The sequence below is a fragment of the Meleagris gallopavo genome, chromosome 4 (assembly GCF_000146605.3).
Source record: "Meleagris gallopavo isolate NT-WF06-2002-E0010 breed Aviagen turkey brand Nicholas breeding stock chromosome 4, Turkey_5.1, whole genome shotgun sequence".
NCBI lineage: Eukaryota > Metazoa > Chordata > Aves > Galliformes > Phasianidae > Meleagris > Meleagris gallopavo.
In genome coordinates, this window is record NC_015014.2 from 20687888 (window position 1) to 20759976 (window position 72089).

At 40.8% G+C, this 72089-nt stretch overlaps 1 protein-coding gene across 2 annotated transcripts; it reads right to left on the reverse strand.

Annotated features, from left to right (window-relative positions):
- Positions 1–9524: 9524 nt before the first annotated feature.
- On the reverse strand, positions 9525–36791 carry LOC109367224 (rho GTPase-activating protein 24-like). 2 transcript variants are annotated; one of them, XR_002114127.1, is made up of 2 exons: positions 36170–36550; positions 9525–10679 (listed from the first exon to the last, which is right to left on the reverse strand). XR_002114127.1 is itself a non-coding variant. In XM_019614628.2 (2 exons), the coding sequence occupies exons 1-2, from the start codon at positions 36645–36647 to the stop codon at positions 10432–10434; spliced, it is 339 nt and encodes a 112-aa protein (XP_019470173.1). In that variant the 5' UTR covers positions 36648–36791; the 3' UTR covers positions 10417–10431. The 2 variants fall into 2 exon arrangements, 1 of the variants encoding a protein (XP_019470173.1); XM_019614628.2 differs by lacking the exon at positions 36170–36550 and adding an exon at positions 36557–36791 and having other exon boundaries at positions 10417–10679.
- Positions 36792–72089: the final 35298 nt, after the last annotated feature.

Sequence of the window (72089 nt, forward strand, 5' to 3'; positions counted from 1 at the left end):
ACAAAAAGCCATTATGTTCTTCCTAAATGTGGCACACAGGGGATCTGCTGGACACAGTTCACAGAAGAATATTGATTTTTATTATTATTATTATTTGCCTTTAGCTACTTTCATTCTCCAGCAGCTTCTTGTTCCGTTGCTGGCATCACCACTGATGGATAAGAATCATATGTACTGTTTTAACATCTCAGAAATTCTTTGGCATTTTGTTGCCTGGTTTAACATTTTTGTTCTATTGTCCAACACCAATCTAAAAGCATCTACACACTGAGACTTGGAGAGCACTGCAAAAAAGCCCCTTTGTTCCTGTACTATCCGCAGAGCAGATCTTCCTGAGCTCCACTGCAAACTGCCTAAGGTTTAAAAAACAGTGGCTACAGTCTTTGATGAAAAAAAAGTTCTGCAAGCCAAACACTGAATTTAATGCCATTTGTAGATGTAGGCTATGTCTCACAAACTGAGCAAGACAATAACACAAGAAAATAATTAGCCTCTGAAGAAAACAGGATGTGAAGCATGGTGGTTAACAGATTAATCAACATCTTCACAGCTCCTTAGGTCCTCCAAGTTCAGTTCTGCCTGTTCCCACCTCTGGGAAATCCCTATCCTACTCCCCAGCCACTCGTTTTGTGCTCTTCCTCCCCCCGTCCTTTTTTTTTTTTTCCCCCCACTCTACAGTGCTAACGTTTCTAATTCAGGCCTCTCTACCACTTCACTCTCCTTCCCAATGCCCGAGTGCTTACACTTGCCTCTGAATGCCCACAGCAAAACAGTCAGGCTCCACAATGGAACGAGATAGTACAGTTCTGCAGGCACACATAACCCCTTTCCAAATTCTCCCTGCTCACAATCTGTTACTGCTGTTCTTTGGAACCAAGCAGTAAACAAATACTTTGAACATCACATCAGTATTTTCATCAGGACAGAAGTAACTGAGAGAAGTCCCAGTGCTGTCAAAACATGAAAAGCTGCAACAATTTAACCTAGAAGACCTTCATTCTGCTTAATTTAACACTTCACAGAAAATACTACTTGATTTAGCATCATCATTTACTGCAAATCACCATATCAAGACAGTGCAAGAATACAGCAACATTGTTAGCATAAGCAAAGAGTGGGCATCTTTGTTTTCCTACTTTGTGTTAGCTTGATGCCATCTGAATAGCTTAATTACCTTACAATACTAAATTCTGATTTAGACATAAAACCAGCCCTTGGGGAACTCGGAACAATAGATGTTCTCTTCGCTCAGTCAACAGGTTACATCTTCCCAGGGAAGCAAAGGGACATCAAAATAGTTACTGTTCAGCCATTACACTAAATAGGTTAAAACAATTGCTGCCCTTCACAGATGTTTTCAAAATCAGGTGAAATCTGTTCCTTGCAATCCAACATATCCATGAGAAACATCACCTAACTCAAAGGACCACAATGCACCAATCCTAAAACCCTGCCCCCTAACTGTCTTCATTGGAAGAAGTACTGCATAATAAGATTTGGGACTGTTCTGAGGGGGAAAAAGTCCACATCTCCTCAGCACAAGGTATGTGAACCCCAGCTGCATCTGGCTGAGAGCATCCCAATTTCTCACCTTACAAAAAGATGGGATTCATTCTTGCCCTGGTACAAGCCAGCAGGAAGATAACACACTGTAAACATTTCTTCTTACTGTTGCATTATAAAGTGCTGAAGATTTATTGCACCTTGTACCCCTCACCCCAGCTCAGGGTAACTTAGGCAAAAATAAGGCAATTAACCTTAAGTAAATAAGCCAAAAACTTCAGTAAATCAAAAAGGCTGACACACAGATGCTCTGTATGTTTTATTTTTCAGTTATGGTAGTACCTCTATTTCTCAGATAGCACCAGTTATATAAATGACATTATATAAATACAGAAAGAAAATTAAGACACCTGGAATAACAATCAAACCCAGGAAGCAAAAGGAAAAAGATCTGTTGATATGAGACTAGTTAAATATGACAAATGTTTTATTGCCTAGACTGTGAATGAAATCTAATGCTCGACTTCTTCCAGACTAACTTGGTATGGCTGTTGGTTTGAGAATTCGCTTCAGCAGTTTGCTATTACATGCATCTTGCTAAGGCTCACTTCCACATAGCTTCCCATTGCTGGCAATAGAGCTGAGGACAGAAGAGTCTTGGTAGCATACAGAAAGAAATTCACACATCTCCATTTAAAGGAAATTGAGAGCTTTTGATGAACCTCACTTCTCCCCTCACTTCTTTTGCACCTTGCTGAAGGGGCAGTTGAGAAGACATACCACTGAATCAACCTACAGATGAGAGCCAACACAGCTGAGTGGTCATAGATGAGCCTTCTGAGATCCACAGCCTGCTCTAGTAAATGCCCATATATCAGCCTAATGAAGCATCAGCCTGTTACTTAAATCACAGACTTATGTCTGTTTTCCATCACCTGCCTGACAAACACACTGCAGTAATGCTCAGTTCACATTGGTGGGCTTCCAAAACTCATGCCTGTGTCTACGGAGGTCCTCAGTACTACTTAATCACTTGTGATCATTATTCAGAAGTTAGAAGCACTTGCTTTTTCTTGGAGACACTGCAATTACTCAGAGCAGGAGCCCTTTGTGGGCAGTTGCAGAGGCAATGAAGGATTTTAATGAGTTTTATTCTGCAGCCCAAGCAGTAACAGAGAGCGCTTTTGTTAGTTCAACTTTTGTGCTTTAAGTCTGCTAAAAAGGATGTCCCTCCAGCACTGGACATTAATTTTAGCTGCTTCTGTTAGCATTCAGCCCTCAGCCCCTGTTCTGAGGCTGCCAACACAAATACCACCTGCAATGGCCATTCTCAGGAATTTGTTCTGTATGAAGGGATTTGAAACATGTTTCAGCAAGTAACGGTAGCATGTGGCAACCCAAAGGCCCTAAGCAGCAACACATTCAGGGGGCACTTTTTTCCCCCCACAGCATGGATGTTATACAGTGTGCCTTGATCCACTGTTTTAATGTCTTGGAGTTTGCATAGGATCCAGCTCACTTTTCATCACATACACAGAAGAGCATTTACACATCCCAGCTGCACAAGTCTGAGATCAGAGGATGTGAAAAAATGCTACTAAAAAGTTCTCTAGAATCAGTCCTTGGTTACTACAGCAACAGCTATGAGAAAATGAGCAAGCACCTAGAATTCCTTGAAATATGATCTGCATTAGATAATACCACAAAATTAAACTTCTGCACATCTTGAGCTCACTAAGTTAGAAGCTAACTAAACCAGCTCCAGATTTGGAGCTGACCAAATTCCCTGAATCTGATCAGGCAGGCTTCAAAGCACATTATGAGTCATTATCTTAAGTGACCTTAGTCAAGATCAGGTAGCTTCTTCTGCTCCTCTCCTCCTAGCAGCTGAAACTTCTAGAGCAGATCACTGGTGTCCTAATGAACGACAGAAGGTATGGACTGTATGGGAGCTTGCAATAACCACTGGCACAATTAGCAATTTAGACCAGCTGTCTTTCAGAAGAGAAGTTGGTGTTAAGAAGATAATCAGCAACAATGACCATAGCATAAGCTCAGGTGTACTTTTAACCAGCAGAAGTCATGAGTCCTCCTTACTCCTCTCCATGCAACCCCATTAACCTGTTAAATACACACTCCTTAGCATTCACCAGAAGAGCACTTGTCATCCAGCAGGAATCAGAGTGAAATGGAAAGAAAAACTCCCTTCTCCTCCTGCTGCAGACCCTGCCACTTGGCAGAGGCTAAAAAAAAAAAAAGCAGAGGCCAAGATGGTATATACAAGGCTAGAGAAGCAATTACAGACAGGCCAGCTCTCCCAGACATGACCCCAGTAGGGAAGAGCGGCTTTGCCTCAGCTTGCCTCCTATGAAACATACTGAAGCACAAAGGTTTAATTTTGCTTCAGAACTCACAGGATTTCGCACCCTATTGCGAGAAAGACTAGTTGGGCAGTGCAGTGAAAATTTGGGATAAACAGACACATTGGCCACTAAGAACTGAAATGAGGCAGTTGGCTAGTTTACATGTTATTCAAGTGCCTCTCTTTTCCAATCTAGCAACAGCTGCCAGCTAAGTTCAACTGCACAGTTTGTACAACACATGGTACCGCACTTGGGAGCTTAAGCTCTGAATGCACACATGGGTCAGTGGTGCTGTCATTCTCCATTGTTGCCATGAGGGCATTAGTCTTTTTCTATTCTAAAAATATTTTCTAAAAACTAATTTCCCAGCTTGAATTGAGTAAAGATACATAAGTTTGGAAACATTTAGTTGGTTCCCCAAATGGCAGTGGAAAAGGAACTGGGGCTGCAGTGCTCACGCAAGCAGACAGACTCATCTTTTCATTATTCTCCTGACTTTCAGAATTTTATTGGAACAGCAAAAATATGCTAAAATCTAAAATGCATGGAGAATGCTGATGAAGGAGTACTCACCAGCTTTTGGGTAACAAAGAGAACAGCAGCTCTATACAAAGTACAGGACTGAATGCTCCTTGCATTACACTCAACCCTAATAAAACATCTTCAAGGAAGAAGTGAATATCTATCAGCACCATCTAGGGCAAAGCACTGAGTAAGAACTGTCTGAATTTGGCACAGAATACGTACCTCTGTACAGCACTTACTAGTGACACTCCTCTAATTAACACAGGGCTTACTGCTGAATGAGACAACTTTCTCCCTGTTAAAGTTTTTAAGACACCTATTGGACCAAACCCAAGGCCTCCAGAGATTTTCGAAGTAATAAAACGGAACAAAGAACAGCTACTGAAAGTTTAGCTTCACATTTTTGGTCTGAAATAAGCAGAAGAAGGGATTAAAGCCGGAATCTGATCACCTCCAAGCCGAGCATCTCAGTGAATGGGTTTGTAGATATTTGTCTCAGGCCAAGTACAGAAATTCAATCTTGCATATGTGAGAAAAACCTTTCCCAAATAACAGTCATAGCATCAGAAATGCCCTGGTTTCAAAATACACAATCTTACCACACTAAATTCTTTTGTACAAAATTCCCATGAGTATCTACTGACAAGAATACATTACACCTTTAATTGCACTGATTCAAGTCACTGTGGTGAAAAGAAGCATGTGGCCAAATAAATTGCTGAAATCTGCAACAATAAGAGACCAATAAACTTCAAGGCAGACAGGTACTAGAAATAGCATAACTCTCTACTCTCTGCTAAGACTTATCCTTCAGTAGCCACCTCTGCATTCCAAAAGTTTCACTGCCAAAGTTCCAAGAGCCTGCTGTAGTAATAAACCTGTGAAGCCATTCCCAGAAAACACATTAAAAGAAAAAGACCCCAAGCAGTTTTGGAGCTCTCACTTAACTTTCAACATTAAATAGCCAATATGTCCAATTGCAGTGTGAAAGGGGCAACTGTTTAGATAGTTTTACCAGCTACCACGTCAGGTCAGATCTGATTTTCCCAAGCAGAAAACAAGCACAGGAATACAGGAGATTCTGCCACTCAGACCGCATAGAATGCAACTCTTCTCATTTAGTTGAAACTCAGTCTAGTTTCAGTTCAGTCATAGTGTTAAAGAAGTTAATTTCTTGATCTAAAACTTGAGAGATCATATGACCACTGAATGGAAACCAAGAATGACGAGAAAGGAAAAAAATGCACTTGCCCTAAATAGAAAGATGTGTTACATAGAGGCTTCTCTTCCTTCAGCTAAGTGTTTCAAAGGAAAAGTCATCAGGAACACACGGCTAACCCAAAAATCTGTTTCAAGTTTGCATGACGCATACAAAACTGAAATGAACAGCATCTTTCTGCAAAGTTGAAAGCAGTGAAGGAAAAGGAAATATGGGAGAGTTCGTGTTCCTGACAACAGAATGGCAGTGGCATAGAAAGAACAACCAGGTAGGGGCTGCACAGAGCCCAAAACTAGCAGCTGCTCTGCTGCAACCTGCAGCACAGACATACCCAGAAGCAAGTTGCTCACAAGCAGAGCACACTGGAGTAGGGGCAGAACCAGTTAAAAGACGACCTACTCAGACATCTGAAAGTGGAGCCCTTTGCCTGTTCTTTACTTCATATTTTAGCAAAATACAGCAAAGCCAGCTAGCAGCCTTTGGTCAGGACTGCCTCAGAGCATGTTACAGGCATGTTGGCAGCTGACCGTACTCTTACAGAACATCAGGTCACCTGGCTTTTTTAAAAGCCTCATGTAGGATTCAACTGGCTCTCCTCGCATTCCATCCGTGTGTTTAGTTTCTCCTTAAGAGATGGCAGGAGGTCTTTGAGCAAGGCACACAAAGCCAACCAAGCATGCAGAGGTGTTGCTCCACATCATCCTCCTCAGTCACAACCAGAGGAGCTGCAGCTACGCTTCAAGCAGTTTCTATGGAGAATTGTTCTGCCTGCTGTGCTGCTCTTCATATTCACACAAAAGCTGGTTCCTGTGCATTTCCATTGACAAGGATCATGATAAATAAAACTCTCCTTTTCCTTACTGGAAATCCTCTAGATAACAAGCACATAGTCATTTCTTGCAATGCAATGTATAATTCTTGCAAATGCACATACAATTAAGTTTTCCCATATGCTTAGAAACGTTATCTATTCCTTTTTACTTGTAAAAAAGCATGATGTTCAATCTTTCATCATATCAAGTACTCACAGGTTTCCCTTATGGGCAGACTCATTTTAGATTCCTGTAATTATCATATTAATTTCTACTTAATACATTCACTGGAAGCTTTAAAAAAAATGCAACTGAAATTTGTTGGCCGCTTCCTATTAATGCCATTAAATGGAATACGCTGCCAATTTTTCTTCCCTCCACACAAATTGGATTAGATGAAAAGCACGTACTTTGCTGGAAAGCAGTACTTTAAAGTATTCTGTTTGTACATCAGAGAGAATCTTTCCCTTATAGATGGTGGTTACCTGTACTTAAGATTCCAGCAGACAGTTATTCAGTTTCAATTAAAGAGTGACTCACAAAAATCACAGAATCATTAAGGTTAGAAAAGACTGCTAAGATCACCAATTTCAACTCCAACCCATCCCACCATGCCCACTAACCATGTCCCTCAGTGCCACATCTCCATGGCTCTTGAACACCTCCAGGGATAGTGATTCCACCTCTTTTTACTTAGAGGACAAAAACTACAAGCCAAGAAGTTCAAGATGGTATATAAGCTGAATAAGATTAACATCAATTTTCAGGCATACATCAAGCTTTTCCTGGAAGTCATTTTGCAGGTCTTTAAGATCTCTTCACACCTCAAATTCAAGTCCATAAACATGCAGGCCACTGCTGTGGACTGGCAACTAAACAGGTGCCTAAGCCACAAATGCAGTCTAGACCAGGCAAACTTGCCTATTCTTATTCATTTAGACACTTATCAGTGATGCTCCATCCATACAGGTTTGCTTCCAGAAACTCACTTCAGGTAAGACTGAGAGCTACAACAAGAAGGTAACATCTGGAAGCTCCCTGCTGCTACTCTCAAACCACAGAAGTTAACCATGGGCAGAGGGGAAAGCGAGATGTACGTTTTCACTAGCTGCACATAAACAACAGCTGTACTGTGAAGGATACTAAACACTGATTTTTTTTTTTCCAGCCACCCACGTCAAGCTGGATAGCTGACCTTTAGATCTAGCTTAATATTGGCTTTCTAAAACATAACAGGTAGTCAGGAATAAGGTGACTACCAGAGGCAGCAGGTAAAAATCGACAAGGTAAAATCCAGAAATATGATGTCTTCATATGTTGTGGGCTTGCTCACTTCTTTGTCTCCTGCAACTATATCTATTACTATCCACACCTGCATGTTCTGTAAATGTTCTGCCATCTTAGTCAGATCCTCCAAGATATTTCATGGATATCAGAGCAAAAGGCAACTGCTGTTCTTATCATTAAAATATTTAAAGGGTGAGATTATTGTGTTTGATGATTGACTATAATAGCTGTGTATTTTCCCTCTGTTTTCTTGCACAAGCACTGTGTGCCTGTAGGCAGCTGATACAGATTGGCAGAGAGCTTACCTCACACACAGATAGTTAAATTGAAGCCTATAACAGACTGATACCAAAGTGCTAGTCAATGTACACACATTCTTCAGTAAATGTTGTAGCTGCTTGTAATACTAACAGCATGTTACAGAAAGTCAAGAGAATTTACTGATAGTTTAGATATAAACAGATGGTATTTCTTCTGTTGATCCTGTCATACAGTCACTCTTAGATTAAAATTTGATATCTCATTTTTCCTCAAATTCAGTTCCATTCACATCTCCATCACTTCCAAACATACAAACGTCACTGTGTAATTTTTAGTACAGACTGGACAAAACCCAAGTCCCAAACACAGAGCAGACTGGTGCGAATTCAGTAGATTCTTGAGAACCATAAGCTGTAATATGCATTTCCTAAATTCACATTAGGGCTAGGAAGATAAACTCACTGGCTCACTCTGTCTACTCCTGCTCAAGTTCTCCTACCTTCTATAAATGCACAGATTATTTCTCAAAATGAGGAACCATAGCTCTGTGTCTGTTTACAAGCACAACCAGCCAAAAAGCAAAATACTAATTTCAATTCAGTTTGGGTGAAAATAAAAAACCCATACACCTCATGAACTCTTCCTTTTTTTTTTTTTAACATCATTGTCTAAATAATCATATCTGGTAACAAATAAATTATTACTTGTCCTGAACACAAATCCAATAGTATGCTGCTAGTATAAAAGTGATATAATGCTGCTCTCTACCTCCTAACGATATCTTCATACACTGGAAATTGATCCTATCACTTGATGTCTTCTCTTTACATCTCCACTGAAAGCACACCAGGACTCCTAGAAGGTCACAGAAGATAGGTCGTTTTCTTACTGAATTGAAGGCAGCAGATCTTTCTATATACTTGGAGGGGAAAAGAGCTTCTATACATGGTATTAAGCTTGGGATGTATTTCAGCAACCAATACTTGTATAATTTGAGACACTAAACGCTATTTGAGTTGGCCCATTCATTTTCCAAGCCTACCAGAAACAAATCTTTTTATCTCTGAGCATCTTCATAAACTACTTCACACTTACATTGTAAACTCAAGCAAACTCTTACCTAACGATATCAACCACTACCAAGCTTATCATCGAAATCAGAAAATCAGAATATCCACCTTCATCTGGCAAAAGGGATGCAGCAAAGTGATAACATCTTCTGAAGTAACGGCAGAGAGATGAAAAAAATTGTGCTCTATAGTGCTGTAAAATGCTCCATGCAATACAGCATTGTGCCATCTCTCAAAAAGCAACGACATCCTCATACGCAAACATGCTGCCAGATGTCAAGTGCTAGGAAGAAGAGCTGTACTTCCCAAAATCCAGGCTGGGTCAAACACTTTTGTTTTGATGGCTGCTTTTCCAACTCTTGATTATCAGAACTATAAGAGATATATTCACTTCCAATATATTAATTACTTCATAAAACATTCATACTGATGTATAACACGTAAAAACACCATAGATTATTTAGTTAACCTATGCTGTCTAGCATTGTTTTAAGAGGAAACAGTTACCAAGGCTGTCACGTGAAAATGCTGCTTTGAAAGCAGCATAAACAAGTACTTTCTTTGGGAACAATTACCTCAAGTCTGAATATTTTCTTAACATGTGCACCATAATACACGCCGTAAGCTTAATAAAACTGCTGTGGCCTTTACCATATAGGAAGCTGGATTAACGAGTTCTACATCTCTCAAGTCACTGTTAAAATCCACATAAGCATAAACCATCAAAAATGTAATAGACAAAGATATGAGTGCGATATATATTCAAACATCTATACAGACATAATTCACAGAGTATTTTCTAAAGTCACAGATGGGGATGATCAACAACTACCACACTGCTGAAGGTGCTAGTACAAGATTTCTCAATTTATTATCAGAGGGGCTCAGACTTGCCCTGGGCTAAGAGGCAAAAGTTATTTACTCTGTTCTTATGGCACTCTAGAGATAGACAGTCCTAAAGCATGCCTGTCAGAAAGCTAAATAAGAAAGTAGATGAACATTAAGGAGCAGTAAATTACCACAACAGAACTAGGTAGCAAACAAGTCTAATCTACACTACAGATGGCAAGGTATCTAGGCTACAGTCTTATGGGATTTCCTATCTGTAAAGACACAAAGTAGAAATACTCCAATATTTTAAATAGCAAAAAAATACCCAGTACCTTTAAAAAGGCAGCTTATCCATATGCCTCAGGTAAGTATATCATACTGATTTTTGCCACTCAAGCTTCATTTGGACTATTTCCCTTTAAAAATGCTATAATGAGAAAACCTGACTGGGAAAAAAACTTTAGAGATCATATGGGGAACCATGTAACTGCCAAGGCCTGACTCTGCATTCACAGTAAACAAAACCTCAAGTTGTATGGAGTCCAAGACAGAGAGGTTTCTTAAAACGTGACAACTCCACTTATGTTAACCTTAGGACTGTCACTTACCAGTGGCTTGATTTCATCTTCATCTTTGAAATAATAAAGCTGGTCCCCTTTGAGAACAAACCAGCGTGTGTGCCAGGTCTTGACGAAGCCTCCTTGCTTTCGCAGCCATCCACACTTGATTGTGCCATGCCGCCCTTGGCTTGCTGGGGGCAACTCCACAGAGCCATTGTGTTCGTCCATGCTGGGTCTGAGCAATTCTCCTGCCCAGAAGAGGAAAAGGGAAAAAAGTCAGATCACAAGTCAAGCAGTAACCTGTTCATTTTCAACAAAACTAGAAAACGATCAGGTCCTGACTGGCATCCACCAGCTGGGAGAGTACTACTCAGCTACAAGAGACTGTAATAATAATGAAATAAGTTGTTACAAAAAACAGGAAAGAGGCAAAAGATTTTTTCAGCTAATGCAAGATATCTTCATTGGCACTGAAGAAGAAATCAGCTTTCTTCTCAAAATTAGTACTGCTGGATTATGGGCAGTAAGAAGAAATGAATTGACAGTACATCTTCATACTAAAGAAAGCAGGATCTACTACCCACACCTTATTCAGCATTATCTGACATATCTCTATTAAAAAAAAAAAGCTGGATTATCTGATAAAGTAATGAAGTTAGTCTCCTGGTATGGTGGACAGTAAATAATTAGATATCTCATCACATAACCAATCCCCTAACTGGAATTTATCACATAGAATCAGTTAGAATGGAAAAAGACCTCTAAGATCACCAAGCCCAATCATTATCCTAGCACTACCAAAATGATTATCTTGGACTACATGGTCTCCTTGCTGCATCCCTGCAGAAAACCCAAGCCAGCTTGACCTATTGCTGCCACTTAGGCCAGCCTCTAGGCAGAACCAAAAGAAAATCTTAAGTAATTACTTGTCTTAGTGCAGCGTTAAGGAAACTAGGTCCCTCAGACCACAAACAGGAATGTGACCACCAAAGTTACAATTAACTTACCACTTGGGTGAAAGGTTTTTCTGTTTCATTCCACAAACACATTGCACTAGTACTAACATCAGTACATGAGCTAAGTATTTGTATTTTAGCTAGACAAGCAAAGTGTTAATTGACCTATATCTCCTTGTTGATAAAATATACCAAAGTATTTCTGTAATACTAAAACAAACAAGGTGCAGGATAGACAACTTTCTACAAGCATTAAGTTCTCACACGTGGGAGTAAGATTTCCATTAAACTAATGTGATATTCTATACTTCAACACTTTCCGTACAAACGACCATATTATTTCTTTTATCAGTGAAATGATTCTCTTCAGTAGCTAGTTCCAGCCACCCAACACATTTTTGTTACACATTATTATATTTAGACATGAGACTAAGTTTATTTGTTGTTTTCCATATCTTTCCTTTCAGAATCTGCCTACTACCAACCAGACTGAATCAGAAATTCCAGCAGCTGGCTCACTTTCACTAGTTGTTTTTACAGCTGCTTCAACACCAAGATCATAAAAATAAATTGCAGTAATATCAGGGTGCTGGCACCAACGCAGAGAACAACAAGGTGCAAACAGTATGTAAATAACATATGACAAAGTGTGGAATTATACCAACGTACTCCAAAGCCCTCTCACTCTCATAAGATGAGGTAGAAAGTCATACATTTTCAAGCACTAAACGAGTATATTCCTCATGCTCATCTTCTGAGCAGGAAATGCAACTTGCACTTTCTGCCAGAATAAACTCTATATACTTGGCCAGCCTCCAGCTTAGGTAATGACCAGAGTCAAAGAAATCCTACACAATCCATTCACTCGTGGCTGGCTGTGAGCAACATTCTCAGGCTTGCCTGAACATTGAGAGAGCAAATTAAAAATACAAGGAACATTCCAGCCTCAGCCCTTCTCACTGCACTGGCTCAAAGATCAGTATCAGTACCAACTTTCTCCATGCTCCAAGCAGAAAGGCTGTGCTGGTGCCATGCACAAAGAGCAGGAAAGCACTTCTCAGCTACTGCTCACTTGATACTTGAAACATGGAATTGGGCAGCTCCCACCGAATCTCAGCCCTTTGCCAGGAAATTGTTGGAAAAGTCATTAAAACACAACAAATCCAGTTACATTGAATAGTCACAGGACTGTAACAAGATACATTTGGCAGGAAACGCTGGTTTGCTCTACGATCTTATTCTCTCTGAAATTTCTCATGGCCTAGAGAACACATTTACAGCATGCAAAGTTGCACCAGCTTTCCCTTCCAGTAACCCATCTCCACCCTTGCCATCCAACCAAACACTGTCTCTTTACAGGCCAAGGTCAATCTGGACCCAAACAAATCAAGGTGAGAAGCCCCAGAGCACTGGCCCAACACAGTTCTGCTCCCCTGCTAGCAAACACCACAAGTTTGCACAGAAGTTACTTCTCCACACCAGGGGCATTGAGAGATATCCTGCAAAAGGCTCAGATTTTCCATCAACAGCAGACTCAGTTTTTTGATGAATAATATCTGCCATCTAAATATGCACACATTTGTGTGCCAAAATCATAAAAGTCTTTATGTCGCAAGCATGCTATATACAACTAGGTTTCAATATTTCAACATTTAAATGAGATATAGATAATTTTCCAAGCAGTGTCTTATTTTGGGTTCCTTTCTGCTTATTTCCCCTGAGCTGCATAAGCAAAGTGTCTAAGTTTAAGGTTCTCAGCTTCTTTCAGATACAGAGCACTGCCTCCAAGCACAGAATTTCCTTTTGATTCCTCTTTGTTTGGTCTGCCTGAATAAAAACTTTTTAATACTGTTGAGTGAAGACATTGTCAGCAGTTATCCTGCACTACATCTGAAGACACCTGTATCTCTGAGGCAACGTGGGACACATTTGTGAGCAGCTGCTGCAGACAGCAAAAGATTGTCCTACTTCTCCCTATCAGTGCGCTTCAAGCCAGGCACTATTCATCAGTTGTGTACACGAAAGGAAAACACATGCCAAAGAGGTTAAAAAATACTCAAAGAGAAGAATTGACATTCCACTACTGCTTAGCAACCATTTTTACACTGCAAGGAGAGTTTCACAAGTTCTGTTACAGCAAGGACAGATTTTGAAGCATTCCTACCTTGTACTTAATTCAAAAGCTGTGGCTGTGCACTTGCCAGTGGCTCTCCAAACACCTTTGGAACGCACATTATACTTTTATCCTGTGGGCTTCCTGAGACATCTGAGAGCCTTTTGTAGCAGCCCTAATCATAGAATCAGGCCACTCTGAATTCCTCATTCTTATGTTTGTCTTATCAGGGATAGGTTGAAGATATTTTGCTTGAAATAATTCACTTCCAAGGCCTACATAATTAATTCTTCAGCAAGACAAAATCATGAAAGCTGTGTCAGATTAGAGAAGACCTAATCCACAGTCCAATGAAGCCAATGGAAAGACATCATTTCTCAGTGCATTTGGGGATCGGTCCCAAAGAGAAGGAGCCAATACTTTTGCCAAGATGTTGAGCTCATGTCAAATATAACACTTCAGTACCTAGGTTGAATTCAGCATACAAACTTTTCTAAGTATGCAATTTACTTACACAGATCCAAGCACAACTATAAAAAGCACAAATAAAAGGGCAGTAGAGAATTTTAAAAGACTATTTGATTGCATTCAAATATTACCAAATTACAATTAATATCAGTTGCCAAATTCTCTTAGGATTCTTAGGGGAATGGTACCTGAAAACATCAATTTCTGTGTGCATATATAAGCTTCTGTGGTTATGGTGGGTGTTGGCTCAGATACACACAGTATAAGCCACATAAATGAGATCTGGACATCAGCAAGCCTCTGTCAACATCCATGGTGCCAGCAGCATCCATTCCACGAACGTGCGTAAGAACTTCTTTACGGTGAGGGTGACAGAGCACTGGAACAGGCTGCCCAGGGAGGTTGTGGAGTCTCCTTCTCTGGAGATATTCAAGTCTCGCCTGGACGCCTACCTGTGCGACCTGGTGTAGGGAACTTGCTTTGGCAGGGGGGTTGGTCTCGATGATCTCTAGAGGTCCCTTCCAACCCCTACAATTCTGTGATTCTGTGAATCTAGTCACTGAGGGACATCAAATAAACTCACATTAAAGGAATCACGTAATGGATCAGAATATCAAGAAACACGTGCCATAATATATTCAGGACAGCACTCATCCAAAGCTGGTGGACAGGAAGCTTGAGTGTGCCAGATGTCTACCGGTGCTGCTGAAATGCAAAGTAAAGGTAGTGCCTACGTATTAAGCATGGCCTTTGATACAGAATTCTAGTAAATGAAGATCTGATGAATCAGAACCTCTTGCCACTCATTTTATGTCCTTTCTGCAGCTAGCATTGAAGGGAGCTCTGAATCACTCCTAAATGCATAATTTCTCTACTTGCCAAAATGTATTTCTTCTCCACAGAGCAGCAAAGTCATATTGGTTTCCTTGCTAGAAAGTGTATTTTGGTAACTTGATTATGTCTTTCCAGGTGTCCCCAAAATCTGTCAGTTCCTGCTACATGCAGCAAAGCAATTGCTGCAGCTCAGTGACTACAGCTTAGTACCATAATGTACTTTGGGCAGTTGTTCCAAGGTTAATTTCTATTGTTTTAAAGCAATCTTCAGATAGACAATATTTATCCTTCCGCCACTTCTGCAGTAGCAGGAGGCACAACAAAGCTGTACAGCTAAAAGCCCTCTGTCTGTTACACTCCTCTGACAACCATAAGCAACTCTGTTCTTTCCACCTCCTAATCCAGCTGACTATTTCTGAGTTAAGATGGACTCCACTTCTTAGTCATATTGAAGACTTGGAAAACTGTCACATATTTGTGTACAGTTGGTCTAGCTATCTCTTCCCAAGTGCAGATGGCCTGAAATAGTCTGATTTAGCAGCAATTGCACACCACTAAGAAGAGTTTTGAAAGCTTACAGAGCAAGTTGTAAGGATAACACCATCTGTGTCACATTTCTGCAGGTTACTTATTATGCATACTGTCAGGCTTTTCCTCACTTTGGAGCATACAGCTGCAAGACAAGGCTGATGCTGCCGGTGTGACAGAGGAAGCGAAGGTATGAAGGAAGCAGAGTGGTCACACATTACAGGTTTCTACCTGGGCTTCCACTTCAGGCTTGTTCTGTATAAGTGCTTACACTACAGAGAAATTCATACTGCAAGATATCTATTACAATCTGAAAAAGCAGACAAAACAGAATAGATAGAGAAGAACTTCTGGTAGCTGAAGGGTCAATTGATGTAAGACAGGCAGAGAACTGCAGAACAGTTGGCAAGTCTCAGGCTGAAATGCTGAGCAGCAAAAAGGTCAGAGAGCAAGTCAAAGGCAGCATCTGGAAGAGCAAAAAGATCTTCCAGCTCCCAGATGTCACTCCCAGCTAATGAGCTACACTGCCTCCAAGCATCTGACACTGAAAAACCCCAAATCTTGTTTACAGCTTCATACTTTACATAGAGAGTGATCACAAGGACAGCTTAAAAACAACATAATTCACAGATGCCACTGGTGAATACTTCAGCATTTACAGCATCGTCTTACAAAAAGGAATTGATTAAGAGATCGGTCCAAACATGATTCTAGTACATAATCCTTCAAAGTATAAAAAAATCTCTGGCACTACTCTTTGTTCTCAAAGACTGACAGCCAAAAGCATCTGGATATGGAAGTCAGCAAGCTCTCAGACCGCAATGTGGCTGCATGCTCTGCTAGAAAATCCAACACAACTTTCCATGCTGTCCTTCTACTCTCACAGCATTTGGAGCTTCCTTTGTTTCTTGTAAAACTGACCAAGATAATTAAGATGTTGCAAATTACATTTGCTAAGTATGCAAGCAGGGGAAAAAAAAAAAAAAAACACACCATGGTTTAGTTTGTTAACAGCAGCAGCAACCTCCTCCCAGATCCACTGCAATTGACTGCTTCCTCAATGCTTTCAACTTACTTGCTCCTTAGCAAAAAGCTGAATGTCAAGTAAATGTTACTCCCCTTTTGCATGAAGCATGCTCTACAACTAGGTAGAGAAAATTCCCCTGTAATCACCAGGTCCCCTTCGCAACTGCACCAGCAGCATCCCAAGAACAGCGCTAGGGGCACATGTCTGGAGGTACATCATGTGCAGCATGCCTGCAAGCAAGCATGCTGACAGCAGAGAAGCCACCATGGACTGTATGCAGGTAGCAAGCACCCATCCTCTTTTGCAGCATGGTCTCAGAACCACAAATTCAGTAAAGTCAGAATCAAAGGCTCAGGCTTGGCACACTCAGGAGTGCAGCCCCTTCCATTCCTACTCACTTCAGCAGCAGAGCTAATGTTTATATTCTTCCTGCATGCCAGCCTCAGCAGGACCTAAACTTAATATAGATTTACTTTTGAGCAGGAATCACTACAGCTCTAACACTTTTCAGAAATGTTTTATGTAAATGGTAATTGCCTCTGTCACTTGAAAACATTAACCATACTGATGAATTTCCACACTACAGAACTGGAGATAATACAGTCAACATTTTTAAAAGCATATGTATGTCTTTCCATGGAGAGTGCCAACACAAAATAAGCACCAGTACTTTCTAGTTGGTATTTCCACCTTCAGCCCGGGAAAGCATTAATGCATACTTACCAAGTTAACATTTCACTTCTTTAAAACCAATTTTGCAGTAGAAACACAGAGTCCAAAATCCTTTATATATTGCAGAAAGCAGTACCAACTCTCATACCCTCTACACTGTTTCAGTTAAAAAAAAAAAAAGATGCTGCAGTGCTACTGCTGTGGCACTGCCCCTTCCAGTAAAGCTCCCTGCTCACAGTATCCGTATCTTCATTAACATTTGGACAATGATCTTTGAGGTCTCTTCCAACCTGACTGATTCTGTGGTTCCTAAGCCAGCCTCAGGACACACGGCCTTGACTCTCAAAGTCAAGTAGGCTGCAAAAAGCAAAGTGGTTGCATTAAACCCCAGACAGACACAAACACAGCAGGCCCTGAATCTGCAGGAGTGGACCTTCATTTTTACATAGTATAATTTGTTCAGCACCTCCTTTAAGAGTGGTGAGCTATCCGGGGGACATAAGGTCCCCCCTGCTGTGAATAACAGCTCATCAACAGCATAAAACAACATTAAGCACAAAGTAGCATGATCTACCTTCTATTACCAACTCCCTTTACAGCAGGGAGAACCTGTTCTTTATAAGTCTTGATCTGTACAGCAGAGTATCAGCATGCCCAAGGGGAAGGAGGTTATGAAGCACATCCAGAGGGCCTTGCTATTTCACATTGCTGTAGTCAAAGCAACCAGGAACCTATATCCTAGCTCTCACTGCAGAGCAATTGCACTCTAGGATTTTTAGTGCCATGTACGTACCGCTGAGAGCTGCTATCTCATCTTTCCCATCTCTTTGGTGGTCACTGTTGAAGAAAAACAGGACCAAGCCAAATTCCTTTCACAGAATAAATAAAGAGGTTTTCTGTCTCTCATCTATTACAAATATCAAAACTGTCATTGCAAAAATATTTTTTTGGAAGATCACGTTTTTTCACACCTGCAACCTTTATGCTATCTGTAACATGTACCAATGCCATCCTGCACTTCAAAAGCAATGTGTTTATCAGTGCAGGATACCACCAGAAGTTTAAATCAGTGCTCCACAAATTCAAGCAGCTCCCTTACTCGCCTAAGCACATAAATAGAGAATTTGTTTTTGTAAAATACAATGCATTTTGGAAAGTATGAATTCTGTGAGGTGACTACTAAGCGCCATCATCAGCCCCACAGATCATTCCATAAACCAATCTAGTGCAGTAGAGTTGGGTGAAAGTTTCAGGTCTGACTTCCTCTACTTTAAAACTGTATGTTATGTGCAAGTTTTCCCACAGAACTGTATAACCAGCCTTTAGAACAGAAAGCAGAAATGCCATTGTAAGGGATTTTAACTCAAAAACCTTCATCCTGAGCAGCACTCTGCAGGCACTGGATTGTGGTAAGCTCATGATTTCAGAGAGAACACCAGAGAAGGAAGGAGGGAAGGCACACCAATTGTGCACATGTGGGCACACACATTTCAGGGGGTCCTAAACTCTCCAGACTAGCAATAGCTTCAAGTACTGAGTGTCTGGAATGCATCTTATACTTCACTGAAAACTTACACTAATGAAAAAAATACTACGTATTACAAAGCAATACAGTCTCACTGATAACAGATTGTTTGCTACCATTTTTTATCCTCTGAATACTTATTTTTCATTCTGCTGTTCCTCCAAGTTAGAAAGTAAAATATCCTGGTAGCAAGTCTGTAGAAGACAATTCTGTTTATGAAAATTGTCTTGATTATACCAGCTTGAATTGCATCTTACTTAACTTTAAAAACCAAGTTTTATCAGAATAGATACAAGCTTGATAAGATTTTTCAGTGTATCTCCCAATAGACATAGTGGTTCAAGATTGTGCTTAGTCTTTCATGAATGCAAAAATGTAAGCTGACTTTTTCTGAAGCTAGACCAACTGGTGAAAACACTGGAAAAAATTGGAACAACTGCATTTTCCAGAAAAATAGACACTGGTACTTGACTTGTGAAGCTGCAGAACAGGCGTCCTTTACTTCTTCACTTTTCTATTTTTGTTACTTTACAGTCTTGTCTCTTTGAAGACATAAGATTACCGGTACACATCCTAGACAGTGCATTTCTTAACAAAACATTCAAGTACCTAGAAAGTTCTCAAAGTTTCAAAAATAGCTTTAGACATAAAAAAATCCAGACTCAGCAAGCTGAGAAACAGTCAAGCATAGCTGACAGATGTTAGACTTTTGTTGACTGCATTCAGCCTCCCTGGCAATAAACTGGTAGATATCTGGAAAAATGCAAAAATTGTCAAAATCACAGCAATGCTTAGCAGCACCAACTCTTCTGAAATCTTAAAAGTTCTTGTTGGAGAAGTTTGCCTCTTAGAATAGTGAAATTTGCCACATGCTTCAGTGAAATGACAATGAAATTAACTGAATTGCTATTTGTGACTAGGATTCTAACACAGCTGTATCATCTAGGCTGCTAGGCTGGACGTGACTCTGGGCAGCCTGGTCTGGTGGTTGGTGACCCTGTACATAACAGGGAGTTGAAACTAGATGATCATTGTGGTCCTTTTCAACCCAGGCCATTCTGTGATTCTATGATTTACGATTCTAATCTACTCCAAGGCCAGCCTAAGAGTCCAAACACACAATATAAAGATATCAAACTCTATCACATGCTTTTTCACTGGACATGAGATCATGGACATCAGGTCATCATGCAGGTGCATACAGAGAGAGCAGGGGCAGGGCAATAGTGAGCTCCTCCACACTACATAGGCTGAGTAAAACCACAACTAGTAGCTCTGATATCAGCCCACTGCACCCCGAGGCTCAGCCCATGGTGCAGAGATGAGGATCATAACATATAAATAGATAAAAGAAGCTACAGTGTGGAAACCCTCTGTTGTGCACACAGAGGAACAACTCCAATGCAATGCTTTCATTTGCAGTGAACATGCAGCTATATTTCATCAGGAATGAAAATATGTTTCCGGCATTCCAGCTCTCTACTAAATTAGACACAGATGATGGAGATTTTTTTCCAAACATATGGAAGACAACGCAGCTGAAATCTCAGCTGGGCCTTGAGAGATCCTGTACGTAAAGCACTAAGCTTTCTACAGCACAAAAGACATCTAGAAGGCTACTACTGTGCTTTCATTCTGTACTGTGATTTAGGATGATATTATGAGACTGTTAAAAGAAAGTAATAGAAACCTTTCAAGTGCCCTCAAAGTCAGATGTCTGTGTGTCATGTATCTGGACAACTTCTGCTTTCAATGGAAGCCTGATCTCTACTTCAAAGAGAGGAAGTTAGGCAAAAAGGGAAAGAATGTACACCTAAGTGCTGTCAGCTCCAGGAAACTCAAGACCAAAGGGCCATATCCATCACTTTCCCAAGACTCTAAAGACACACCAAGGACTACAAGATACTCAACCAACAGCAACTGAAGACCCAAGCTCTTGCATTCCTCCATCTCTGCCACCAGTTTATGATCTTTGCTCATTTAATTATTTGAATAATCACAGCATAGAAACATGAATTCTGCACATACATTGCTATATAACTTCTGATTGCTGCAGTCAGCAGCTTCAACACTTGGGATCTTCCAAAGTAAAATGGAAATTCTGCATGTGATATCTTTCTCTGCTACTTTCTGCATGTTTCAAAATTTCCTGTGAACACAACAGGATGGTGTTTTGCAGGAAATGCCTGAAACATTCTCAAAGGAGCACCCATTTCTGGCTCAAGAGTCACAGAAGATTTGTGAATGGACTTAAAGATAAATGATTTACCACAGGATTTCCATGCAACCAAAAACTTTGGTGTTGAAATAGTATTAAATACTTCACTAGGACTATTGACCAGAGTATGATGAATAGGGCTAGGCCAGAGGGTTACTGAGCTAGCCATGCAGAGCTCTTCACACAATGACATGATTTCTCTATGTGTATGTATATACATACACACACATGCATATATACACCAAAGATGTTGGGTGTTAGCAAAGTTTTCCTATTCTAGTACTACTGGTGCACATACCATTAAAAAACACACACTGTAAGCAGATGGCTTGTCTACAAGGTCCTTTGCACACAAAGTTTAAATCTTTTGTGCTGGAGGGAGAAGAGTGCTCTAAATTGGGTTTCTACAAGCAGTTTTCAAAGTGCACTTCTCAGTAGTCTTACCACAGATGGAATTTTCACCTACGGACAAACAGCTACCTTTCAGCTATCAGGTTAAGACATAGAACTGGCACCATGAAGGACAGTGTAATAGAGTACTCCAGCCCACACTAAAATGGATTGTTTTTCTCAAGGAAGTCACTAAATGAGCTAAGAATGAACCTGTCTCACAATCTAAGATTTGTCTGCTATCCCCAGAGGGCATTTTGATTTGCAACCCTATAGCAATATAGACAGTATTACCACTGTCACAGTTGCACAGATTTTTGAAGAAGCAGATGCAGTAAGTGGGTCAACATCAGAGAATTTTTCAATGGACTTGTCACTGAAAAAATCAGGCACGGGACAAAAGTGAACACAAAGATATACAGCCTCTCCCTGTTTTAAATTGTTTTTCCAACCTTTAAACACTTATGAATCATTTAGTAGGAGTCTGAAAAAGGTACTTAAGAGAAACACTTAACTTTCCCTGTGATGTTTGCTGCAGATAACAAATTCTGCAAGATAGAACCATGAATACAACAAAGGAACTGAGGAACAAAACACACACGTCAATTTTAGAGCCTGGTCATCATCTGTTCAACCCGGAATCCATCACAGAACAAGAATCAAGTCCTCTCTGAAGAGATCTACTTTTGCCAGGAGGACAAAATGAGTCTAACAACCAAACTAAAATTGACCCTACACATCCAGAGTCTACCACCAGCGCATCATCACACAAATCACAAGAGGTGACTCAAAACAGAGAAAACATCACAGCCAGCTCTTTCAGCCTAGAAGAGAATGAGACAGCAGTAGGAAAAAGAAAAAGATAGCTCTTTCATAGTATTATAGAGGCAATTTTTACACATGATTTTAAACGAGTCACAATATAAGCAAAGTAGATATTTATCATGTTGATTACTTGATGCTGATACTTGGCAATAAATCTTTGTGTGATTTACTGTCAAATTCATGTATAAGCTCAACTACACATAACAGTTTGAGAAGATGAATAGCATCATTTTAAGGTTGTTAAAGCACAATTATGATCATACTCCAATCCATACCGAAGTTTCAGCTTCACATTCCAAACCCCATACCTTTCTGAATATCATCTCTTTTCAAATTTGATTTCAAGTCTGGCTTCTCATTAAAACCGATGATTTAAGAAACATTCTACTACATGAAAATTCAATACAGAGTATTATTACTTACATTAGATACTGTTTTACAATACATACTGAAAAACAAGCAACTTCATTCTAGTTTAAAACTAAATATATTTATCCCAGTAACAGTCACAATTACACAAATGAGCATTTTCTGGTGGGTCTTCAAGAAAGTGGTTGACCAGCCCCATTGCATACAACACCCAAAGCAATATTGCACAGCTCCTAGAATTAGGAAACCAACAGCATTAAATGGTGGCAAACAGTTTCAATAATGCATCTTCTATGCAGACAGAACACTACCCTTATATTTGGAACACGGAGGCAGAAATCTGACCCTGTACCCGTGTCACACTTAATATGAAGGACTAAATCACAGTTTATCCCTTTTATTACTCAATTGAAAACCACACAAAGCAAAAGAGAAATAGAAGGAAACTGAGAAGATGTCACCACAGTGGACAGACAAAAGGAAATCTAGACACATCTGGATGTTATGAAAGCAACATATTTTCAACATGACTTTCCATTCTTCTATCTGGCAAATGTGTATTGTATGTGCTAAAACCTAATCCTGAGTTTTTTGAATTACAGTTCAGAAATAAAAAATACCCCAGAAGAACGGGCAAGCTTTTCCTGGTGAAAAACATGATGAACAGCATAGCACAAGGTGAAAAATGTTTTAAAAGGAATAGATTTCAATACATTATTCCAAAACAAAGCTGCTCTAATACCTTCCATACAGTTCGATGTACAGTTATACTTGTGCAGAAGAAGGAAGGGCACAAGCAGCTCTCACAGCAGTATAACACCTCCCGAGAGACTGCTGCAGAGCCTGGGGTACCCCAGCAGAGATCTCATATCTGGGTTTGGAGAAGCGTCCATCCAGAATGCACCTCAGGACCCCAATTTTCACTCAAGCAACCCTGCAATGAAGGTTATTCCATGCAAACATTTAAAGCTTCAGTCTGCAAAGCAAAGCCTTCACAAGCTGTTTTGGCATCCCTAAAGAATATGGTCATTTGGAAGCGATGAAAGATTTTACACAACTCAGACTTAGTCCAAGCTACTCCAGAGTTTTCCTTTCGATCCTAAGGAAATGGTCGCTCTTGGATTGCATTGTAACTTCAAGATGTAAAAGATTATTTGATTCTCAAGAGAAGCACAGGAATCACTTTTGATAGCGAAAGAACAAAGGATACATTTATTTCAGCCTATTTCTTGCAGAAATCCACATTTTGAAAACACATTTTGTCTTCTCTAATTAAAATAGTCTGAAAGGAATATAAAGTGTACATAGATCTCTCTCCATTACTGTTTCCTAACAGCAGTAATATGTAACAAATTATTTCCAAACTTTCTTTCCAATTCAATCTGAAAAATAATAAATCATACCAACATATTAGCAGCTTATTTTGGGTGTTTGATTTTTCTCACTGGAGACAGAGACAGCTTGGAAGGCACTCAGAGCAGAGGAATGAAGATGAGTATTTGGTTGTACTGATACCGTGACAGCCAAGAAAAGAAGACAAAACATTCCACAGATGCTTAGAGGGTGCAAATAGCAAGAAGAAAACAACTTAAAGGGAAAGATGACAAACATTGATGCACTGAGGCAGGAAAGGCAGTGGTTCATGAAGTACATCAGCCATGTCTATTGGCAGCTGTATAAATCAGTGGAGTCATCTTCCCACAGCATGTGCGAGCAAGCAAACGCTGCCTCTTTCAGGTAGCAGAAATAAAAACCATGCTCCATGTCTCAGCAAAAGCCCTCCTGCATCTCTCCACTGCTTCAGAGCAAGAAACACAGGCGTCGTGGGCACAAGTGCGGTTACTTTTTCCATGCTCCACCTTCACCCATGTAGAGACTAAGAAAAAAAAAAAATGCTCGTATTCACACAACTTGATGATCCTGACAACTACAATACCATAAACCCAAAGCTTTTGTGACGATCCCATATGTAAACACATATATTCTACAAATAGAATTCTTTTACTGTTTACCAAACAATCTCCTAGTATTGCTACAGCCAATTGTTTAAGTTTCCCAGAGGTTTGAGATTTGCATGGTTTCTCATCAAGATCACAATTTTAAATGTGGTTCCAGTGTTACACAGCAGTTCAGGTTAAAGCATTTTAGTACTCCTCACTGCTAATTATTTCTATTGCCTAGATAAGAAAAAACAAGTCAAAATTATTTGTACAATGTTTTGTACAAAGACGATGGCAAACCTGCACAGGTTAAAACATCTTTGAGCACTGAACCCAATCCCTGCCACAAGCAAGCTGCCAAGATATCACCAGCCACAACTGGGGCAAGTGCTCCAAGTCCCATGCTAAGAGCTGCTGTGAGGGGAAGGGATGTTCAACAGTTCCACCAAAGTGCAGTTGATCATGGAGCTCATCCCAAACACCTATTGATGCACAGGTATGCTCCCCGAATACGTACAAACATAATTTATTCTGGCCCACTGTAGGGAGGGGCTGTAGTGAGCACCAACTTGTACGTAGTTTTTGAAGACATGTACACTTGGAAACTTCTTTGCCTTCTGATATCACAAAATAACTTTCTACTCATTTACTCAAAATTTGCTAATCCTGCACAGCCACAGAAGAGCAAATGAAAATCTGTCTCTCCAGAAGAATGAGAAATTAGCTCTTATAGCATTCATATTTAGCCATCACAAAAGCTTGCAAAAGTTTATTGTATCGCAACAATAAAACATTTCTGAAGAACAGCTTCTCTGTATTAGCTGTAGAAAACAGCAGCAGCACTAGCATAACTATGCAAAAAAGCAAAAAGTTATCCTGTAGACCTTAGCTCTAATTACTACTGAATAAGGAGTGAGACATTCACAACATATTTCACAACTTTCTATGCTTAAGCCTATTTGTATGCCTTTTAAAATGTTGCAACATACACAAAACGAGAACAGGAAATTAAGGACTACCCACTAAAAAGAGGATTTCATTTTAGGCATAGCTCAGAAGAGCTGGCAGCTTCAAGTTCAGCAGCTTGCCATTACACTGAAGACGATTCACAAGGCACTGCAGCAGGGAACATCTGTAATCACTTAATTCATTTCACTTCTTTGTTCCCCCACCCAACACAGCATTTTTGTGAAGTGCCACCCTGAGCTATTCAAAGTTTTCATGAATTCGGCAGTCAGATAAAAATCTAGAGTTGCTCTTGCTTGTACTTGATGTTTGTGATCAATAACATGATCCCATCTCTGTTCCCTGACTGATAGAATTATTTTTCCTGCAATCATTCACTTGCAGATTGTTCACATTTATCACCTCCTTCCCACAAATGCCTTACAAAGTTGAACAGCTGCACAGATACGGACATTTGTGCTGCCCAACGACGAAGCATGGCTATTAGCAACAAGCAAACACACTGAAGACGTGCAGCTTGGGCAAACTGAAGGGGTTTGAAAGCCTAGAGAACCATGGCAATTACTCATTTTTCTTCCACACAGACTTATTTTTCCCCTCGCCCTGCCGATGACATCATTCTATTTACACATCTCATCTGTACAGACACAGAATAAGGTATGTCTAAACACAGTTCAGCAGCACTGCTCCAAGAGGCAGTGATTCAACACCCTGTTCTTCCTGTAACACTTCTCTCACATCCCACAGCCAATTCGCAATGGCCAAGTTGGTAGATCCCTACTCTGTACATCACACCCAATTACTTCTGCTCCAGGCCAGGCTAGATGTGGCTCTGGGCAGCCTAGTCTAGTGGTTGGCAACCCTGCATATATAGCAGGCGGTTGAAACTAGATGATCATTGTGGTCCTTTTCAACCCAGGCCATTCTATGGTTTTATGATCTCGTTCCAACCAGGGCAAATCCATGGGGTTTTCTCAGCAACATGGGGCAGACCAGAAGGTGACAGAAAATACATGGGCACAAAAATGCTAAGGCTATAGAGAAGAACATTTCTAGAAACTATCAAGAAGTACCTGTTGCTAAACACACAGCAACACAGCATCATACATCAAGCTGATATCTGAAGATTCCATTTGTTAGCTGCAAAAACGTAAATAAAGTAGTAAAAAACTCGCAAGGCAAAAGTTAAGCCTAGATGCTACCAGCAGAAACTGAATAGCAACAGGCCCTGGGCAACAGCTTCAGGGTCTCCAAGCCAAAGTAGCTCTGACTTTTCCACAAACAAACAAAAACAAGTGCAGGAAAAAAAAGTCACTGTTCCCTTTTGGTGGGCTCCTTGACTGAGAAAAACCTGTTTAACAAGTGAATTCAATACTAACCTCTGTGGTAAGACTGAGGCTTCTCCCCCTCACTTTTTACTGTCCACTGCAACTTCAGAGGCCACAAGACTACTCAGGAGGCTATCTCATGAAACTTTTCCAAATCCTCCACATCCATTTCCTGCTTCAAAAAACTCACAGCTAAACCAACCAGTCATCCTAACATTACAATGGATTGCCAAGCCCCTTCATGCATGCTGCTGTCCCAGGACAGGGAATAATTGCCCTCCATTCTGCTGGAAACCAATACCCTTCTGACAGAAACCTGGGCAGAACCAATTCCTTCTCATATCAGTTTTAAGCCAAAACACAGTCCCTTTCTTGAGAGATCTTTCAGCACCACCAAAAATATCACAAGTTGCAGTTTAAAGATACTCTCTAAAGAGCTCTATAAAATTTTAATAGGCTAGTTAAAAGGGGAAGAAATTGCAGGATCATGTCATGATTTCCACGGTATTTTACTTTTTCCTATCTTAAGAGTCTTGAAAAATCATACAAATGACAAATTAGCCAAAACACATCATCTTTTTGTTCTGCTGTGAGTTCCAGAGCAGGCAGTTTGCTCCTATCAGTTTCCAAGTGATGTGTCAAGGCATCCAGGCTAGGAGAGCCATTCAAGTCTTCTGGCTTTTAAATACATCCAGAAAGCTTGTTTAACAAGCCTATTTGGCACTAATTTATTTCTTTTTTCCAATAAGTCATCTTTTCAGTTTTGTGATAAGACTTCCACCTGTCATTGTTAGTCCTCCACACTAGATGCCAAAGAAACTGTGCTCCTGCCTGCTTCTAAAACCCACAGCAAACTATATTTCCCCAGGTGCCCAGAAGCACTCTCAGCTTGTTTTTGAGCTCCTCTACATCCTGTGTTTAAGCCTACCCATGAACTTCACACTGACCTAGAAAGGACCTTGTGACAACTCAGTTTCTGAGCTAACACCTTTTAGTCTGCACAAATTCTTTTACCTGCACTGTTATACCACAGCCAGCATTCAAGAAGTGCTGGCTGAAGCTGTCAGCAATTTCCTCAAAGAAGGGTTTTAGACATGCTTGCTATTTGGCTTCCATCCTTCTAGGCAATTCCACAATACCATCAGTTACTCGCAAGTGTGTGCAACACTCCATTCCCTGAAATCATGAGAAGGTGGATCACAAGTGATAACAACCTTACGTACTGACATAAACCAAAACCTACTCTATCTTACCTACTGACCTACCCTCAAGAGCACTGGGTGGGTAAATGCAGGCCTTTCAACTCTAGCTGCATGTCATAATTTCTGAACAGCATAATTTCCACATAGGCAGGAGAGGAACAGCAGACAGTACAACTTCACCTACAGCATCCTAAAGTTCTACCGTATCAGGCGAGGAGGTTTAACTGATAGTCAAAAAAGTAATTCTTGCTGGGAATCCCAAACCAACTAAACTTATACGGGTAATTGCCTGACTAGCCTAAAAATTCCTTCATCAGAAGATGTAGTTAACGTATCCCGGTTTTATTCTGTGAGTATGCCACAGTTAAAATAGACCAAAAGGGACCATTCTTTAAGCAAAATGGTATTGTTTTTCTTTTACCCTATCTCATCTACCCGTTCATCCCAGACTTAACTGCTTAAAAAAACAACAGTGGACAACAGAAATTGTCTCTCAAGATGAAGAGGCGGTGTGTGCCAGGCATACTATAGAATACTACAGGACTTCATAGAGTTTGGTAGCATGCAAATACAAGTCCTTTGGGATACAAAGATTTACATTTAATGGGAATTGTCACAGCGCTTTGAGTACTTCAAGGCTACATTAACTAAGATGCACACAAACCATACCTCACAAGGAACATCTGACCCCCAGCTAGGGATGAAAGGAGCAATGAGGCCATGAATCAGTAAGGTACGCAACTTCATATTCACATTAGAATGCTATTTAAGGCAACATGGCAGAAGAAACTGAACAGCCCACTGGTCTGTCAGACAGAGCAGTCTATCATGTGACACCTCCAAGGTTCATAACAAATCAAACTTTTAACATGCTGGACTTTTCCAACAAGAAGTACAAAAAAATTCAAATAAGTGAAATCAAACCGCTCCAAAATAAGATGTTATCACAAATATCACACTCAGCCTCTACTCTACCCCAAAAGCCACACTGTACAAAGATATGTTGTGTAATTTCTGGCATAAGAGGAGAAGTATTGCCAAACTTCAAGTACCTTCATGAGGGAGAGGTATGACAGACCAAAGGCAAAGTCTCATTTCATCCATGTTGAGCGCCGTAAGCCTGGCCAGGACACAGAGCTGAAAACCCAAGAGAATTCTGCTTCTTAATTACATCCTGCACTACCTCAAAGGTGAGCAGAGCTACCAGATCTCACAGGACACGTTTCAGCTAAGAAATTCTCAAACCTCAACTTCTGCATGTATCAGCACAACCCAATTGCTCTGCCTACAGTCCAGCAGTACTATCAGCCTGTAAGCACAATCAGATTGGTTCACTGCTTGCCATACCTGTGCACAGCAGTGCCTCTCTGACACCTGCCCATTTTTCAGATCCTCAGAAAAGCAGCTGAAATGCCACTCAGGCTTGCTCATATCCCTCAGCACCACTGCTCGCAGCCCGTTCTTCCAGTTTTCCTCCTACCACTGTAGCAGCATGACCTTTTCATTATTGTTTCCTTGCCCTGGACTCATTCAGTTCTTGGTATAATAGCACAAACTAGAAATCATTTCCTTTACTGGCTATTTCCATTAGGTATTGTACACTATTTCATCACTACATACTGGACACTTACGGAGCAACAGTAATGAACGTGTCCTTGTGGCTAGAAATGACACCATTTTCTATTACTCCCTAAGAAAAGGAAGAAAAGAAAAAAAACTCACGTCTCAAAGCCTTTCTGCTCACACCGGGCGATGAATACCTCCGAAGCAGTATCCCAGGAGTGACAACATCAAATAAGGTACAGACATCTGACGGGAGCCTCGGCATTTAGAATTCTTTCTCCTGATGCTAGCAGAGGATCACCCTGATGCTAAACTCCTGTTCTGCAGTTCTCCAGTTGCCAAGGGCAGGTATCGGGTGCTGCGATCCTGCATTGTACAGCTCTGCTGCGTGAAAGCTTAATCTCGTTATGTGATAAATGGTCTTGACACTGAACGTGCCATGTGGCAAGCGCCTGCTTTAGTCCCTTCCCTGCGTGAGTCCTGCACAGCAAAGGGCAGCACCACAGCTGATGCTGCATGTAGTAAATCCTAAGTAACAGCTGACCAGACCAGAGTTGAACTGTCACAGCAAGCAAGCAGAATTGCTTGCAACATCAATGTTGGGATATTGTAAATTCTTCAGAATTAGTCAGGTTTCCCAGATGCAAACTCATGGTTGACTTGCTACAGAACAGAGCCCTCAAAGGGAAAATAATGAAAAAAGTCTTGCCACAAGCAAGATGAGGGTTTGCTGCTGGTTGTATTTTCATCCTGGCACATCACGTAACACATATGAAGTATTCCCGCAGTAAGGGACTACTCTGCTCTTTCACATCAGTTCATGCACATAGAGCACAACCTTCCAAATCATTAAACACAGCTTCTGAAGCCAGCCCCATAGTTACTTCCAGAATGAAAAAGCACTGTCAAAACAGCTGCAGTAATGTTTCCCCACATTGCACCCCCCACCGTCCCTAGTCAGGAATTCCTGACCGCAAGAAACCTTTGTTTCACGTTCCAGTTCACTCATGGACAGCCTATACCCATTTACTCCTGCATTACCATCTAAACTAACAATGCCTTCCCACTTTCACTAGCTTACATAAAAGCCAGTTCTGATTCCTTCATACAGACAAGCTTAAACAGATAATGGAGCAATCTAAAAGCGCCTAGTCCCTTTTGCTTACAAACAGATAAATGGTTTTTGCCTTCAGCTTTCAGTATTCGAAGCTATGACTTGTGGCAGTGCCTTCTTAAACCTCCTTGCTGTTCATTCAGGTGTCCTTCGTCAGAAAAACCCTAGGAAAGCCTGCTAGCATAAGTCCTTGATCTCTACTTGTACAAATATGTGCTATTTTAAATACCATTTTTCACACATTGATAGAGTGATTCCATTTGAGTGCTGTACCTGAAACTCTTCATCCCATGACAGTACAACTGAACAATACATTCAAGTATAAAACTAGTCTGCTTCATATTTTACAGCTATATCCCCTGAACCATGCTACTGCCCAGAGTGCAAGCATGTGAGCCATTAAACTCACTTGAAATCACATGGTTTTGATTACCACTCTCCATTTGCTTTTTTTTTTCCCCTTTTCTTTTTTTAACAGAGTTGAGCATCTAAGTCCATAGCTGCTACAAACTAAAGCAAGCTGACATTACTTGCATTAAATTATTTCAGAAATTTGGGCTTCAAGCCTCTCAAACCCTGTGGTAACGAGGACACATTTCATAACAGTTGAAAGTCCTTCTCCACGTTAATAATTGCTTACCTGCAGATGAATTCATTGACTTTTACCTAAACTGTGTTTTAAATGCAGCTTTCAAGTCTTTGGAATGCCATACAACAAAATTGTGTGCTTTTACTATTTTTAAAAATAATAAAATGAATGGCACTGCAAGTAAACCTATCTTACTGCAAATACTGAAGGGTATTTTCCCATACAAATAAAGAAAATTTGTTCTGAGCCTTACAACAGTTATTAATTTGCAAGGCAGTGTTGCTACTACATTTTTCTTTCCAAAACTTGATTTTTGGCCAAACTTCAGACCTATTATTGAATTCAACTTCTTGAGCAGGACTTCTCCCATTCACTTCTATACTCGACAAATTTCACATCAAAGTTATTCAGCTCAAAACACCATGTGCTCCAGCAGTGCTGATGATTAAGGTCCCCAATACTACAGGGAGCATCGTAACACCAAGCCCATCTTGCAGATTTCACTTTCTAGGAGATTCCTTTCAGCTCCACTAAATGCAGAACCTAAGCAGGTTTTTCACTTGCAAGCCTAAGAACTCCCAGTACCTTTAAAAAAAAAAGAGTTGCATCACTGCCTCCAAGTCCCAAAATAGGTCTTCTGACACCTTTATTTATCTTAATGCTTAAAAGAAACTAGGAGGGGAAAAGAAGAAAAGTCTGTGGGAGCAGCTGCACAAATATTGCAGCTGCCAGAGACAGAGCTACTCTCCAGCATCCAGATTTCATGTTTTGTGTTGTGCAATACACTTTGCAGTCGATAACCACAGTGACTTCGCATCCACGTGACACAGGGTTTTGATCTCAGTTGTGGCCGTGAGACAAAAAGCTCCACGCACAGCCACCAGAAAACAACACACTCAGGTCTGTGTGCCTAGAGAGTAGTTGGACATCCAGAGGCTTAGGGGAAATTCCCGGACATGAAGGTTATAGAACAAATACACTGCTTGCTGTGACTTCATGTGGACAAACACCTTGAAACTATCATAGAAAGCAAAGTTCCTTATGGTACAAGGATTTACATGAACTTTTTCTCAACATGCTTCAAATCAATAAAAGCTCCTACCCATCCTAATGCCCACACATTTCCCACTGAAGAACAGCAAGCGATCCAGGACAGCAAGAGTCTATGCCAAGCTGTCTGCTGCAATCATTCAGCTTCTTCAAACAAGCAGCAAAAATATCAGGTTATTTTTCTCCCAGTTAATGAACTTTCAAACAAAACACAATTGTGACAACAAACAGCAGCTATGATGGGCCAAAATCATCCCTGCAGCCCAGCATGCTACCTTGGGCTGAAGTTTAGGTCTCAGTAACAAGCAGAACTAATACAAGCACAGGATGTCACTCTCAACTAGCTACCCCCTTAAACTCTAGGTTTTCCCCTTACTAACCACAACTTTTTCCAGCAAGTATTTGTGCATCTGAATTATACTTTAAGTCTTACGTGGACACAGTCCTACCTCCTATTTCTTGCAAACCCACCACTCCTGCTCTTAAGATATATCCCTCTTAAGGCTCCTGTACTGGTAGAAAAGTTACCTCTTCTCTCAGGTAAGCAGCAATAGGGCAAGAGGGAATGGCCTTAAGTTGCAGCAGGAGAGATTCAGGTTGGATATCAGGAAACGTTTCTTTTTAGAAGGAGTGGTGAGACAGTGGCACAGACTGCCCAGGGAGGTGGTGGAGTCACCATCCCTGGAGATGTTCAGGAACTCTGGAGATGTGGCAGTGAGGGGCATGGTTACTGGGCATGTTGAGGATTTGGGGGTTTGGTTGGACTGGATGAACATTTTCAACCCTAATGATTTTATGATTGTTATTCTATAAAATTGCCTGTTCACCCTCCCGATGCCAATCAAGATTTTTAGCTTCTGTAGAACTTCACGTCTGCTCCATTTGGCAGGCAAAGATCAGCAATCCAGTCATACTCCCAACTGCTCTAGAAGAGACAGCAAAGGTAGGAAAAGGACAGGAATTAACCAGTTAATTCTTAGAAGCAAACGACACAAAAAAACCTCTCTCCTAAAGATGTACTTTTCTTAACTGACATGACACTTAACTGCACAGAACTAAACATAGGAAAAAAGAAAAGCATTTCATTGCAAAAAGCTGTATAAACACTGCCAAAGGAATTCAACTCAAGTTGTTGAAATTTGGTCTTGTTGGGCCACAGCATGTAGAAGCCCCTCTAAATGAAACTATACTGCAGTGATCAGAACAAGTTTATTAAAGTTAACAGCATCATGCTCCTTCAATACCCCCAGCCTGGTGAAGAGTGGCATTTTGATCAGAAAGGCCTAACAAAACCAGAGCTGGGCTGGACAAACAGAACGAGCTCAAACAGTTAACAGGTAAATTGCAGACCGTGACTGCAAATGAGACACTGTCTCAGTGCAGGTGGTTTGCAGTCTCAGGGGAACTCACTTATTTCACTGCTTAGCCAGTGGCTTAGAAGTAGAAATAAGAACTGTGCAGCTGACAAGTAGCAGGGAAGTTGCTAGAGACAAACAGGAAAGGCAGCTGACAGCCACCAATCTGTGCATTCCTCTTCAACAGATGCACGAGTGGCAAAGAACTGACAACAGCTAACAGTGCTGGGGGTCTGCTCAACACAACCATCAGCGTCACCACCAGATGATTTAATGAGGACAGAAAAAGTTACAATAAATCTTCATGTTGCAGCAGGACTGCACCTGAAGTATCGCTTCCAGTGAGAATATTCAAATGTTTAAGAGTGTTTCAGAGAACTGGAAAGTATTTCAAGAAATAAAGAACTGGAGAGTACATGGATGGAACTGGGTTTTCAACTTCTAAAAAAAAAAAATTCTGACAGTTTAAAGAGAATACATCCTTCACTTTTCTTCAAGTCTAACAGCTAACTGAGAGTGTGTTCACCCACAGGAGAGTTCACAAACAAATGCCAGCCCAGTGCTACAGTTTAACTGCCACAATGTGCACCAGGAATTTTTAAGAAAGAAACTCAGGTCAAGCACTCCCCCACCTAATATATATAAAACAAAGTAGCAGCAGCTCCAGGAAGAAAGCATATTTCTAAAGGCCATTCGGTCACCATAAACACCAAGAAGCCTGCAGTGAAGACAGCTAAGTGTAATAGGATGCAAATCACTTCAAGCTACCCACTGTGAATTACAACTCTATTTTTCCCTGGTGTGTTTTAAAAATCACATACTGAATCAAGCAACAGGAGCTGAAGAGGTCCTGAGAGCTGCTATGTGCTATAGCTGCACCAAGAGCTCACAGGGGATTTCTGTTTCTTGTTACTTCAAGACACAACCTCATCAGAAGCCCAACCTATTACTTGGGAGGCAGTTCTCTTGAAGTGATCTCCTTTTCTGTCTCTCTGAAGCCCATCTTCAGGACCAGGAGTTAAAGCTACCTTCACACACTTAGCCTTTTGTGTGCATGCATGTACTTAAAGTAGGGTTAACTTTGGAATTATCTCATTAAGGAATAGAAGCAGAGAAAAGTCCAAACAAAGAAAAAACACAGCTGGGAAACAAGGCAGCAAATCAAAGCAGCAGCAGACGACTTTAGACATCACGCATGAAGACACACAAGTTTGAAGCACATTTATTTTTAACACAACCCACAGCATCACACAGTGGAAGATACTTTTTGCAACAACAAAGCCTGCCACAACACAAGAATTTCATGGGAATGGGAGTTCAAACTTTGCTTTTCCCTTTGCCTGTAACTCTGCACAGCACTTAGCTGATTTCATAGAATGGTTTGAGTTGGAAGGGACCTTTAAGACCAACTAGTTCTAACCCCCTGCTATAGGCAGGAGCACCTCCCTCTAAACCAGGTTGCTCAAAGCCCCATCCAGCCTGGCCTTGAGTGCTTCCAGGGAGGGGGCCATCCACAGCCTCACTGGGCAACCTGTTCCAGTGTCTTACCACTCTCATAGTAAAGAATTTCTTCCTGATATCTAGTCTAAATCCACCCTCTTGCAGTTTAAAACCATTTCCCCTCATCCTGTTGCTACACGTCCTTATGAACGATCCCTCCCCAGCTTTTCTGGAGGAGGGAATTCTGGCACTTTGCTTCATACCTTACATAGATAACTCCCTTAACTCTTCACCCAAGGGGAACCTAATCCCTGGATACACAGAAAGAGTGTCACCATACAGATACAGAACCACACCACCACTGAAGCACTTAATGGCTTCATACCAGTTGATTTAATAGGAGTTACTGTCTTCTCCCAGCACAATTCAGATAAATATCACATAGATTCAGAGCATTGCCTCTATATTCATACAAGGAATTAATTTCGTTTCTTATTTCTACCTACACAAGACAAGGGCACCTACCCAAAAAAGACCATGCAGCTTATTTCCAGTTCTCTGTTGTGCAAAGTTTCTAACATCACATGCAGTTTATTTGCCGCTGAAAAAACACCCCCACGCCTCATCTGACAGCCTGCACGCACGATACTGGAAACAGACAAGTGTTCTGCACATCTCAAAACTAGAAGAAAAAAAGAAAACTGCTGCTTGATCTTAAAAAGAAATCTGCTCGGTAACTCTAAAATCTACTGAAGATTCCCTAACTCGTGGGCGATTACAGTCCAAATGCTCATCGTAAGTTTGTCCCAGCAAGCTTGTTATCTCTGAAAGCTTATTACAGACATTTACAAAGAAGAAAAGAGATGTTAAGACGAGTATCGCCAATCCAAAGACTAATATTAGCGCGGGGATGGCAGAACGCACAAAGGGCTCCTTCTGATATTGAGTCCCACGAGTAGCAGGATTGCACATCTTTCGCTCGCATCCCCCCGAAAGACGCATCCCTCCCATCCGACGGAAAGACATGCTGCTGTCGGGTCTATGGGAAGGCTGAGAAGAGCAGCGCACAGCCGCACGGAACGCAGCACCCCTCGGCAGGGCAGAGCCACCAAGGACGCACCGACAGCTGCCGCCCCTCTGCCTGCTCGGCAGCAGTCGTTTGCCCACTGTACCACTCCGTTTTGTCACCCCGCCGGAAATCACAGCCGCCCTACCTGCCCCGCTTCTAGCGGGAGCCCCACAGCTGCCCGGCACGAGGGTTCCTACCTTCCGCAAGCAGGGTCGATGCTCTCCCCCATAAGCGTGGCGGCTCCCCGAGACAAATTCGGGAGCCGTGACAGCCGGGTTTAGCCCGCTCGCACTCGCAAGTTGCTCGTCTTTCCCCCTCTCGGCAGCGCTCGAAGACGGCTCCCTCCGGCCGTCCCTAAGGAAGCGGCCCAAGAAGTTGGGAAGAGCGACCGCGCTGCGGATGCGTGCACGCACAGCCCAGAGGCTGGAGCAGCCTCCCAGGGCCGGCCCTCAGACGCAGCCCGGGGTTTCACGTTTCATTGGCGGCTCCGGAGGAAGCCAGCCGCCTGCCCGCACATCGCTGGACGCGTCGCATCCCACCGCTAGCATCCCCTGCAGGGCTCGGACACGGCCGGAGCTACTCACCGCCGCTGCACAATTCGCCGGAGCCAGGCTCAAAGGCAGTTCCGTCTCCCGTGACACGCGTAGGAGACGGCAAGCGGATGCCAAACGCCATCACCCTAGGCAAATTTCTTCCTCTCCCACCTCAAGGGTTTTTCTGCGTGCAGTCCCTCTAGATAGCTAGACATGCTTCGGTGGCTGTGACCCATCTGTTCTGAGCAGCCTACAGCTCTGAGCCATGGAACAAGAGCTCTGCCCCACACAGACCGAACAAGGGTCTCCTTGGGACTGGTACACTCAAAGCAGTGTGCATTCTATGCAGGCTCGACTGATTCAAAAGAATTAGCTGATCATAGTACCTTTAAAAAGCACAGCACGACACCTCCAAGCCTGAGCAGGGGTCTAACATACTAAGCACACCTATGGCAAAGCCTGGCCCACTGCCAGCCACACAGCAGGCACAGTTGGTGGGGGGGTTGCATAGTGGAGCTGACAAGTCTATAGAAGAAACGGAAAAAGACTTTATGCTCTACCCAAATTTCAGCTATTGTGCACGTGGACAGACCTAAAGTCACAGACTTCCCTCCTGCTACTCACCTCCTAAAATTCTTCTGGTCCCAGCTCCAATCTCACACCCCCAGCACAGCAGCACTAAAAAAAGTCCCAGCTACTACAGGAATTAGTCACAGCCTTTTGAAGGCAAGCAGTTTTCCAAGTTTCACTAGACTTGGAAGTTTTTAAATAAGTTATGAATATATTTATATACTGCAACATGCAATAAGCTGCAGCTTTGCAACACGAATACCACTGATACGGAGTGGTTTCTGCTTCTAACATAGAAGTGTGTCGAGGTGTCTGGTTATCCATAGTGGATCTGATGGCTGAAATTACAACTCTTTATCCCTCCTATTCTTGGCAACTGAATTTCCAGCACAACTTGTAGCTTCACTCAACATCTTTGCATTTCTTAAGTATTCTGGTTAGGCAGGACTAACATAGAACTCATGAAGTGCACATTGCAGAGCTAGTCAGAGGGGAGAAATCTTAATCTTTCCTTTCAAGTAAAGCCTTTCCTTCTCTTCCCTTCTGTACAAGTACTCAGAATAATGCAGTGTTTAGTTTGGATTCCAGTATTCAGCAGGGAATGTCTCCTAGTTCTATAAGAGCCCAAACACTTGTTTTTTTTTTTTTTATCTAGCCTACTTCCTCCAAGTCTGGGCTGTTGAGTCTAGAGTTGTACCCAAAGCATTCTGAATAACAGCTGAGATTATACTGGACACACAGGAGGAAGTTGATTCAACCATGGCCTGACTGATGGTCACCCACACGTGAGTGTGCCAAGTCGTATTAACACAGTCTTCAGAACTGGAAAGCTATCAGGAGCCATAGAATAGAGCTTTGATAGATATAGTGGGAATTTATAATGGCAGATCAACACAGAAATAGGGAAACAAGACAACAGGTTAGGTATATAAAAAAAGAAAACTTTTTAACTAATATCCTTGTTTCAGTCCCCAGCAGCTGCAAGATTTGAGTCTTTCACAAGACTGTTGCCAGGATCTCAGATTAAAGCCAAGTGTCGTAAAAAGCAGTTCTAATTTCCTCAACTCTTTCCAATATTGCTTTGAGATTACTTTGGAATTAGCCCTCACTAGCATAATCAGACTTCTTTCTCAGCCATAAAGCACATTTGGGCTTGCTGGGCAGGCAGAGGGGTAACTGACCTTGTTCCTTCAGTCAGAAGTACAAAGCAGAAGGACGTACAACCCTACAAGGGATAGCAGCGCACAGGAAGGAGCAAAAATAAAGAAATACTCTGCAGCCAAACAATTCTCAACCTGTTGGCACAGAACATTTTACCCCTCAACATTTTACTTCTTTGTTTCTGTATAGGATAAATCCTTTTGATCACTGCATTCCACAGGTTGCCTTCTTAAGCGACCAAAGAACTTGGTAAATAAAAGTAAGAGGAAGAAGGGAATCTTCTTAGAAGCTGAAGTTTGCTCACAGGTAAAAATCATTTTTCGGTCACCCATGCTGGAATGCTGACAGTGTAAAAAATATTTCTTCCTTTTTAAAAGTGAGACAGACCCATACTGCAGCACTTCTATTCTACCACACATTCCATAAACCTCTTCAGCTGTCCATTTTGCAGCTGCAGCAGCCTAGCATTGAAATGGACTCTGTCACAATAGAAAATGCTTGGTGCACAATCCTTGCACAGTTTGTTTTATGGGGGAGTGATATCATGCAAGTTGAACCAGAAAATGCTTTGGTTTCGACAAATTGCACGCCGAACTGGCAGGAATGTCTGCCCCAAGACACAACACAGGGCAGAGCCCTGCCAACACAGCCCTAATCCTTCCCACCTCACTCACTTCCCCAGCACCCTTACTATGCTTTGAATTTGACTTCCACTCCCCTTCTCTCCCACATTATTTGTTCTCTCAGCCTCATGCAACAACTACAAGTATTTTATGCTTTCAAGTTACGCAAACTGCTTAACCATTATACTTGGTGTTAGCTGATATCAAGAATTTGGAGAAGTTAACGACATGAAGGTCTACCTTCCTCAGTCAAATCAGTTTGTTTATCAGAAAAGTCATACTATCAACATGAGTGATTTCAATACGGATCAAAAACTATTTAGTCTCTTCCTTCCAGACTAGTATCTTGGAGTCCTTAGATACGAGTCATGAGCTGCGCCTTCAGTTAAAAAACATTGATAGGTAGTACACGGAATCTGAAAAGAGATTGAAACGTGCTGCTCAATGGCCCAAAAACTTAACATTATTTTAACATTGTTATTACTGTTTTTTTAACTGGTTAGTATAAACTCATGGTCTTTTTTCTTCTCAGATGAGATCCTTACATTTCCTCCAACTTAGAGCAATCAAGAAAGTCTGACACCCTACTTGCAGAACAACCAGTAACAAAGATAGTACAATATCACTGTGAGAAGACATAATATCTCAGCACATATTGCAACAAAAATATTGCGCTGCTATACTCTGATATTCAAAAAATGCACTATAGGAACACAAGATCTCTAACAAGAAAAAACTAAGGATAGAAATTTGTTTTGTAGATGCATTTAAAACGTATGCACAAAGCATGCAGGTAGAACTTAATAGTGCAGTTATGCTCCTGGCTCAGCAAGCTTCTCTAGAAAGTGAAGACATGTTCTTATACATCAGCTGAAAACGGGAGCTCCATTTACATCACCTTCCAATAGACTAGATAGAAAAATAGAAACACCCACCCTGCAAAACAGCACTAAACTTACACAGAAAAAACAGTAGCCCGCACTGACCTCACTGTGGGAATAAATACATAAGAGGTAATGAATTTAGTAGTTACGCCAACAGGCAAGGAGCTCAGTAAAGCATCCTCAACGAAACTACAGAAGCATCACTACTTCTGCATTTTAGTCAGCTTTCATTAATGAGCATGTGTGATGAACAAACCAAAGTAGTGATGGAAACAAACAACTTATTTTCATGTTATTATTCAAGATTATTTTAGGTAATGGATCACCAAAGAGGGCTGCTAAAATGCCTTAACTTCATCCAAGAGAGTCACTGCTATCAAGACTCAGGAAACGTTGTGCTCAGTTCTAAGGGACTGTGCAAACCATGCATATCACACCTTTTCACATGCATCCTTCTCTAGAGTGCCTTCTATTAAGTCTCACTAACAGCTCTTGCTGCACTTCAGCTTTAATGTTCATGTTATTCCTCTGTACTGCAAATCAGGTCTTAATACCTCTCTCATAGGATGCAGAATTAAACAAGCAGAAAAAAAAAAAAAATAGCAGAGATGAGATTCCACTAACATTTGCTGCTAACCTGGACCTCTTCCATCTGTGAAAACAGCAAAAAAGACAAACTAGCAGAACCATATGGATTTAAAGAACAGACTGCACAGAGTCCTCACTATCACCATGTAGCAGGCCAGCCAGGAACTCCCAGAGCATCAGAGATTTCAGGGATGAGCACAAACTTTGCAGCACTGTAACACAGCAATGAGAGCTCAAACAAACACAGCTACAGCTCCCTGCTCCATTCAGAGAGCTGATGGAGTTGTTCAATGCTGACAGCTGCTCCACATCTATTCTGCTTCACTTTGTTTTGGGAGCTGTCAGAATCGTCAAGTTCCTCCCATTCCAACAAGATATTCAAGTGACAGACAGCTCCATATAGGTTAAATATTACAGGAATACACGTCACTGCAATGTCACCCCTTTCTCTTCAATTCTTCTGGATACATCCAGAGGTATTATAGACAATCCTGTATCTCAGACAGTCACACTTACTCTAAAATACCACAGAGAGCTCTTGAGCCATTTCCAATAGTAAAGCAAAATAAGGCTTCCATCTTCACATAGCTCAAAAGCCTTAGTTTGCCACTCCACTGATGTCCTTATCAAACATAGATGGAGACCTCCATTTTATCCATTACACCAATGCCCCCCTGGCATCTTCTCATTCCTCCCATTCACAAGCTGTTTTTGAGATCATTTGATCTCAAGCCCAGAGGACTTCTGTTACTATGTCTTCCAAGTACTTGATAAAGATCTTTGAGCAGGAGGAACTACAATCAGCTCTCAGGTTCTTCTCTTGCAGAGTTTGGATGGGTTCAGATACTCACATGAAGCAGCCTACCTGGATACCTAGCCATAGATATAAGGCTGTTGCACCTCTCTCTGCATGTCTCCTTCAGCTTTGTGAGCATTTTCTGAAACCTAATGCATGCCCAATGAGCTGCATACTCAAAGTATATAATGCCAGAAATTTGTTATCAAGTAAATGGAGTGGCAAGTGACCACATTCTCTAGTCAGGCAACCATAGAAACAAAAAAAAAGGATTTTCTTTGGTGTGCTTTTATTACAGTCATTGAATTCCACTTCATCCAGATCCCTTTACCCATCCAAATACAACCATGCACTAAACACAGTTGAGGATCAGATGCAAGAGAAGATGAAGCAGTTTCTGTAATTTGTGTGAGCTTATTCGCCTTTAGTGACTGTTTTCTTTGTTGGTGGTGGTGGGTTTCTTTTTTTTTTTTTTTATATGCATATTGTTTGTTAGGAGAGTCATGTTTGTTTTAAGGTCACACTCATTCCTAGCCCATCTACAGAACTACAAAAGCATAGCATGAAAGTCCAAACAGCAGCACATCGCTGCACTAACATGACAATGGAGCTCAACAAGGCAGAGGAGAATAATGTGCTCAAAACTGTTAAGCCATTCCTTGCACAGAAAGTATGCTCAAGTCAGTCCTGTAACCAGGATATTTTGGCAAATATTGATCGTAAGAAAACCCACTGTTACTTTCCCCTTCCAAAAAGGTATCTCTGGCAATGGAAGCGTCAGGATATTTTTACTGCAGTTGCAGTAAGTCCCATTAACTTTTTCTCAAGCACCTACCTGGCAATTCTCAGAAAAGAGACATGCCGTGAGTGATCTAAGCAGAAAACAGGATCCAGCCCAAGAAAAGCAATGAGCTAGGGGCCATGAGACTAGAGTTTGAGTCCAAGTTTCTGCCAGCCAAGCGAATCTGGGCAATCCATGCTGCTATTCTGTATCTTTCTTCCTCCTCCCCCATTTTAGCACATCTGTTTCAAGTTAAGCTCTCCAAGACAATGACTCTCTGTTGCTACAGTGCCCAACATGTTGTGCCTCCATCAGGAAGCAACAAAAACCTTATATGCCTAAGGTGACTGTTCAATAGCCTGGCCCAATTCTCAGGGATTCTGGCACAGTATTTTGTGTTTTCTGATGTAGAGGAACAGGATGAAGTCACCCACTCACTGCAAAGAAGTTAGGAAGAACTTAGGACTGTGAAACTCGTTTTGTCAGATAAGGAGATGCACCTAATGTCATTTCCAGCAGCTGTACAAAGCTCGAGTAAATAACATCCCCATCATTACAGGAAGAAAAGCAACATATTTCTAAGAGTTTACAACACTTAATGTTATTAAGTCACTCAGACAAGCATCATTCAAAATGTTAGTTAAATAACATTAAATCAAGAACATGCTTCATTTCAGTAAATAAGTTTCCATATCACTATAGGTGCCATAGCTACCTACTCACCGTACATGATCATCAGGCAATGAGAACAGAAAAACTTGAGTAAGGACATGGGGAAGATAAGGATTCAGGTTAGCTGTGTACCAAATGGTGCATAACATCCCAACAGATGGACCTATGATAAATCTCTCCATCAGGTAAAAGCAGCTTTGAGACACACAGAGCTGAACCCACAGCTGAAATGTACAGCACAACACGGAGATGCTTTTAACAAGCCTCAGAACAGAACACCTCCAGCATCCCAGTGTCCCACTGGTGAGCATCACTTACCATAGAGTGATGGAGGAGAACTTCACCATAGAAACAGCTGCCTCCAGGGAGGTGGGGACCATTTTTGAGACTGAATGATAACCATATCTTCCCACAACACAACCTCACAGCTCTTTACGCACTTCAAATGAGTTCAAGAAAAAAAGGTGAACATTACCAGAGCCTGAATCAAATGACAAAGGAAATCTATAATATTGACCTCATGGTTAATATTGGTTGCTTATTCTCATTTTTCCTGAAATTTCTGTAATCCACAACTATGCAATGGCACCACAGCTGCATACATTGTGCTGGTTAGGACTGGGACACCTCCTGTCAAACTGCTCTTCACTGTTGCTGATTTAATTGTGTTTTTAGGAATGTTTTAAATCACCTTACCCATTACGGAAGTTTTAGTGAAGCCAAAAAGGAAAATGCTTTTCACCACCTATAGGCCTCTCTCTATAGTAGGAAACATCTTCAAGAATGACAGCGTTTACATGGCATGACCAGAATTAAGAAATACATTACTTGTAAAGAGAGTAAGCTTGGAGAAAGGTAAATTTGGCTTCAGATGAAATAGCACAGCAAAATCTACTACGAGTAACTCGCATTCGGTTTTAGTAAAACAATTGCATTAATCAATTGGACCTTTGCTTAGAAATAGTAAAAATATAAAAATAATGAAACTGTCATCACTGAGTAGAAAATCCACTTAGAAGAAACACTTTTGTCCTTCTCAAAAGTGAAGAAAGAACTATTAGCATTCATGTCACCAGAAACAGACAACAGGAAAACTGTAACAGACCACATGGTCAGCCTATTCTGCTTCTGCTTTTTAGCATTCAATTACAAATCTGAGTCTCTAGCCTCATTTTGCAACTATTTTGCAGGTGTCCCTTGAGTACCCAAGCTGAGAACTCTGTAACATAGAGAGGCTGATTTTATGAATATTATTTTCAGACAGTATCTCTATCCTTCATCCTTTTAAGGGTTGAATGCAAGCATTTGTCCCACTTCATAGTGGCATTTCAAACCCCTTTCCTAACTACTTTCTGAGTCTGAGATTAAGTTTTGGGCTGAGAATGGGCTGAATGACATGGAGTCAGTCATAGCTGAATGCAACCAACAAGGAAGAGGTGTTATGGATAAAGATATTTCATTTAACTTGTTTTTAAATAAAGTGTGTCTTGAAGTATAATTGATTTTAGAGTATGTGCAGAATGGCCACGATTCAATAAGCCATACTTCATATCTTATTCAGTTTTTGTTGCAGAATTTTTTGGAAGAATCTATTTACCTCTAGTGCTTTTACTTCACAGCTTTTCCATCAAATAAATAGATTTCATTTCACTGACAAGAGTAGGACGCAAAGACTCCAGTGGTTTTCGAGGCAGGGATTGGATGCACTTATCAAGCCCAGAAAAATAAAAAAAATAGATATTGGGCAAGAATTCTTGAGAGATTCAGAAATACTACAAAGCCAAACTTGTTTTCATTCCTATTATTTTGATAGAAAAATGAGCATGAAAAAAGGAGAAGTTTTAGTGACATGATAAAACATTCGAACTTCTCCTGTGGCCTACAGTATCACCAGGAACATTTTAGTGTCTTATTTGCTTGCATTTTTCACAGTCCTTTTCTGGTATTCCCCCACTACACCATTATTCTCTGCAGAAATTAGAAGTTTGCTGCACTGAAACTGCAAAACTGCCAGGAAACCACAGAAGGTATTGCTACAACCCGTGTACCTAAAAGCCTCCCCAAATGCAAGAAAACCTTCCATGCCCAAACTGGTCCAGAATTAGTGTGGCTATATTTCTTACACAGACTTAGCTCCCACTCTGGAAAATAAACATATTAAAGCATGACTAACATTCCTCCACATGGTGACAAATGGCAAGTGCACACTGAGACAGCACTATACACTGATTTTTGCATTCATGGAAGTACTTCTAACCAGACATGGAAGGCCAAGTAGTAGGGCAATATAATTCTCCCAAGTATGGAAAGAAAATCTGCAGCTCCACATGCCTCTGTAGACCCCTAATGACGGAGCAATGACATTCACATGAGCTCTGCACATGAGAGACTGCCCAACTCTGCAGGCCAATAAGGAGCAACCAGAATGATGTACTCCTGCCTTATTCAGACCACTTGCATTTACAGTTCAGCCAGAACTTCTTGTAATCTCACTTTCTACCTACATTTTACTATTTCTGCCTCCAAAAAGCCATTCACTCACCAAGCAGAAAGGACAACCACTGAAGACAGACTGAAGCCAAAGTTTGTACCATTATCAATTCTTACCTGGAGTACAGTTCAGTTATTTTTTTTTTTTTATTTTGTGTCATCCTCATAAGAGGATAGACTCAATTCTGAAATCTGAACAAGTCCTAATGCCTGGCAGTTCTGAATCAAAATGACTGCTTCATATCCTCCAGCACATTTCCAACACTCAGCCAATTGTTTCTGATCCTGGAAAACAAGTTTCTCTCCCCAGAATCTCAAGCAAGGCCAGCTGTTTACCTCATCAAAACAGGTCACTGCTGGTTAGCTTTCAGCAGCCAAGCACAAACATGTTGGACGATTATCTACATCATACAAATGATTCGTTTTCCATTTCTGTGATAAAGCACTGAAGGCCTCATTAACCGAGAATACATACTGGTGACAGTTACAGCCTGAGGTGCTGAAAAAAATCTCACATTGGAGTTTCCCTTTCTGTCACAAATCTGACTAAGTTGTGCCAAGCTCCAGAAGGAAGCAAATCTCACAGGCCCAGAAACTGTGCAAGTTCTTAATGTTGAAGAATATTTAAGTTAAGCCACACATAAAAGTAGAGATATGCTTCTGTAAGAAAATAAAAATACACAGCCTCATTTAACTGAGATCTTTGTCATTTATTGTATCTCCACACAACTGTGAGGTATTCCCTGCCTTGCATATATTCTGAAATATTTACACGCTTTCAGCACTGCTCTGTGTGCCTCAGCTTCACCATGATGCTTTGCATCTTACCTGATTCTAGCTTCGGGTGCATGTTCATGAACTAACTAGAGCAGAACTCTAGTGCACAGCAGTGAGGACAGATGACAATTCTTGTGTTCTTGCGCAACTACAAAGACTCCACAGCCCATACTACGGTGAAATAAAGCAGACAGCAGCTACTGAGGGGCTGTATCACGGTTAACATTTCCAGAAATTCAGTCTACAGTGTGTGTACATCTTAAGTAACAAATTACTGAACTCTATATTGTTACAGAACCTTAAAGATTTACACATTTTTTTAAGGAATCAGAAATACTCTTTAGCATACTGATAAATCTTAGTATAGTTAATGACAGTGCTTGTAATATACGTGGGGAACACCTATGCACCATGTTTTCTAAATCCTAATATCCATTCCTCACAGCAACAGCCTCAGTGCAGCAAATTAGTAATACGTATTAAAAGCAACAAAACAGAAGCTGACACTAAGTGCTAAAAGGAGGTGAGCAAATACTGGATGTTTATAAATCTGCCTGGGAAAGTGGAAGACCAACAAGGCAAGCCATTTCAAGACATTACTTGCTTATAAAAACAATGGCTCAACATTCCTCCCAAGTGTTACAACCACCTCCTCAACAGAAGCCATGCATTTTCTGCTGAACTTTCAGAGAAAAGTAAACAGAACTACTATAAACATGATCCCAATTTTTAAGACTGCTTCATTGTTCTGCTTTTTATATCTTTGTTAAGAGGAAAAGGATCTCTCTTAACCACCAGCTCTCTTATCTATCTCCAAAGTAGAAGGTGAAATGCTTTTGTCCTGTGGAATGTGGGTTACTAACAAGGAGAAGTTAATTTCCTAGTGGGAATACAGCAGTAGCCTGCTCCAACAACTGATATGAAGGAGTTACTTAGAACATATTTTTAGCAATGGATGAAAATTCTCTTCAGGAGTTTAAAGAGTTGACATTTTCCTTGAAGTTTCTTTACCCTCTTTCTTCCAGGTGCTTTTATCAAGCAAATTGATTGACTGATTGAGCCCTGTCCATCATTCCAATTGGTATAGAAAAATACAGCAATCCCAACAGTAAAGCAAGGTTGTTTTCAAATTATTCTCTTATTATTTCCAAGATTAATTGTCCAACTTTCTTCAATTAATATATATACATACACACACAAGCAGTGATTGCTACTTTAAGGAATTAGGTGATCTTTAAGGTTCCCTCCAATCTAAGGATGTGATTCTATGTTATCAAGGGCTCCAGCTATGACATCCCAAATCGTAAGTACAGAGTCTAAGACGAGTACATGAAACAATGTTTTTTTGGAAAATAAGCATTTCCAACACTGGCTCATTTGACTGTAACTGGTGCTTTAATGGATTTCATGCCCAAGGAAGTTGTGGATGCCCCATCCCTGGAGGCATTCAAGGCCAGGCTGCATGTGGCTCTGGGCAGTCTGGTCCAGTGGTTGGTGACCCTGCACATAGCAGGGGGGTTGAAACTGGATGATCTTTGTGGTCCTTTTCAACTCCCATAGGCCATTCTATGATTCTATGATAATACCAGAGGTGTCCAGTATTCCTAGAAAAATAGCCATGGAGCAAACATCTGAACTGTGAGTTAAAGCTGTATCAAGGAAACATCCTCCCTCCTGAGTACATTGTTACAAGAGCAGCTGCTGCCCAAGGAAGAAGACAGACTGCAGCAGGTGCTCCAGGCAGCATAGCCAAGCAGACACTTCAAGAACCTCTAAACTAGAAACACAAATAATATTGCACCTCATGATTGTTTCCTTCTGCCATCAACAACAGTCATCATAAAACAGTAGTTAAGGCAACATATCCCTTGAGAGCCTGGTCATCAAGGACTTGAGTAGGGTTGAAATATAAGGAGGCACATGAGAAAGCTGAGACCTCAACAGTGAGACCTCTTCCACACCCTGCACTGCTGCTCAGCCATACTCCAGAGAATAGAATGTCAGCCTATCCACTTACCTTAGTCTCCTCTGTTAAAATTAACTAGTCTGTGCTGCCTATCACTGGCACAGAAAACTCCTCTAACCCTGTTATCTCTCTGCATAAGGTGGATGTAGGCATGTAATGAATGAGCCTAACTAAATCAGCTCAGTTTCTTACGGAGTGGAGCATTTCAGCAGACATGAGACTGATCCAGGAGGCCGATTACAAAACCTCCAGGGCAACACTAATTCAACTATGATAGCCAGAACATCACTGGAATTAGAACAGTATTTCATCTCTGAGAAGAGTTGTTCATTGTTTTGTACAGTTATCTCATCTCAGGATCCATCATTTGCTTGTTCAGCTGTTTTTACTGTCATATCTGGAGCTTAGGTCTTTCTACGATAGAAAGGGTAGTCTGATTTAGCTGAATTACACAGATTGATGAGTAAGAAACATGAGTTAAATATGGCTCAGTAACAGCTGCTTAAGTTCAGAGATGCAAGGGAACAGAAAAGACTCATTACCCTTCCCTCAAAGCAGGCTCTCTTTGGCAGGTGCTTGGACTCCCCATCTGATAGTACACAGTTGACCATCCTCAGGCATGAATTCAAGCAGTCTCTCCTTAACTCCCTTTCCAGCTCAATTCTTCTACAAACTTCTCTGAGACAGAAAAGATCTGCACCAATTAAGACATCCAGGTGAGAACCAACAAGAGTATTCTGTGGGTAAAGAGGAGAGTACAGAATGCCAAGGGTTATGAGTAAAGCGGACAATGGGTACAAATGTGATATTTTGGCCCCCCAAAACCTCCTCCTGTGCCACCTCACCATTCAAACCTCGTGTACCGGAGCCCTCACATCATCACTTGCGCCAAGATGGAATAACACACTGCTTAATCTAATGAAACATCTCAAACGTACCTCGATAAGATGCTAACTTGGGATGTAAGTTATGTCTGGATCCCAGAGCCTTTTTGGTTTCTGATAGTCAATCTGAACACAGGTTATCAAGAGCTCTAAACTGGATGCATCACATATATGAACATCTTGCAAGCATACTTCGCTCTTACTAAACCATGCTGAATTACGTATCAAGTTGTAAATTTGTACTCATCGCTACTACCTACACCACTGAACAGAAACCAAGGCATGCTTTGTCTTGGAAGATTACACACGGAAAATGACGTCATATGTCACAAATGACACTCAAAGCTAACAACAGATATAATGTTTCCAATATAAGGTTTCCAATTCCAACCTTGCCACTGAACATGTGTTTTAGAACAGAATCTTGGGCATCAATCAATTCTGTTACATGACATACAAAACTTCACATTTCTAGATACGTAGGGATCCCTTGCATAAAAGGATTCTATAATCCCCCTGCCATTTAGATAATTACATGTACTATATATACATTTATATGCATAGTATATGGATATTATGTTTGTATACACACATGCATTGTAACACAGACAGATGCGATGTGTAATCTTCCAGCAAAACAGTGACAGTAGTAGCACTTACTATGCTCACATCTCTTAAGATATAAACAGATGATATTAACATGTGCAACTTCTGGAGATGCACTACAAAGGAAACAGATCATATACTTCCCTGAACTAGTAGTCCATTTTATTATTGGATCTATCCATAGGCAACCACTTCAGGAAATAAAAGAAAACAAAAGCAGTATGGTTTACAGGACTTGAGCTAACTGGTTGCTTTTGGATAAAGCTAGGAAAAAATGTTTATTTTCTGTTTTTCCAGTTTCTTGAGCAACTTTACCTTCAAGAAAAGAAATATCTTTTTCTTCCCCTAGGCTTATAATATAGGAATTTTAACCTGTACAAATAAAATGAGCATTATAAAAGAAAATCTACCCAAAAACTCCAGAGTAATCAAGACTGTAGTTTAAAGTGGTACTTCATTTAATGCTTAATTTTTAATGGATTTGAATCACCATTTGTCAAATATTAATTGCTGATTTTAAATCCTTTGAAAAATACTTGTCTGAATCGTAATGTGAAAAACAAAAAGAATCAACAAACAGATGAGAGAACTGGTAAAGAATTCAGTTACGCAAAGAACCAAAGTTTCTCGCAAAATGATACTCTAACTATAAGCCTTTGAGTGACAACTTCACAAACCTTCGTATTCACTGCTGCTATTATCAGTAGCAACCATTCTCCCCCAAATACAGCAGCAAGATGTCAAACTGCAGTGGACAAACCAAAAAATTCCAGCCATTTCAGCACATATTAAACTAGTTGATGTACCAGGAAAGAAAAGCTCTGCTTTCTTCCTTCATCTGTATGTTACTACCAGTATAGAGGAACAGCTTGCTAACTACACAGCCAAAAAGGTATTTTTTATTTGGTTGTTTTGTTTTTGTTGTTGTTGTTTAGGAAAAGTAATACAGGGCTGTAGATAAAGGCAAACAGCAAGGAAAACCACATATCATACAGAGAACAAAAAACCTATGGGAAAAATTCCTTTCAGTATCTAAAGGGAGGCAATAGGAAAGAAGGAGACCAACACTTTAGCAGGGTCTGTTTTGATAGGAGAAGAGGAAATGGTTTCCAATTAAAATAGGGGAGATTTAGACTGGATATAGAAAAGAAGTTTGGGGGGAGGAAGGGGGGGGGGGGGGGGGGGTTGGTGGGGTCGTCCCCCCCGACGTAAGGCTGGTGAGGCACTGGCAAAGGGTGCCCAGAGAGGTGGTGGAAGCCCCATCCATGGAGACATTCTGGATCAGGCTGCATGGGGCTCTGAGCATCTTATGGAGCTGTAGGTGTCCCTGCTCATTGCAGAGAAGGTGGACTAGGTGGCCTTTAAGTGTCCTGACAATTCAAACAATTCCATGATGATTTTATAAAAGCAGCAATAGAGACTTCCAGCAGGCAGAGCCCCCGGAAATCTGGCCAACTCACTGGAAAATTTGGAAGCTCAGGAAGGTTTTAAAAAAAAAATAATAAAAAAATGCTTGCTGTACATCAAGGGGCCCAAATCAGTGTCCATGTCACAGCCAGAGCTCTGGTCTTCATCCATGAAGCAAGCATTCTCAGGTTGTTGAGGGGAAGAGCTGTTAATATCCTGCTAACTTCGCTCATGTTGCCCATTTAAAAGGAAGACTAGACAAGCTTTTTGAAAAAAGATGAAAGGAAGAGTTTATCAACAGAGAATTTAACACCTAGCATGTCAGGTGTTATTAAAGAAATGGTATTTCTCCTCAAGAACGCTTCAGAGATAATAGCAGAAAGAGCAAGCAAATAATTGAAGCAGAACTACCAAAGATTTGGCAGTATGTTGAGTAGAAGACGTTACGTGACTGCCTTAAGTCACTTTTAAACAGGACTTGAACTGTTTACTGCTAACTGCACAAGCAGCCTGCTTAGGTTTTTAATTAGAGTAGGCCACCCACATCTGAAAGTGGGTGGAAGTGCATGCATGCAAGAATCCCCTAAAAGGGGTGCAACCATTTAAAGCCATCTGACCTTCACCAAACGAAAATTATTCTTTCATTTCATGTTTATAAGGAGGGAAGAAAAAAAAAAAAAACGACTGAAATACACAGCATTACATGATTTTTAAACTGTAGGAAGCGCACAAGTAAGAGTACCTGGATCAATAAGCATGGAAATAAGTAAGAATCAGAATTTCTTCTAAAAAATATATCAATATTCCAGCATTTGTTTTAGTTCCAGATTCATGGAGAAGTATCAATACCAAAACATCTGTATATCACGCATGCACCTAATTGGTTTCAGTCTAACAAGTGAGTCCAGAGATACCTTGAGGAAAAGCACAGTACCAGAGAACCTAAGCTGCTTATTTTAAGCAAGGCTGGACACCATAGGCATACAATTACCACATTTATGTGACATGAAAATATGCATTTTGCTTTTATTTCATTTTTGGCAAGGGTAGAATGAAAACTAACAGCAGCTACATTTCATCTTTTTTTTTTTCCCCAAGCCTACAATTTATTCATGGAAAAATACTTGCAGGCAATCTATTAGGTTTCAGAACAGAGAGCAAAGAAACACAGCCTAGAGCAGCAAGAACAACAACAAACAAACCTACAGGAACCAACAGAGAATCCTCAGCAGCTTTAAGTTAGTTTTAGAAACCATACTTGGACTTGGAGCAATTTGATTTATGCTTTCACCTTGTTGCTTACGTGGGGTTCTGATTCCCCATGGCTTGAAGTAAATCAAAGACACTCAGGTAAGAATATGCTCCAACATAAAACAAGCACACCATTTTTATATATGCGTCATTGAAAGCAACTTATCACTCTTCTAGTGATAAGAAGTGCGCAAAATTAGCAGTACTTCTGAACGATTATTTGCAACACTCTGATGTTCCCACAGTTCTTACTTCAATGCAGAACTCAAGCAAGACACGAGAGAACTGAAGGGCAGTGGGATCAAAGCCCTTCCATCAGATGCAGGGATACCTTTAGGACAAGGGTAATGGAGTGAATCACAGGAGAATTGAGCTCTGCTGCTGTGGCCACTGTTCTATTTATGAAACATATGTGAAGGAAATCAGTCTTCCAAGAGACTTCGTAAGAGGCACAAAACCGACTGCCAGGAACTACCTCCAGATTAATTACCAGCCAAGACATCCCCTTTCCTCAAGCAAGGGCTCAGATTGCTACCATCAGGAAACTTGCCTAAGGATTAAAAATCACACTGCAAGATCACATTGAATATTAGACTAGGGGATGAATGACACAAACATTACTTTTCATACAGTCAATTAAACTGTAGACAAAGCAAGGACCATGATGAAATTTCAGAGAATGCTTTTCTTGCAGAAAAGGAACTCAGTTTCACATCTTCAATTTTCTGCTCTCAATCCAGTGATGGAGAACACTGGATTCAGCAGTAATTCAGCAGAGCTGCTTGGATATATAACAACTTCAGAGCTCTGCATATTTAGGTCCTAACTTCAAGTTGAAATCTACAACTGTTCCATGCAGTTAACAATGATTCTGACAAAGCACACTGCATCACCACAAAGTTGAGTCCAAGTGTTCTGTTGCACAACAAACCCAAGAAAGGCGCAGCTTGAACTGTTCTAGAAGGAGGAGAAATAGAAGCCAGATGGAAGTGGAGAGTCAAGAGTTCTCGTTTCCCCACTTAATTGATGAGCAACAGCAAGAGCTAACAAGAAAGACAAAAAAAAAAATCAAAGATAAATTTTGCTTCAGAAATACTCAAACACTTTCTCCATAAATCATACCCAAACTCTATTACAAACAAAATTAGGCAACAGAAAATGCAACATAATAAGCACTGATTAAAATCCTCCCACCATGTGATGGTAATGGAAGACTAACTTGCCTCTTTTAAACAGAGACTCTAAGCACCTGGATGCTACTATTTGCTCACTTGTTAGGCTTTTTGTTTTTGTTTTATAACCTGATGACAATTCCATGCATGCTAACAGCCACAAGCCTTCTGAGCATGTGAAGCAAGAACATCAACAAACAACTTCTGCTCATGGAAATCCAGCATACAATCTTTGGGCACACCATCAAGTTCCCATGCATTTTTCTTTGTATCTTGATAATAGAATACTGCAAAAATGGGAGATGCTGCTTTTTTGCATATATTTTGATTACTTTTTGGATAGAAAAGGTTAATGCCTAATTATATTATATCTCAAGTAACTAAGAAAAAAAATAAATGCCCAGCGCCCCCCAGAACTCTCCAACCCTAAGTGATTCAAGAGTTAATAGGCAATCAACAATGAACTCAATGTGCATGCAGTGAAGTAAAGCAGTATCACCGTGATTACAGTCTTAAACTATTTGCAAAGTTAATTTTGCATAAGTGGTCATATCATTCTTCAAAGCCGCTACCATGCAAAAGGCTTTAAGAAGCCAAGAAAAACACTACTTGCCACTACTTCTTTTTGTGGTTCACTTGATTTGCTTATCTACCTCCATAACCTCACACTGCAGGTTTCCTAAAGCTAATCGTAAGACCACATGTGAATTGTAGAAAGGTTTGCTAGATGTAACAGCATGTTAAGCAACAATGGAATTTGGTTTTCCATACTAATAATACTTCTGCTATTATTTCACAAAATTGAGTCTAAGCTTTTTTTTTTAACCTAAAGGCAAAGCAGCTCAAATCAAATCTGATAGAAGATGATAGTCTACAATTTACTACCTGCAAGTGCCCAGCTGGACAGTAAAGCTTTCAAAAGAAGTATGGCAAGCCATAGCCTCAAATTATCTGTCTGGATAGCACAGGGATGACAGATGAAAGATTGCCTCTATACATCCTATAGGTCATCACCAGGGCAATTATTGTCTGGCTATACTGTCATGTCAGCTCTGGATAAACAGATCACATCAGTGCTCAGTGCTGCTCAACCCATCTGTTTCAAAAACAGCCACCTAGGCCCATCAAAATCTTCCGTAGTTTTCAGAGTTCATTTTTTTTGTCGTGCACTCAAAGTCATTTGGATGTTCACCAAGGGATTTAACGTTTAGGTCAACCATAGATGAGCTGAGAAAGAATGCTTTTTAGATGCATGCTTTACACAGCACGCACTTGGAAGTCACCAGAGAGTTAAACCTGCTCCAGACCTTGCCAGCTGCTCTCTGTTTCTGAAATAACCAGGGAAAGGAGCTCATAACAACCCATGTCCCAGCTCTCAGAATGTCAAACATCCATGCCTAAGCAACAGATGCTCAATGCAGCATTGGAGCTTCCCATAGAAGCAAACTTTCATTTGTTCCAGTCATCATCCCCAGTGACCTCTCTGAAGTTCTGAGGTGAAAAACAAAGGAAAAATATGCACTCAGCATCCCTGACAAAATACAGTTTTACTTGATGCAATGGAATTATCTGACAAACTGAAAACAAAAGCAAGAACATGGAAAACTGGAAATGTTTGCATACACTCATAATTATACACTTACAATATAACCAAACACTGTTAGCATTAATAACTTCAGCAGGTAATTTAACTTGCAGAAACTGTTTCAATCCCCAAAAAATCAATACCAAACTTAGTAAGTTACTAAACAACTGCAATCCAAGCTGCAATCTGGAAATGTATAACACCCTGAAAAATAGAATGCATATCCTGCTGGTCACCAAGCAAGTCCTAACAGCTTCCCTATAGAAACAGATAAAAGTAAGTCCTTCAGCTTAAGACGCATCCCCAGGAAATTCTTAGGTGTAGTGTTATTTACCAGTATTGTATACAGTTAGGTAAATAGTTTGCATTTCCGCAGGCATTTTTGTGCCGTGAGATATAAACTTCCCTTCCAGTAGCATGACGGGGTGTTCAATCAGTATCTTCCAAAACAATGAAACTGTTTCCAGAGCATGTCCTGTTTGCAAAATACGTTTGCAATGAAGATGATAGTCACAGCGAAAAAAAATTAAATAGAAATTCTCAAATAATTCCTAGAACTGTATGAAAATCATGATACAGCAAACATGAGCATGCATGCAAATAAACCTTATCTTTGAATATGTCTCAAGACTGGTACATAGCAGATTTCCTTCCACAAGATGAAGTGATTAAAGAGTTTCTGCATCAGTACAGCCAAAGAGGACTGTCGGCTTCCAAGTCCCCACTCAGTGTTTGAAACATCAGTGTCACAGAGGAAAGGGAAGCACTGGGGGATGGACTAGAGCTGACCAACACAAAGTCAGTGGCAATTCTCTCCAATCCTCCAATTCCGCCACCTGAGAAGCTCAGCAGCACAAAGTCCTGAAAACCACCTACCACCAGATTCACAAAGAACTTCAGTATTGGAACTACAATTTCTCATGGTCTCCCTGGATGTCCAGACAGAGGTCAGCATCCATGTTATGCAGCCATTCCAGAAAGCTGAAACTAGTAAAAAAAACATGTCATTCATTATTCAGCCTCCTGGAACGTAGCTGACCAGTTCACTCGTCAGGCTGACACATAGTTCATGTAAGGGGACTTTGTGTCACTTTGCCTCCTCTGTTCTCTCTTTCTTTCTTAGGGAGCATCATTAATTATCACTCTGTAAATTTCACTTCCTTTGACCCCTCTTTAGAAGGGAGAGTGCAGTAAATCCTCCTGCAGTAGTGGAGAAAAAAGTTGTTATTCCAGCACCAGCACTTTAGAAAGCACTGCACAGGGAAAGATTATGAGAAGCTCCATCAACAGCTCCCTTACAAGAAGTAACCCTTGCAATCCCAGTTTAGGACTTGACTAAGCACATGCAATCTGAATTAGATTTTATCAATCTCATCACTAGAGTGCCAAATGACAGCAGAAGGGGTACAAGAAGTCCTACAGAATCCACAGATCTCAATGACATTGTAACAGTGAGACAGCTCTCCCGTGCTCTGGGAAACCAAACAAAGATTTGACCTGCCTGTAGTCTCACTGCACTCAAAACAAACAAAAGAGTTAATGTCAACAGAAGACAGATGTGCTGTCCTTTCCTATCAGCTATCCATATCCTGTGCCCAGAAACCACTGAAAGCCAGCCTGGTGAACCTCTGGCTTAGCAAGGGTGCAAATATGTTTGTCCTTCCACAATCAGCTGCCGCTTTAGGGAGTTTTAAAGTAGCATGTTTGGAATAGAACTAACTTAGAATACACAAACTAAGAAGAGCGATTAAAAACTGAAACCATCAGATACTATTCATAATTACCCTCCTACCCCACTACATTTTTAGTTAGGGCTGACCATGCCACCCTCATGTACTCTATTCAGCTTTCTCACAGTAAGTATTCAGAAAAGAAACGTTATCAAGCCAACTTAAAATTCATCTAGCCTAAAATTCCCCTGGCCAGGGTGTGACACATCTCAGAGGCTGGATCCCACCCACACAGTGCTAACTGGTTCAGTTTGTATTCTCTCATACTGATTCAGTCAACACAACACTACCACCTGTACTGCACTGCAGCCTCTATTGGGCAGACCTTGCTACCAGTCCTGTGCTTTGCTACAGGATATGGCTTTTGTGATGGTTTTCCTTCTTTGGTTAAGTTCTCAGCTGTAACATCCTGCTAAGATAGACTAATTCATTGTATCAGCGTGGAAGTAATAATCTGAAGACCCTGCAGAAATCCTCTGAGGAGCACAATTAGTGAGCGAGTAACTGTATGCAGAGCTGTTGGTGGGGCTTCACATTCAATTCACTGAACTTTATGCAAGAAGCTTAAAATACTTGGAAGTGATTAACTGAAGGCATTCAAAACCAACTAGCTACTACTTATGATCAAACTCCCAGTGTTAGAAGCTTAAGGCTAGCAATCACTTATGATAAAGCATTGTTTTTCTAACAGGAAAGCCTCTGAAGATGTCAGAATGAACCACTTAGGTCTGCTGAGACCTGTCAAAAATAAAGGCTATTAGGACCCTAAACAACTTCAAGCTTAAATGATGAATCTTCTCCTTACAATAAAAGTCAAATGCTATAACTGTTCCTTTGGTTTATTTCTCAGGCCTTTTATTCCTTTCCTCTTGGTAATTTATCATTAGCATGCACCTTGGTTAAGATTTGCAGTCCCATCTCATAAGCACAGCAATCTAAGTCCAAACAGGCAAAATATGAATCATGCTCCCTGGCTGGAAAAACATGGCTAAAATCCCCATCTCGGCAGCCAGTTGGAGCATTTTAAAAGATGTCACAAATACTGTAACAAATGAAATATGCTCCTAATCCTTAGTTAGGAGCAAAGGAATGAGATGATTGTAACCTTGATAACAACAACAGAGGAAAGTCAACATCTAACAGGACAACTCATTCCAGCCAACTTCAGGAGCTTTTCTACCTATCATAAACCTTAAAAAACAAAGCACACCTATCATCATATTTAGTAGGAGAGTAAGCTACTATAAGGTCTTTGCTTACTAGGGAATTTTGTTAACCTGAATCTCATTTCAAAGGAGCTGGAAGAAATGGTTAACAACCCATTTGCAGCAAGACATAACAACAGAGACCAGATCAGCAGAAATCACTGAGAAATATCCACCTGCTTATCTGGCACCTCATCTGATAGTCACCCAAAGCAGTGTAGGACCAATGTTCCTGCAGGAACCAAGGTGAAGGAATGGGTCTTTCTCCCAGGTACTGGGTTTCAAAGACTGAAGCCTTAGGTAACAGAAAGCTGTACCTACGTGTTAACTTTTCTCTTCAGTTGCCTGACAAAAGGGCATCTCTTCAGTGCTTATAAACACGCACTGATAGTTAATTCAAAGGGAATAGCTAGAGTTTTCTGAATGGAAGTTTAGGAATAGAACAGGAGATTCCAGCTGGTTTTCTGACCATTGCTTATTCCAGGCTTGAGAGGACTGCTACTGCAGGTAAAAAAAAACAACAACAACAACAAAGCCTTAGACCTAACATATCAGGCCATATGAAAGCTCACATTTAAGGAAGGTCCAGCATTCCCAGCTCTGGAGAAAAGCATTCCACTTCACTGATGTGGGCATATAAACATGAAGTGCAGCTCCTGCAGACAGTCATGTTTTCAATCTGCAAAAAGCAGCAAGGATTCTTGACAGCCACAATTCTCCTGCAGGCTTTAGGGATACACATGACAGCAGCAACAGCTGTGATCCAATTTCAGTCTTACCTTACTCGACTCTAAATATTTAATGCTGACTTTCTCAGCACTGATCTACATCAGACCCTTTGAAACAATGCAGTGCTCTCCATGACATGCAGCAACACCTTCTGCACAAGGCTGGGCCCTCATCCACCGCATGTTTTCTCCTGCCACCTACAACTCCTAAAGTGTTAGGTAGCTCCTAGCAGAATAAGATAGCTGCAACAAACCAAACCCCAGTAAATACACACAGCTGCCTGCTCAAAATCCCTTCTCCCTCATCTTACCCACGCTAAGCCCTGTCAATTCCACCACTCTTATCAGAAAGTCAACTTCCCTACAATCATATTTTCAGTTTATACTTCCCAGTCACCGCTGAAGTTAGTCATAATCAGAGATGTAATTTTGCTGAACGGTTTAATCCCTCCTCCTTTCAAAACAGAATTGTGTATTCTGATATCTCTACAAAATCTCTTTAAAAACCTTTCCATGGGGTTTTCCTTGGAAATTATAGTGAGTTGGTTGTGTATACATGTTGGACTGCATATAGCAAGGTTTGTGACACTTTTCTGCTGTTTTCATTTAAAAAGTTGGTCAATTTCCCAAGGCAGTCTCCTACTGACTTCTCAAAACCTAGCCATTTAGGAGAGCTTCTGACATCACATGCTATTTTGCAGCTGGATACGAAAAATGTCCCCAGATACTGAACTTTAACATAGTAATTTAATCGTAACAGCAACACACTTAGAATAACATTTTGAAGTTATAAAATCAACTCAAAGAAGCAGAAAATTGTGCGCCAGTGCTGCCAGAGCACCCTTAATTGAACCTCGCCATAGCCTGTTACTGTAGCACATTATATTAATTACAAGTTCTCCACCAAAGTAGAAATCACAGCAGGAGACATTCCTACAGGGAAGGAGAGCCCCACACAACTTTCTGCAAAAGCAAAGGTTGGCTTTGGTTGCACTAAGAAACAGCTCCAACCCTCAGACATTGAATCTCACAAAAGGTTAGGTCTCTGACAGAAAGTATGATAATTTAATTGTTTTCACTTGTTTATTACATTAATTTACCAAGCCAATTAAAGACACACTCAAAGCCAAAGCACCTCTAACACCAACGTGCATTGCAAATTAAGCACAAGAAAAAGCAAAGCTTATTTTGCCACTTCAAATTAAAGCTCAGCAACAGATCAAGTAAAACAACCTGCAGACCAAGATTAGATAAAATTTTAATTGCATTAGAGGAATTTTCAGATAAATCCATCAGTCCTGCAGAGTCTTTCACATATTTGGTTGCATTCTTACTGCAGGTGCAAATAAAATTACTTACATGAGCAATTTATTCTTAAGCCTCCTTCAGCATTGCATCATACTCAGCTTTTTCACTGCCAGCCAAATTGACAGAATTTATTACAATGTCCCAAGCACCAGCTTTCTTTCCAGAAAGCACAGTACATGAACTTCCTGCTCCTTTCCCCACGTTCCTGAGCTGCAAGCCAACCCATGTGCATTTTGCCACATCTGCTCACATTGGCATGCATGAAGGGTAGGTCTTTTGCTCTTGCAAAGGATGAGGGAAGATGGGGATTCATGGAAACTGATGGATTTCTATCACCTCTGCCATTACCAGAAGTAGATTTTTATTATTATTACATCCCAAAAGAAAAGATACCAGCTTTTCATGAACAGAAAAAGTGTTTTACATACTTCTCACCCACTTTTCCTCCATTGTATACATCATTTGGTTCCTCAAGTATAGGGCACATAGCTTTACAAGTGAAAGGACACAATGAATAGTCTGTAGCAAGTAACACAAAGCTTGTATGAAGTAGTGTGGCCTTCCATCCTGTGAAGTAAACTATTTTATACATCTGTTATATAAAAGAAAAAGGTGTGATATTAAAAGGTGTCAGCTTTCTCCTGAGGCAACCTATAGGGTTTAGCTGAGACTGCAATTTGAAAACTATGCTTATATAACTAATATTAAACCCAGTGTCACACCTGCCTGTATGTATATTTTAACAGCATTGCCAACATAGAAAGATACTGAAAGCATGCAAGTTAAAACTGAAGACCAAATAAATGCATCATGAGTCAGTCTGTAGGACACCAGTTCAATAGGCTTCTTCGTTATGTGGGTGCAGAAAGAGTCCATTATTTTATCGTTCTTCTTAGACAGGGAATACTGTAAAGCTAGAATTCCTTCACATATTTTATGGAGTAGAGCAGGAAATTTATCATTTAGAGTTTCTGGAAGAAAAAAAAAAAAAAAGCAAAACCTGCAGTCTCACCACAATGGCTTCAACCACATTTTGGGTATAACAAGGGATGGACATTCCATCCTCTGGGCTCTCTGGGCAACCTGTTGTGGTGCCTGACTTTTTCTTTTTTTTTGCCATTACTTTTAATCCTTTTGTTGATATAAGACAAGAGCAATCTAGCTCTCTTGTTTTCACTCCCAGTGAATCAATAACACTGATTTTACTCAGAAGGGTTTTCAGAGAAGTTTACTGCCTACATTGCTACTCTATACTACAGAGAAATGCAAAAACCTTCCCACAAAACAGAGGACAAACACTTATTTGAAAAAATAACAGTGAATATATTCCAGTAGTCTGAAGGATACTCGTATACAGAAAGCACTTTATATACTGGTTACCATACCAGTAAGAACGAGTAAAACTAATGGATAAACTACAGAGAGAAGGATAACATAAGTAGCATTCTATTTTTCAACCAATGGCAAGAGTACAAAATACCCCTGGAGTCCTCCCACACATTGGGAGGAATCTGCCTGCAGGTACATTAAGACACACTCCCACACATTGAATATTTTAACTAGATTGGGTAAGCTAAAGAAAACACTGTGTAATACTTACACATGGCCTGTACAAACTGAATACTACAGAAGGACTAGACATAAAACCCCATTTAATTACCTAATAGAAGTGTTTTCCTACAGGTACCACGACTAAGTTCAGTAGCTATCCAGGTAAGAAAGCTGAAGCATGATGATTTTAGCAGCTTCTGACAAACTACTTGTATCAAAAGAACAGATAAGTCAATTTATTTTTTACTCAAAGATCATTAATAAACCCTGAGCTTTTTTTTTTTTTTGCCCATTTTCAGATCTGAGAGAACATTGCTCCCTGGGTCATACTACCCAAGATTTGTCACTATTCATTTCATTTGGCATCTGCAATAAAAAAAATCTCATAATACTTATTTACACAAAACTGGATTATCAGCAGGATATTTGCTTAAATACAGAGCAAATAGAGCATACAGAAGTTATTCGCTTTAAAAAATAGCCTGATTGTCTGAACTTTTACCTTATACCTGTCATGGAGTGAAAGAACACTTCCTTAAGTCTCAGAGCTGTGACAAGACAGCAAACACTCAGGAAACAGATTGAAAGCCAATCACATAACAAAGACAGAAGGAAAAAATTGGTGAGACAAATTAGTTCTACATGACTAATAGTGGAACGGTATTTTCTATTATATTGGAACATTATTTTCTATTGCTGATGATGAAACCAGAAGCCAAGACATTGTGTGGTGTGTTATAGAACATTCTACCTTTACCTTAGAACAGTCCAACAGATTAGGTTGGATAAGTAACTAGACAGAAACTTGGATCAGGTATGAATATAAGGCATTAGCACAGGCTGCCCAGGCAGGTGGTGCAACCACCATCCCTAAGGTGTTAAAGAACTGTGGAGATGTGGCACTGAGGGACATGGTTAGTTGGTACAGTGGGGGCAAATTGGAGTTGGATTGAATGATCTTAGAAGTCCTTTCCAACCTTAATTATTCCATGATTCTAACTCCCAACGGAACCATAGATGGAATCTTCAGCATGTCAAAGGTGAAAATAATTACACACACAAGACAACTGCATATCTTTAACACCTGTTTCCAGCGGTAAGATGTCATTTTCAAGTGTTCAGAAAGTTGCTGTACTAGAGAGCGAGGTCTCACATTCCAGTGGATTTTTTCCCCCATTGAATCCATTCAGTTTATACCTGACAGTCATTGCAATTGCACAGTATGAAATGCTCTGAGCAAGTCAGAGTCTGAGTGCCTCAGACAAGTGACAACGTCTGCAATTCATTTGTTAGTGCCCCACAAAGCAGGCAACAGAACAGAAACAATTACCACGCTGCTGATGAACTGATCTCACAAGGCTGTTCTTTCTCCTGATGTCCACTTCCATTAGCAAAACTATATTCAATCTTAAGGTGCTTAAGATGATTTTAAGCTGCTCATATAGTGGTGTTACTATTTTCTAAGGGTCTCAATCATTGTACAGGGTGAGCCCATGCTGAGGGAGTTGGCCCTGCTCTGCTGCAGTGTGATGGCTGATGGGGGTTGCTACAGCGCACATTCTGAATGCCTGTTTTTCCCCTTGCTACTGAGAGACAGAAGTGCCAGTGTTTCCACTCGCCACATTCAGGCCCGGCCCCACCACACTTGCAGCAGCTGGCTGTCCAGACAGCACCCCACAGGCACTTCCCAAGGAACTCCTCCTTTTTTGTGGTCTCTGCTCAGCTGTCCCCAGTTTCTATGTTACTTCTCAGACTTTAGTCTGCCTTTGGCCAAACAGAAACAATGGTGGGAAAATATAATATAGCAAAAGGCTGCATCCGCCACTGAAACATCTAGGGAAAGTCTGGTTGAGTGGTATTTGGAGTCACCTCAGCTAACACTGCCATGAGACATGGTTTCCTCACACACAGGAAACCTTGTGTAGATAGCTACCTTTTCCCTCCTTTATTTCAAAGTGACAGAGCCAGAAGTACTGTCAGCACACACTTAGTCCAACCTTGCTCACAGCAAAAGACAAAGAACTTCTGCCAGGATTAGAAGGCACTTATTGCTCCCGTACAGTGATAAATGCTTTGGAAGTTCCACAAAAGGGAAACCTCTTCTTGGAATAGCAACAGATTTCTATATCTCTGAATTAATATTGTTTTACTAAAGCAATTTCCATGTTAAGTATGCATTAAGGATAATCCCCTTATTATCTAAAGAGGTGCCAATAGAAGTACAAACAAACTATTTTCCATACTGCATTTATTGAAACATCGTTCTCCCCTTTTTTGGTGCAATCTTCACTGATGTTTCAATAACCTAAGTAATTTTATGTTGTCACTAGTTTGTTCCTTATTATTCATTCCACACTCAGTCTACATATTACAGCAGTAGATCACAAACATCAGCTCTGATGAGAGGTTTGAAATAGAAATGGGAAGGTGATGAAAAAGAGAAATGATTGAAGTAGAAATGCATCTCCCAGTAGAAAGGATAAAAACATCAGTTAAAAAACGATGTGTGGATTTTATGTTACAACAATCATTCTCTGGCTTTAACAAAAAGCAACATTAAGTCGTATGACTTCTTTTCCCCACCATCTCACTTCTGTGCTTTAAGCCAAGGTAGTCAGAACTAGAGAAGACTGAAGAGAGGCAATTATTTAGTTTTACAGTACTACATGGCCACTGGGAAATTCAACTCCATCTTTTCAAGTACAAAGCTCATCAGGGGAAGAACAAAGCTCCAAACACCCATCTGCAAATACATATGGGTGGGTATTCTAGCATTACATATTCTACACACAATGCTAAGATGGTCCACAGAGTCAAAAATCTGTACAAGAGCAAGCTCCCCTACATTACCAGAAAAAAAAAAACCACCAATCTTCACACTTGCATAAGACTTCAAGTGTTGATTGCAACAGCCAAGCACTTCAAAGCAAGCTGTTTTATAGCACCCTGCTAACACATGCAGCTTTTAAAAACACATTCTAAAAGCCTCTTTTAATTTGTGGGTGTCTCTAAAGTGGGGATAAAATTTTTTTGTCTTTACAAAGAAGAAACGTAAGGGTAAGATGCAAGTTGATCCACACTTGAGGTGCTTGCTGCTGATGCACTTGGATGTTGTGGATGAGGAGTAGCATAAAGAACTTTCAGAAGTATTTACTAATTGAAAACTATCAGCTGGACAAATGGTTTCTGCCACATCTCAAACCAGCTAGTTCTGGTGGGTTTCTGTCCTTATTGACAGTCCTAGCCCTTCTGCTAACACTAATGTGACGCAAGCCCTGCAATCCCACAAACTCTTGATTCTGAGCAGAAATGCCTAAGTCAAACTCAGGAGCTGCTGAAGCAATACTTGTGCTCCCTTATCTCTTCACTCTCCCTGAAAACAGCTCTGAAAGTGGTACTAAAGGTGATACATGGTGCTGCCTGAAGCTCCAGAGAAGCAGAGGACATGCCAGTATGCTGCTGCTGCATGCTTGTTTGCAAATAGTGACAAGTCAAACAGATGGTGCTACAGTTCAAATGCAGTCTCAAAGCCATCTGCTGTTGCTGGACACGTTTCCATTCACACATGCAAGTACGTGCCTACAGCACACAAATTAGTGCAACACACTACAGACATATCAAACATCTTAAGGGCAAACAAAGGAACTAGTAGGAGTGGAGGTAGGGTGTCCTTCAGAGTCCACTAGTAAGCAAGATTACAAAACTTCATTATCCGCTACAGATTCAGTCATAACTCATTACGATGCTGCCATAACAAAGCATGAAATCAGACTGATGAGTCCCTGTGCAAAGTAAAACCAAGTAACCACAACTCAGCCCTGGGCAGGGGAACTTGCACCACATTCTTTCCCAGTCCCAAAGACATTGTGGCCCACCTCAAATTTCTAGGACAGTTCAGTGAGACTAGGAGCAAGTTTTTCCCACACAGAGGGTGGTGACACACTGGAACAGGTTGCACAAGGAGGTTGTGGATGCCCCATCCCTGGAAGCATTCAAGGCCAGGATGGATGAGGCTCCGGGCAGCCTGGTCTAATGGCTGGCAACCCTGGCCATGGAAGGGGGGTTGAAACTAGATGACCATTTTGGTCCTTTTCAGCCCACGCCATTCTGCGATTGTGAGATTCTGTGAGATAAGAATTTATTCTGTTAAACAAGTGAAAATAAACTGTACAGGATAGCTCAGTAATACAACTACAGCAGCTACTGGGTTCTGCTCATGAAGATGAAGTCTGCTATGTTTCCAGAAAGCAGAAAAGTGACTTTCAGTCAAACCATAATAAAATACTATTAACTCCACCTAATACACAAACAAGCTTAATGACAACTAAGCAATATTGCTGTCCTTAGCAGAAGTTGAATATTAAAAGTGATACAGAAAAAGTCCTATTAACCAATAAAAAAATTAAAATAGAAACAATAAAAGCAACCACTCAACAAGTAGAAATATTTAGGTTTTTTTTTTTTTCAGACAACAGTTAAGTCTTCGCCAATACGTAAAGTAATGAAAAGAAACAACAGGTAAAAGACTTGCCATGATTGAAACCATAGTATTGTACTCACAGCAAGATGTGAGTCATGTCAAGAAAGGGATGAACTCATCTCTTATGGCACTGCATTTTGCCATCCAAGCACGTGTCACTCAGGCACACTGCATCAGACAAGATCCCAGCACAACAACACAACAGTGTCCTCATTTATCCTGGCTGGGAAAACCCATGCCTTCTCAACTCATCACAAGTGAGTCATCTGCTGCAAATCAAAGATCTGATTCTTTGTACCTTCAGAACTCCAGCATTGTCACTTCAAGAGAACAGAAGCCTAGCTGTGACTTAAACAGGGATTATTATCTTAAGGTCAGTCAGCATTCTCATGCAATTATGAGCTCTGTGGCCATTGCCTCACCACTTCCCAGCCCCAAAAGAGCCACAGCCAAAAAAGGCACAATCCTACATGGTGTGGGATGGCTCCAACGTTTAATTTGCTTTTTTGAAACATCAGCAAGCTCCACCCTTGTGGTCAGTCATTGGCAAAAAGGAGGTTGTGAGGACACAGGGGATACCTTGCCCTGCCAGCAGCATTGATGGCAATGCATACTACTCTCACCAGAAGTTGAGTACAGCCACCTCCTGCAGGCTCTGGAGCATTGATTTCAGGCATATTGGCCTCTGAGCACATACCGCAAAAGCAGTCTTCCAACAAGAAAGTACACGACTTCAAGATTGGGACTGGCCACTGCATGTCACAATTCTTTAAAAAACACTAAAGCAAACAAGTTTCTCTTAACTGTGAAACTGGAGAAACCCCTTCAAAAATTAACAAGAGGCAACAGAAGCAGAGAGACTTGCCTTTTCATGTTCTTTAGGAAGAAAAGAAAAAGCTTAAATTAACAGATCTGAGCTTGGCACTGGCACAGATTCGGTCAAGTGGCATTTCTATGCAGTTTCCAGAATTCACACATCCTGGGAAATTTGGCAGACCTCCTGCTAAAACAAGCCTTGCTTTCCAGTTGCTTGTCACCCACAAGACACAACAGAGCACAATGCATCCTCACACCACACAGGAACAAGCTGAGACTGGGAGAAACCTGGCCACAGCAAGCTTACCAAGGGAGCAGATAAAAGAAAGTTATGATCTGCAGACCGTAAACCATAGGAGGCACCTTTACAAGCATGCCTCATCTCAGGCTTGCTCCAAACTTCACTGTGATCAGTAAGCCCTTGAAGTGGATCCCAGCCAATTCATACAGGGGGGGAAAAAAGTAAATCCCTTCAAAGAGAAGAATAGTCAAACAAGACAAAAGAAGTGGAGGTTGCAGCTAAGTGAGTGCAGTCAGAGGTAACACATGAAAGGCTGCACTTAAGATACAAGTTCACTGAAGCATCTGTAAGTGTCACTGCTCCTTATACTGTACAAGCAAGCATTTTTCTTGTTTTTATTATTTCTCAGCTGAGGGCAGGTATCCCCTGAACAGATCTCCAATTTAATATCTGCTCTGCTCTGTTCAATAATAAATACCAACTTCAAAAGGAAACAATGAGAAATTTATAATTCCTTTCAGCAGCATAACGCAGTAATTTTTGCTCATCCTCACTGCAAGTGAACCTCACCTCCTTCAAAGAAAGGGGTACACTTTCCTCAAGACAGATTCTTAACAGCAGAAAACAGGATTACCGTTAGCTTCTGCTTTGCACAAACCAAACCTTAACACTAACCTGACTGTAGATCTACTTAATTCCAGATAGCAAGCTTCCAAGGATTTGTGTTTTAAGGAATGTGACAACAGCAGTTGTCAGGGTGCCAAGTGACTTCATACTTCCCCTGCCTATCTATACTAGTAGTGCCATGCTCACCCCCACATTTTGAGAGCATTAGGAGAAGGTGGATAGCTACTATCTCCTGAACCCCATCCATGCACAATTATGCCAAGAGCAGAACTCTGACATATATAAGGCATTACCAAGATGAGGGTACATATGCAAGACGTACCCTCCCTATGACACTCCTTCTGCTGCATAAGCATGCCAGCTTCAAGGTTAGTAAACTCCTTTAAGATCAGTGAAGCCCTTGAACGGTACTCCAGCCAATACTGCAGAGAAGTCTCTCACATAATAGAAAAGCTTACATAAAATATTAACCGTTGGTTATCCAACTTCCTAACTGTTAAGCCTTACAGCGGACATCTGAGAATGGAACAACACAGTTAAACCAACTTTCGCTAAGTCATTTCACTTATGTCCTATACTGAACGATTCACAAAGATTAATTTTCATCAGAATAAGATACAACCCCTGTGAGAAAAAAAAAAAATCACTGGACAAACACCCTCAGGTGTCAACATTTTTGCCTTCCCAAATCATTTAAGAAATGATTAAAATCAACAAAACAATAGAAACTTGTTGCTGCAGGAACATGAACTATGTGACTGTTACCTTCCTGAATACATTCCTTTTGTCATTGTTCCCTTTACAAATACCTGGAATTGCCAAAATCATCCAACCCACCTTTCCCTGGCAGTAAGCAAGGTATGAACCCTTCCCTAAGATGACCCTTCTTCCTCCTTCACTGATCATGGTTCAGCTGAGATTTCAACATGGAATCAGCTGTATTTGAGGAAGAATCCACACTAGCCCTTGGGGACTCCTCAGTACCTCAGCACCTCTGGCACTTATCCATCCTTGCATGTTCATCCCCAGTACTTGAGCTGTGCTTACTGCTTTCTGCAATAAATTCAAAGAAACAATCTCACCTCCAACTTCTAGCTCTTGCCCACCTCGCATCTTCTGTGTAGAGGCAAGAATTTCCAAAAGTGGTACATCTGACCTTAGAATTCACCTCTTCTTCACTTCTTTTCCTTAGCCACCACCAATTTCTCTCTATTTATTTGAATGCAATGTCATACAAATGCCCAGATCAAGAGGTCCTTTTTGACTAGGGAGCTACATTGCTGCCAGATGTGGGAAAAGGAAATGTAAGCATTTATCTGTCTGGTCAGAAGGCAACCACTGGGAAGATTCTTATCAGGTGGAAAGAGAGGGGTTCTACAGGAAAGCCTATTACAGCTTCAGCTGTGGAGCTACTACATTTTCATCTTCCACACTCCAGAAACCAACTGTTTTCACCAAGTAGCATTTCAGACTCAGGGTCAGTAGATTTAGAATCACTTATTACTATGTCTTATCCTCCAACTGCGTGTCAGACATGTTATGACACCAACAAATTCAAGTCAGACAGAAATACATTTGGTAGCCCTGCCTAACAACTGCTGCATTCCTCAAAAGCTTAGGAGGGTTGTTTTTTTTTTTTCTTTGTTTGTTTGTTTTGTTTTTAAACAGGAAAAAAAACCTGAAAAGACCTGAAAGCAGACAGCTTTCTCCAGGTTTACAATTCAGGTCAAGTACTTTTCTCAGTGACTGCCTGAGACATCTGAAGAGCAAACAAAAAGCACGGGGCATTTAAAGGTGAGAGTACTTTGACACCAAACAGATAAAGCAGTAGTAAACCAAACCCTAGCTCAGTCTGAACAAATAAATGCCTGAGATAGCTCAATCTCAGATACATTTTTCTGTCAGTGCTACTAAGCATTCTTCCCAGCTCTCAGTATCTATAGGCTCCCTCCTACTTCTAGCATAGAACAGTTCAAGTTCACTCTCTCTGTGCCTATGATCCCATCACTGAAGAACTGCCATGTCATGTGAAGCATCCAACACACAGTAAGGGACAGGGAGTTCAAAAAGAGTACTGTCAACAATCAGCAGGAAGGTTAGCATTTGTTCTCTACAGTCATCAGCTAGTTTTTTGGGTTTTGTTTTTGTTTTTGTTTTTTAAAACTTATCACAACCGCTGGCCCATGGTCAGACTAGAAAACCAAGCCTGAGCTGAGGCTTTTCCTAAATTACTGAGTAATTTTCACAGTTCAGGACTTAAACAGATAAGTCCAGTGACTGAAAATGCACTTACAGCTGTCTGCATCCTGGCAAGCTGAAGTCACTGCTTTCCCTCACTAGGGCTGTACACCAGTAGTAACTGGCTGGCAGCCAACTGCCTCCTGAGATGGAAGCTGACAGACAAAACATGGAATGACATCAACTGCCAACAGCCATTGACCTCTACCACCAAGTCTGGGGGCTGAAGCAACAACTCCAACAGCAAGAAAAGGAAGGCAAGTGATGAGTCCATTCTGCAGTGCAATTAGTAGAATGCAAAATCTTGACAGATTGTTATCTATCCTGCATGGAAAAATCAGAAATCAAGATATTTTAAGAGTGCAATGCAGCCATTCAAAAATGTGCAGCCTGAGTGTCGGCAAGCGCCAGCATTCAAGCTTCTCCAGCTTTGTAATATTATTGACACCCCAGATGACTATCAGTTATTGCACAGATGTCAGCACTGGGCAATTGCTGTCACATGCCAGTGACAGATCAAAGTGCTAATCCTCTGTTAACTGACATCTTCTGCATTAAGCCTCCTTGAATGAAGTTCAAAGGTATGCGAGGATGAAATCTTACTAACAAAGATGAAATCTGACAAATTTAACTATTTTGCTGCTCTTGAACAGTTTTTCCCAGAGAGCAAATTTTTGGTGCAATTATATTTGTTCAAACATTACTTCTAACTATCTGGCCACTGCTGAAAAGCAGCAGGACTGAAATTTGCTGAATATTCTAGCTTGCTCCTTGATCACGGAAGAAGTTTAACCTGTTGTAGCCTGTAGTTTTTCCTGCTAAACAACAAGTTTGCACTTCAGTCATTTCTGACAATGAAGACATCATGTTCCTTTTCTCTGAGTGTTTTAAACTTCACAAAACATCCAGCAGGTCGTGCACTTCTAGGAGATGGGTTGGAATAGAACTCATCCCTGTGCAATTATAACTCAAGTAAGTTTCCATTGCTTGATGCAGCCATAAAGAGTAAGCTCTTTTACTCAGAAATAGCTTCACAAATGGAAAACGCAAGTAGGCAAGCTCAAGTAACAATACACCAACAACACAGATGAGTACATTTTTGACTTAATTTACATAGTGAGGGGCTACGGGCAGCCTGATCCAGTGGGATTTGTTCCTGCTCATGTCAGGAAGTTGGAATGAGATCTTTAACATCCCTTTCAACTCACACCATGCTGTGATTCTGTAAATGAAAAAGGTGCAATCTAAGTTGTTTCTGGAACACAGAGCTTCCCATTTTGACACATGCTTGGAATTACTAAGAGAAGACATCACTGTTGAAAGGACAGAAGTTGAGAACAAAATAACCTCAAGTGTAGCCACAGGGATCGGGACCTGTCTCTCCAAATTTCATCTCAAGTCTCAAGACTCCACATCTGAAGAAACAGCATGAGAACTCTATGGCACTATTCGCTGTTTCTCACTTCTTTAAAAAAATAAAATAGCAGCAATGATACAGCAACCTTCCAGCTCTTTACAGAAATGGAAATTGATTGCATCACCTGACTGCTCTGGTGGGAGCAGATGTATCATTCTGATGGGAAATCCATGAATTCACACCTGCATTCTCAAACATTTAAAGCTCCTAGAAATAACCTTGTGCTGTATGAGAGAGGAAAAAAAAGCCCAAATATTTGTTGGGGTGTCTTGACTGCTAAAGTAAAATAGTATTCAGTATCTTCTGGACTCACTGCAGATATGTACATAAAAGCAAAGGGCATGTATAGTTACAAAACTATAGTTTGCAGTCAAGTTTGCATGAGAACTGCAGATATTACAAACTGGTGCATTTTTGTTTTACTATAGAACATAAGTTAATATCAACACAGAATCACTGCTAAAAAGTTGCTCTTAGCTACATGAGATCAAATCACAATGGTATTGCAGATGTCTCAGTCAAGAAGAACAAACCAAAGTCTACAGAAGAACAGATTGTTAGCCATGGCCTCATTTTGACATCAATTATATTACTTTTAGCTAAGAGCTTCTTTCTACCACATTTTATGAACTGACTGCAGAAGACATGTTTTATTAGGTCTCCACTGCAGATCTATTTCTGTAAGCATTTTCAGTTCAGTACGTAAGCATAACAAAGGCTTAAGTTTAGCTCCTTGAGCATCAATTTTAAGAAAAACTGTATTTATTCTCAATCTTATGATTTCTTGAAATTTTGTGAAAGTCTTGTTTTTAATAGAAAATCTACTTCCTTTCTAAGGAAGTTTGCTACTGATACGGGAAGTACTTCAGTGCTATTCTATAATCTGTTCCAGAAAACCATAATATTTAGTTTGGCTCAAATCTTCAGAAAAGATGACTTGAACCAAGACTACGCTGGAATCCCTCCTCATGAAAAGCTCTTGAGGAATGGTTGCCCAGCACATGAGTTAAAAAAGCCAACATCCCCACAG

Excerpts from the sequence above, each read along its gene's own strand:
- LOC109367224 (XM_019614628.2), bottom strand. The coding sequence starts at position 36,647 with ATGGCGTTTGGCATCCGCTTGCCGTCTCCTACGCGTGTCACGGGAGAC. Across the intron at positions 10,680-36,556 it reads CGGCGAATTGTGCAGCGGCG|GAGAATTGCTCAGACCCAGC; the intron begins GTGAGTAGCTCC and ends TCTTCTGGGCAG.